Source organism: Carassius carassius, chromosome 24 (genome assembly GCF_963082965.1).
Source record: "Carassius carassius chromosome 24, fCarCar2.1, whole genome shotgun sequence".
NCBI lineage: Eukaryota > Metazoa > Chordata > Actinopteri > Cypriniformes > Cyprinidae > Carassius > Carassius carassius.
This window is the reverse complement of record NC_081778.1, coordinates 21,616,208-21,675,557: the sequence shown is the minus strand read 5'-3', so window position 1 is coordinate 21,675,557 and position 59,350 is coordinate 21,616,208. Positions and strand designations below refer to the sequence as shown.

General features: G+C 37.1%; 6 protein-coding genes across 13 annotated transcripts; 3 read left to right on the top strand and 3 right to left on the bottom strand.

Moving 5' to 3' along the window:
- Positions 1–2,208: 2,208 nt before the first annotated feature.
- On the bottom strand, positions 2,209–6,507 carry LOC132103175 (lysophospholipid acyltransferase 7-like). Of its 2 annotated transcripts, XM_059508058.1 has the most exons (10): positions 6,406–6,507; positions 6,025–6,100; positions 5,796–5,875; positions 5,272–5,401; positions 5,055–5,181; positions 4,825–4,981; positions 4,230–4,425; positions 3,945–4,097; positions 3,079–3,255; positions 2,209–2,984 (listed from the first exon to the last, which is right to left on the bottom strand). In XM_059508058.1, exons 3-10 carry the CDS (start codon positions 5,869–5,871, stop codon positions 2,597–2,599), a joined length of 1,404 nt encoding a protein of 467 aa, XP_059364041.1. In that variant the 5' UTR covers positions 5,872–5,875; positions 6,025–6,100; positions 6,406–6,507; the 3' UTR covers positions 2,209–2,596. The 2 variants fall into 2 exon arrangements, with proteins under 2 accessions (XP_059364041.1, XP_059364042.1); XM_059508059.1 differs by lacking the exon at positions 6,025–6,100 and having other exon boundaries at positions 6,406–6,478.
- A 404-nt stretch (positions 6,508–6,911) lies between these two features.
- LOC132103174 (glutathione S-transferase kappa 1-like) lies at positions 6,912–16,395 on the top strand. Of its 4 annotated transcripts, none has more exons than XM_059508057.1 (8): positions 6,912–7,028; positions 10,335–10,406; positions 10,495–10,576; positions 11,317–11,445; positions 11,629–11,774; positions 11,969–12,085; positions 13,496–13,589; positions 13,774–14,032. In XM_059508057.1, exons 2-8 carry the CDS (start codon positions 10,335–10,337, stop codon positions 13,821–13,823), a joined length of 690 nt encoding a protein of 229 aa, XP_059364040.1. In that variant the 5' UTR covers positions 6,912–7,028; the 3' UTR covers positions 13,824–14,032. The 4 variants fall into 4 exon arrangements, with proteins under 4 accessions (XP_059364040.1, XP_059364039.1, XP_059364038.1 ...); XM_059508056.1 differs by having other exon boundaries at positions 6,977–7,107; XM_059508055.1 differs by lacking the exons at positions 6,912–7,028; positions 13,774–14,032 and adding exons at positions 10,082–10,254; positions 16,328–16,395.
- A 3,627-nt stretch (positions 16,396–20,022) lies between these two features.
- Positions 20,023–23,917, top strand: LOC132103670 (tyrosine-protein kinase STYK1-like). The gene is made up of 9 exons (XM_059508766.1): positions 20,023–20,184; positions 20,320–20,493; positions 21,293–21,619; positions 21,707–21,888; positions 22,359–22,439; positions 22,577–22,785; positions 22,874–22,914; positions 23,038–23,134; positions 23,261–23,917. The coding sequence occupies exons 1-9, from the start codon at positions 20,127–20,129 to the stop codon at positions 23,454–23,456; spliced, it is 1,365 nt and encodes a 454-aa protein (XP_059364749.1). The 5' UTR covers positions 20,023–20,126; the 3' UTR covers positions 23,457–23,917.
- Positions 23,918–27,041: 3,124 nt separating this feature from the next.
- On the bottom strand, positions 27,042–35,383 carry LOC132103173 (polyhomeotic-like protein 1). 4 transcript variants are annotated; one of them, XM_059508049.1, is made up of 15 exons: positions 35,194–35,383; positions 34,529–34,678; positions 34,267–34,377; positions 33,633–33,707; positions 33,324–33,467; positions 32,995–33,153; positions 32,529–32,613; positions 30,610–31,532; positions 30,391–30,529; positions 29,019–29,188; positions 28,806–28,878; positions 28,619–28,706; positions 28,313–28,484; positions 27,404–27,641; positions 27,042–27,318 (listed from the first exon to the last, which is right to left on the bottom strand). In XM_059508049.1, the coding sequence occupies exons 2-15, from the start codon at positions 34,646–34,648 to the stop codon at positions 27,167–27,169; spliced, it is 2,649 nt and encodes an 882-aa protein (XP_059364032.1). In that variant the 5' UTR covers positions 34,649–34,678; positions 35,194–35,383; the 3' UTR covers positions 27,042–27,166. The 4 variants fall into 4 exon arrangements, with proteins under 4 accessions (XP_059364032.1, XP_059364035.1, XP_059364034.1 ...); XM_059508052.1 differs by having other exon boundaries at positions 28,313–28,445; XM_059508051.1 differs by having other exon boundaries at positions 32,529–32,607.
- A 3,291-nt stretch (positions 35,384–38,674) lies between these two features.
- Positions 38,675–40,568, bottom strand: LOC132103172 (small ribosomal subunit protein uS4-like). The gene is made up of 5 exons (XM_059508048.1): positions 40,529–40,568; positions 40,002–40,114; positions 39,795–39,917; positions 39,424–39,610; positions 38,675–38,924 (listed from the first exon to the last, which is right to left on the bottom strand). Exons 2-5 carry the CDS (start codon positions 40,096–40,098, stop codon positions 38,747–38,749), a joined length of 585 nt encoding a protein of 194 aa, XP_059364031.1. The 5' UTR covers positions 40,099–40,114; positions 40,529–40,568; the 3' UTR covers positions 38,675–38,746.
- A 1,221-nt stretch (positions 40,569–41,789) lies between these two features.
- Positions 41,790–54,300, top strand: LOC132103171 (RNA binding protein fox-1 homolog 1-like). The gene is made up of 12 exons (XM_059508047.1): positions 41,790–42,164; positions 45,539–45,766; positions 49,222–49,389; positions 49,760–49,813; positions 49,901–49,993; positions 50,071–50,128; positions 50,250–50,309; positions 50,452–50,593; positions 50,774–50,813; positions 52,243–52,313; positions 52,402–52,483; positions 52,600–54,300. The coding sequence occupies exons 1-12, from the start codon at positions 42,078–42,080 to the stop codon at positions 52,642–52,644; spliced, it is 1,128 nt and encodes a 375-aa protein (XP_059364030.1). The 5' UTR covers positions 41,790–42,077; the 3' UTR covers positions 52,645–54,300.
- The last annotated feature ends 5,050 nt before the right edge of the window (positions 54,301–59,350 follow it).

Genomic DNA, 59,350 nt, shown 5'->3' with positions numbered 1-59,350 from the left:
GGAGCATTGCGTAGGTTCTGAAATTTGTAACCGTTACTGACACCAGTGGCCGTTAGAGGAACTGCAGCCAGTCTCATGCTCGTTCTCAGTACGCACTCTCTTTTTTTTTTTTTTTTTTTTTACTTAGGAGGAGTGTCCGTGGGTGTATGAATTGTGCTGGAGGCTGGTCGCTTCTTTCCATCCGCAGTCCATTTGAAAACACTATTGCCGCTGCTTAATATAATGGCTGGCGTGCCGTACGGTTGTAAGCCCAAGTAGACGAGAACGCGCATGACGTCACATTCTGAATACTTACAACTTGCTCAGCAGACTTCCCTGTGGTCAGTTCTTACTTAGGCTACGGCTCTTAAATTACTACTCTTGCAGACCATTAACTTGTCAATAATAAAATACAAGTTTTATTCAAGTTAAAAAAAGTTATATCAAAGTACAATAGTAAAGTTACAAAATCAAGGTATAATCATATGGTATCAGGCGTCGAGGGATACTGTGCTTGTTCAGTATCCGTCCGTCGAGTCTCTCTCTCAGTCTTTTATACACAGACGTCGACCGCTGGTTCTTCTGATGTCATCACCTGGAGTGCTGCCAACTCCTCTGCCGAGGCTTTCAGTTGTTTACTTCGCATTGCTTTAGCCCTTTTCCTCTTCTTTTTCCTCTTAACCATCTGTGAAATACATATTAACTACTATATTGTCCATTGATCATAAAAACTATTTCTAATACATAAGTGTTTCTACTCTAACTCAGTCACTACATAAATTTCATGCAAGTAAGCAGTTTTCTTAATGTTAGTGAAGTTACTCAATACATTTTCCATATAGCATTCATCACAGGGTTACATATTTGTACTTAAGCAAAAGCATTATTACTACTTAGGTTATAGTACCTCTGTTTATAGCAAATTAAGCATTAATCAAGACAGTACAATTGCAAAATCATCATCTCCATTAACAACATTTATATTGCAAATGTTGAAATGTAGAACTTTCTACAAAAAAATAGTGAAAAACTGTACCATAATTTGCACAAAAATATTAAGCAACGGAACTCTTTTCAACATTGACAATGAGAAAAGAGCACCAATTTGATTTTTGAGCACCAAATCAGCAAATTAGAATGATTTCTGAAGGATTGTGTGAAAATTAAAATCATTATAAATTAATAATACATTTAATTATAACAGATTACATATTACCATATAAAAGTTTAAAACTCCAGTAATTTGTGACTTTTTTTTTTATCATATTCTTAAACAAATAAATTCAGCCTTGTTAAGCATAAGAGATTTCTTGCAAAAATCTGAAGAAAAAAAACCTACCATCCCCAAAATTTGACATGGTAGTGTAAGTCAGAGCAGAATGTGAGCTAATATAGAAAGAAAGAAAACGAAAAAAAAAAACAATATCCATCACAAAAATGTTTGAAACAGTACTGAAAACCGTCACTTCATTTAAAAATCAGATGATAGTTTAACACATTTTGTCTTTCAAACTGACATTCCACCTAGAAAAGGAAGTTTGTCTGGGATGAAAAATAATCACTGTGATTTTAATGAAAAAAAAACCTCAAAGATTGGAATGGCACATTTTGTGTTTAATACTCCAGAAAAACATTAGAGATACAACATAGCAGGTAGCATTACAGGAACCATGATACAATCTCAACCGATCAATAAACTAAACACCAGCCCTTCCCTCCAGTGTACCAGGACAAAATATTCTGAATGTTATAGAACCAGACTGTGCTTTTGTAAGAACAGCACTTTTGAGCTCTTTTGAAGAGATCTAAGTAATAATGCATTACTTTAGAAACATGAATTGGTGCAAAATCCTAGCTTGATATTTTTAAGCACTTTACATCATGTGGTATTAAACTGAAAAACGAATGAAAATAGCAAAAACATTCACTCCTACTTTCAGAAAATGGATCCTCAATCCATCCCTCAGAATGTATGAAAAACAAGGCAGACTAACTTTAATGTTCCATACATACACCTTGTTATTATAAAGGTTGTATTACCTCCAATACACTATTAGAGAGAGTAAATCACCACAAATTTGTGCTCATAGTGAAATGGGTGCAACAGTTATTTTTTTTTTTATTTGTAAATGTTTTTGTAAAATATTTTTGGAAATGAATTGATTCAGTTATAAAGTACTTAATTAATATGTACTTACAGTCATTTGAGTCCTAAGGTCACTAATGAGCAGAGAACCACTATTAAAATACAAACCTCCTTTAGAAATTGTTTACAGCAACAAGATCATAATTTAAACAATACTGAACTGGTCAGGATAAATATATACAGTTGCACAAAAGAAGCACTTTTCAATATAAGTAACAAAACCACAGATAACATTAAAATGATGGAAATGATTTGAAAGCTATTTTCACTGCCAATAAAATAAAGATTTTTGTCCTCGGGTCTATTATCTATTACTCTTCTGTCTGTGTGTTTTTTTTTGTTTTGTTTTTTTTAAAATACAGTACCTTTAATGGCCGTTGATGGCTATTACAGTTCATGTTGAGAAATGGTTTTGCATAAACATACGAACTCTCCGGGTTATCACCACGATCAGCATGTCACACATTCATTTCACTCAGCCTTCTCTCTTACCACATCCTCTTTCTCTCCTTCACCTCGTTCCCTTCTCTCTCTCTTTTTACCTCCTTTCATCATTTGTCCTACTCCTATACAAATAACAGCAATGATGTGAATTATGAAGTATATGGAGCTCCAGTAGTTGATGGTGTCGCTGGCCTTCAAGAGAACAAATCCCATGCACATGTAGTCGTAAGCCCTCATCTTGAGGAACCAGTGGATCCAGTCAAAGATATTCTGGCCCATCGGCCCTAGACGGGCTCTGACTGATGCCTCCATGGCTGATTCTGCTGCTATACACAATGGGATAGTGAGAAAAGAGAGGTAGTAACCAGCATGGAGGCCATGCCAATAAGCACTAATTAACATAGTCCATCCAGCCCTGGCATAATGTAAGAAAGAGAAAGTTGAAGATTAGTGATGGTCAATAAGAGCACAATGCAACTGAAAGTCAATTGAAATGTACATGCTTTTACCTGAGAGCATATGCTCTGAAAGGAGTATTGGGGTAGATGTAGTTGTGAAGCCACCACTGCACTGTCATGTTCCAGTAGCGCATGCCATGCCGAACCTTTACGCAGAAATCTGTATTATAACAGTCGATGTTCTGGATCGTTTTAAAGTCATACTCCACAGCTGTGTTTGGATCAGGACTGAAATATAAACAACATTTTGTTACCATTATCAACCACATGATCAAACTACAAGTGAGCTTCTAATTTCCTGTAGATAGTCTAGCTAAAGAATCTTGTAGATACACGCTTAAGAAATTACCAGCACAACTGTTTGCAACTTTAATAGTAATGATAATAATAATAATAATAATTTTTGAGCACCAAATCACTGTATTTGAATGATTCTTGAAGGATCTTATGACATTGAAGACTGTAGCAAGACTTTTCAAAATTCTGATTTCCATCAAAGAAATAAATTACATTTCAAAATATAATAATATATATATAAATATATAATTAGAAAAGCTATTTTACATTTCAGTGATACTGCACATTACCACTGTTTTTACTGTATTTTTTAACAAAATGCAGCTTTGGTGAGCATAAAAGTTCTTGCAAAAACATTAACAAAATCCCTAAACTTTTAAATGGTAGAGAAAATATATATTTAGTGATGCTGTCCTCTAATGCAGTAATGGATCCTGCTCCATTACTGTAAAATCTTCATTTCTCTTCTTGAGTAATTCAAGTTCTATTGTATCCTATCAAGAATGTACACTGTTATTCCCTGGTATAAACATATCTGTAGGTGGACTTTAAAATCATCATTTTTCCAAGTTACAGTCAAACATTACGACTCTATCCGGTAATAAAGTGAATCACCCTACCTATATTTCACCGTTGGCCCTCCTCCAGGTTTGGAAAGCGCCCCATGGGGGTAACAGCCTAGACCTGCACTGATGCAGCCAGCCTCTGCCCCACACCACGCAGAGTAGAAACGCATCCGGAATACAAAGAATATTGCTACCATGTAGAAAAGCCTGAAATATAACACCACTATTATTCTCAATATGATAAAAATTAGTGATGCAGTATGATTTAATTTTAACATCTCCTTTGGCATTTACTTTTAGACTCAGTTTGGAATGGTCTTTTAATTCAGAAAAATTTACCTGTAAAAATAGTTGTGCTCCAGGAATTCATCAGTACGGACATAGGACAAGGGAAAGACAGAGTTGACGGCTATGAAAAGAGCTCCATAAACGGGCACCATCTTCAGCCTCTGCAGGCAGGGCTCTTTACCGGGCAATGACAGAGAATTAGACTGATGCAACCAGTCTGCATACGTCTGATAACGGAAGAAGGGACCTGCAGAACACCGGCAAGAGTGGGTGGGAGAAAGAATGGAAAATGAAGGAACGTGAAAAGAGAATGGTAAGAGTTATCAATGAAGACATGAATTAGATGTGCAAAGATAACACACGATATTGAGATAGAATGGAGTAAAGGTATGGAATCAAAAGGAATATTGGAATGAAAAATGAGCCATGGTTTGGGAGAACAAATTATGACAAAAGAGAAGCAATGATAAACACAATCAGTTATAAAAATAAACTGGACTCACACATTACTGAACTAGTAGCAGAGAAAAACAGAGAGAGACACGTTAGCATACATGCAAAACAAATAGTTCACAACATATGTATAGACTCAAAAGCATTCCCACATATTCAAATCAACACAAAAATCGTGTAAAATGCAAAATACCTGTCATTATGCCCACATAGCAGTAGCTGTATGATATAATGTCATAAAGTGAAGGCTCATGGGAAAGTCCTCCCACTACTCGGGATTTGGTAAAGGCGCTCACTTCTTTTTTCTTCTCCAAGTGATAACTTTGAATCTCATTGGCTAAACTGACCATCTGTGTATTCGAAACAAAACTCATTAAATAAGTTTAAAACATGGACAAAAAGTCTAACTTTATTGTGTTTTACCTTCAGTGTTAACAGAAGTTGAATGGCATTGGCAAAAGGTGTTGGCTGAGGGAGGCCAAACCAGGTGACCAGACGGAAAAAGAGGAGGTACAGAAACGTCCAACCCAAAGACAGAGCAGGGGCACTTCTAAACGAAAAAAAAAAAACAAGGCAGAAGGCACAAGGTTACAGAAGATTCATGCCAAACCCAATGTAAAAGTGCAGATATCATACTAACCGCCAGTTGGTTTTTATAATCAGCCATGTTCCTAACACTGTACATAGAGAATGTAGAGTGTGAAGCCCACAGGTTGTTATGGAGATGATCAAACCTAACAGCAATGCTGCCCCCTGCTTGACTGGAGGACCTGGGAAACAATACACAGGAAAATTATTAAGGGCTGTTAAATTCACGATTCTGAATACATCTCTGTTGTGACATAAATCTGAGAGTTATAGATCATCGAAAAATAAATAAATAAGTGTGGAAACTTGGTTCCATGAATCGGCTGTAGATTGGATTTTGAGACATGGGCATTATACTTATCAATACAGAAAGATAAATATGAGCTTGTCCTGCATAAGTCACAATTACTGCAATTACGAGGGTAAATTATTATTATTTTTTAAATCAATCATAAACAAATGTTCTTTGAATCATTTACAAGAAGATTTAGAACATGCATTTAAAAGATAGGATGCATTTCCATTTCAGGCTGACTTTTTACACATTAATATGAAGAATAACATGGCCAGACTTACTTAGGTAGCGGAAGAGGAATCCTACAGGTATTGATGCAGCAAGGATGCCTAGGTAGACCAATTCATCTGGTGACATCTTTCTGTTTACACCAATAACAAAGTATAACAACTGTCTCACTGTTTAGGATATCATATTTCATAGTCAAGCTTATCAGTCTAACATTCGAATGAAATGTGACTTGGATTAAAGGGATAGTACACCGAAGAAAATATAATTAGCATCACTTACCCAACCTCAATTTTTTTTTCTTTCTTCTGTTGAACATAAAAGAAGATTCTGAAGAATGTGGGTAACTAAACAATTGCTGGTCCCCAATGACATCCAAAATGAAAACTAAAGGAGAGAAAACAGAATTTCTTGTAAACTCTCACTTTATTCAGTTTGGAAAACTGCCAACATTTGACACCAGTCATCCCATATTTTGACTATCCCATCATTACTAAAAAATTCAACAACAGGATGTTGAGGTTATGTTTATCTGAACAGTGATTTGAATCATATGAGATGAATCTACTGTAATAGCCTTGCAGATATGCAGACTGACATTGGAACATTTAAGCATCTAATATATATCCCCTTTAATTCTGAAATAACCATAACAATACTTACAGCAGTGATTAATGGAGGTGTGCTATCAAAGACGATATACTCTGGCGGATATTAAAATATCCTGCAGTCTCCTTTAATCGCCCGCGCACTGGCGTGTTCTGTCCTGAACACTTCCTACTACCGCATATGTTCGTGGATCGCTTTACGGGTTGCCAGATATAAATAATAAACTCAACAGCAAATTAATACAGTGAGAAAATAGGAAACAAATGATACGGCTTCGGTCGATATAATACAAATAAATTATATAGAAATTATAAAAAATAGCTTTATAAAAGTCCTATCAGTCACCAGTGCTGGTGTAATGTGAGAGTTCCTCTTCTTATGATTTATTTATACATTTTCGGATAGTAAAAAATTTATCTAAAGACTAGAAAACTGCAGGTTTTATTCATGAGGTTTACAATAATAAACTTAACCCCCCATATTCAGGAACATTATGTTTAAATGAAGACGCATTAACAATATGATTATCTGGCAACCCCGTCAACAGACGGGGACTTTCACTGTGACTGCTAGGGCGGAGCACTGATACAGCCAGGCGCTCAAGCCTCGAGTTGTTCTGTCATTCCTCAAATATTTTGTAACTTGTTGCGAAAGTTTATCAGTAACTACAAACCACGGTGTGAACAAACCTGGCTGGCGATTCGTTTTTAATCGAAGCAAGCATTTTATTGCATTTGCTTTTCAATTTAAGCAAATGTAATCTACAAATTCTTCTATAAATTCTTCACTAACTTTAGAACCATAGACTGTAAAAAAAGATGGACGACTCGCCTTCGCTCTCTTCCATTGGTCAAAACTGAAGCCGCCAGTGTCCCGATATGGCGCTGACATCTTGGACTTGCGCCTGCGCAGATAGCGATCTATGATCTATTTAAAGAGACACTATCACATAAAGTACAGAAAGCCTTACATCATCTCTAGGTGCAGTCGCCTACAGTGCAGCCAGCTTCACAAAGACTGTGGGGCTGGTCACCAGGGAAATGGATAATAGGGAGTGCTTTTGGGGTTTAATCCGAAGATGACCACCTTGGCTACTGTAGCTGGGATTGCTTCACTGAAGATGGAGGTCTTGAAGAGTAAAGTGTGTGTGTGTGCACACACATTGTGTATTTACTGTAACAATTATGGTCACTTGCAGTCCATGTGTTTTCAGTGTAGTATAAGATGTGTTTATTATTATTACTCAAAAACAATTAAAACTGCTAAATTGTGGAAATTATTCTTCATTATTTTACTGTGGTTTATATGTATATGTTGTTATTTTGCTTAAAATACAAAATAAAAAAAAACAAAGTTCTGGTTGAGGTATTATTTTAATAATTTATTTAATATTTAATTTATTTTTTCACTGCTAAATATCACAAACATAAGGTTAACTTTCTAAAAATGCATGGAATGTTACATTGGCAGTTGTACATTGGTAAAACAAAAGAACAAAAGGCAGAATCCCTCAAAATATGAATTGTGGATGTCTAGTGCAAATTGCTGGGGGGGGGGGGGGTTAAAAAACCGCTGTTGTGTCATAAACCGTAAAAGATAAGTATCGATTATTATTTTTCTTATTATTTCTACTAGGTAAAAGTAACAAAGATAAAAGTACAGAACATATTAACATTACGTACAAAGAGGTGACATAACTTACGTCCGCGTCATTTGTGGAGGTGACGTAATTCTACGGAAAGTGTTGCCTGCATAGACATGTATAGAACAAAAGAATACGCAGTTGTATTTGATGCAATCCCTGCAGGTTCACTTCAAATTCTAAAACACATATCATTTACAGATATTAGTGCTGAATTTAATAGAATTTTTATTGGAGATACAGACATTACAAAGAAAGAATACACCAATAAATATATTAGAAATCAAATTTCATGCTCGGTTCCACCTGCTGCAAAGTTTTTTTGGTATTCAACCATGGGTGATTTAAATTGGGAAAAGGCAAACACTACTATTTATAAATATTGTATTAATAATAAAATAAAAGAAGTTTCATTTAAAATTTTACATCAAATTTATCCTGTTAAAGATACGCTAAGAAGATTTAAAATAAACATAGAAGAGTATTGTGTCTTTTGCCAATCAAATAGGGAGACTATTTTTCATTTATTTTATCACTGTATGTACACAAAAAAATTTTGGTCTGATTTGGAAGAATTTATAATCACAAAATTGAATGTAAACGTCAGAATCAATATTTTTGATGTCATGTTATACTTTTATTTATGTGGTTTGTCCAAAAATTTAATTTTTGTTATTCAACTGTTTATTATCTTCGGAAAATACCATATTCACAAATGTAAATGGTCTAATTCACAACCTAGCTTTAATGTATTTCATCTGGACTTTAAAACATATTACAAAACAATAGAAAACATGCAAAATATGAAGGCTACAAGAACATTTCATCTCCTGAAGGAACTGAATATATTTTAATTTTCCCCTTCTATAAATTAATATGTTATTATCCTCTGGTCTGTACATTTCTTTTTTTTGTTGTGCAGGTTTCACAGTATTTGTAGTGTTCTCTGTACCTATTGTCCTGTGCATTGTTCATAATAAAGTTTGGAAAAAAATAAAATAAAATAAAAATAAAAATAGACATGTATAGAAAGGCCTTTCTGCGCAGTAGCAAGCACGGCCCCGCCCCTGTGCCCCGCCCCTGTGCCCCGCCCCTGTGCCCCGCCCTCACTCTCCCTCGCAGAATGCACATACCGTAATCTGCACTGTTTTGAAGGAAGGTGAAGGAAGGTGAAGTGACATTCGGCCAAGTATGGTGACCCATACTCAGAATTTGTGCTCTGCATTTAACCCATCCGAAGTGCACACACACAGAGCAGTGAACACACACACAGAGCAGTGGGCAGCCATTTATGCTGCGGCGCCCGGGGAGCAGTTGGGGGTTCAATGCCTTGCTCAAGGGCACCTAAGTCGTGGTATTGAAGGTGGAGAGAGAACTGTACATGCACTCCCCCCACCAACAATTCCTGCCGGCCCGGGACTCGAACTCACAACCTTTCGATTGGGAGTCCGATTCTCTAACCACCAGGCCACGACTTTTGGAAGTGGAGTCCTGCTCCTGTGAACTCTGTCTGCTCCGTTCCACTCCAATCTCATTAAAATAAGGTAAATACAATCTCCTCAGTCCTCCGAAGATCATGAAAAAAGCCTGTTGACGCTTCAGTGCCTCCTCCAGAGAGCTGTCAATCACAGCTGTCAATCACGACGTCTAAAAACAACTTATTTTAAAAACGAACACTTGAATTTACATTAGCGTGATACAAACTACAGTAAATGACAAAAAACAGCTTCGGAAAAAAGATATTTGAAGGGTAATTTAATTGTTTAGTTGGTCTCGCGTCCCATTGAATAACATGGGGAGGCGGGGTTTATGACCTATACTAGGACCACTCACCAGGGGGCGATCGAGACGTTTTGGCTTCACTTTTCAGGGCTTGTGCGGCAAGCTTGTTTACTTTCGAGTAGTGATGTGAGAAAGAAATTAAACTTTTCGAAACTTTGAATCAGTTGAACCAGTTGCTTCAGAAAATTATTACGTTTGATTTGAAGCACTCAAAACGCAGTGTTTTGAGTTTGAAAGCGTCCATCACTATTTCGAGACGAGTATATGATTTCTGTCTGTGTTGTTCCTAAACGTCGTTCATAATATGTACAAATACACTTTGTAGTTAATAGAATTCAAACAGTCGTTCTAGTAAAATGTTCTAGCGAATGAGGGGCTTTTTGTAGTGGTTGGTGTAACAGTCAGGTTAATAATATCTCTTGATCTAACTGCGTTGAACTTTAACACGGTTTCTCAAGTACACAAGTGAAGCAGTAAGGGTAAGGTGCTCGCGTGCATGCAAATGACATGATTCGAATAATCCATATTTAGATTTTGGTTTTGCGGTTTTTCTTAACAGATGTCCAGTTCAAGAAAAGTGGTCGAGTTGTTCTATGATGTTGTTTCTCCGTATTCCTGGCTGGCATTTGAGGTGCGTAATGTTTTTTTCCCCACTTAAAGTAACTTAAGTCAATTGTCTGCTCCAGATATTCTCATATTTGTTGATTTCGTGTTTTAAGGTGCTGTGTCGCTATAGAAAGGTTTGGAACATCGACCTCAAATTTAAACCGGCATATTTAGGGGGAGTTATGCATGAGTCAGGTAATGGGTAACTTATAACGTTAACGTTATATCTATCTATCTATATATATCTATCTATATATATATATATATATATATATATATATATATATATATATATATATATATTATACACTGCCATTCAAAAATTTGGGATCAGTAAGATGTTTTTTTAAAGAAGTCTCTTCTGCTCGTCAAGGCTGCATTTATTTGATCAGAAATACAGGAACAAAAACAGTAATAATGTGAAATATTTTTACCATTTAAAATAATGGATTTCTATTTGAATATCCTTTCAAATATAATTTATTCCTGTGATGCAAGGCTCAATTCCAATCAGCATAATTACTCCAGTCTTCAGGGTCACATGATCCTTCAGAAATAATTCCTAAATGCTGATTTTAAATGAACGACTGATAATGTATATATAGTGAATGTTGTAGTAACACAATATCAGTAAAAATAACTGTTCAAGAACTTCAGGACACAATTTCATAAAACAATAAATAAATAAAATACATATCCGTGGTCATTTCATAATATCTCACATTTTAATAAAAAAAGTATTATCCTTTACAATTTCTGACTACCTAGTTAAAATACCAAAACCAGAGTGTTATTTATGTTGCATTCATTACTGAAACAGCTCAAAAGTAACTAATATTAGGCTGTCATGGGCGCAATAATCATGTTATTCATTAAAGCATTATAAAAGCACGCTTCTATAAGATAATATATTATCAAGTTTCTTCTATTTTTAGGAAACCGGCCCCCTGGAATGGTCCCAAATAAGTTTCATTACATGACCACAGATCTGAAGCGGCTGTCTGACTATTTTGGGGTCCATTTGTCTCCACCTTCAAATGTTTTTGAGGCAATGTTTGAGAAAGGTATTCAGTTGTTTCTCTTTACTATGGCACTCATGATCAGATGCACAATGTAAGCCGTATTTATGTATTTTTATGTCATATACAAAAAGAATGTTGGACTGTTTTTAAGGGGAATATTTTATTTTTTATAACTTTCTATCACAATCACTTTTATTCTCTTTCATCTTCCATCTTTCCATGTAGGCACATTGAATGCGATGCGTTTTGTGACAGCTGTAGCAGAGAAGGAAAAAGAGGGAGACATGCTGGTGGAGAGGGTATCTAGAGAGCTCTGGAAAAGAATCTGGAGTACTGATCAGGATATTACCCAACCTGCCTCACTCACTGAGGTATCCGATACCCAAGATTAGTGGTTTTTAACTGAAGAGGCGTCAGATGCAGAACCTACATTGTAAAATTGCTAATGAGAATTAATTTACATGTTTTATTTTATGTCATTACATACATGAAAAAATTTATGATAACCTCTGTTGTACTTCACCACTGTATTAAAACAGACTTAAGATAATTTTGTTTTGCACAGGCAGGATTAAAAGCAGGTCTCTCAGCCAATGAGGTGGAGGAAATTCTGACTCTTTCGAAATCTCAGCCAATCAAAGACAAACTGAAGAGTGTCACACAGGAAGCACTGGAGCATAAAGTCAGTCTCTTTGTACTCTTTGTCTTTGTAACCAGAATGTGTTTGTGGTAGAAATTTAATATATATTCCTTATAGGGCTGGGACAACGCGTCGAGGTCATCGATGACGTCGACGCAAAAAATACGGCGACGCAAAATATGCGCATCGATTCGTTGACCTGTTTTTATTTCTCTAAAAAACGTTTGCAAAACGGTTACCTTATGTGCGCTGAATATACGCGAAGGCCGGATCAACATTCTGTCCAACGTTATATAACCAATCCAGGGGTTTTTCTGCATTGATCTTTTTTTTTGGCGGCTGTCAAAGCCTTATTTGATCGGTGAGTGATGTAGAATATAGAATGACTGCTGCGTCTGACAGGGCGCGTACAAGAGAGAGCCCCGGCTGTGCGCGCACTCACAGTCTTCAAACAACACGAGCGCTTCTTGCTCTCTCTCTCCCTCGTGCATATCAATCAAAATCATTAAACACGATAGAAAAAGGGCGAAACACCCAAGTTTCACGCACGCTCACGCACGCGCGCGCACTCACAGTCTTCTAACTACACGAGTGCTTTCTTGCGCGCTCTCTCTCTCTCTCTCTCTCTCTCTCTCGTGCATATTAACCAAAATCATTAGACACGATAGAAAAAGGGCGAAACACCCAAGTTTCACGCACGCTCACGCACGCGCGCGCACTCACAGTCTTCTAACTACACGAGTGCTTTCTTGCGCGCTCTCTCTCTCTCTCTCTCTCTCTCTCTCGTGCATATTAACCAAAATCATTAGACACGATAGAAAAAGGGCGGAACGCCAAAGTTTCACGTGGAGCATTCAGAGATTTTTTTTTTCTACATGACAGGCTGCTGGCTCCCACTGTTAATTTTTATTTTTTGGAAAAGCACTCTCTGTATTAGCTTAAAGCCCTAAAGTTTACATTGGTTACTGTATTCTTTCATTTGCTCTAAACAAGTATTTTGGGTGTCTTTTTTATTGAATGCTAGACATCAAGTTGTTGTTATTTTCATTTGAAAGAAGAACTTTTTTTCAGTAAGCTAGGCCCTATGTGTTCAGTAAGCTTGTTTCAGTAAGCTATGTGTTTTCAAGGTTTTATTGAATGCTATCTCTATAAGTGCAAAGTAATGCATTCTTAGTCTTTTATTTTGTAATTTTAAGAGCAATAAACATATATTGCAATGTTAAGGAATTCATGTTTTTTTCATTCAGATATGTAAATCAACATGTATAAATTGTTAGTAGTCAATTAATGGGGAGATAATCGAAATCGAAACGGTCTGAAAAATTAATCGTTAGATTAATCGATGCATCGAAAAAATAATCGCTAGATTAATCGTTTATAAAATAATCGTTTATCCCAGCCCTAATTCCTTACAGTGATAACACCACCCCTTTTTTTATTTTATTTTTGCAGTGCTTTGGTTTTCCTTTCATTGTGTGTTATGTGAATGGGAAGGCTGAGGTCTTCTTTGGTTCTGACAGATTTGAGCTCATGGCTCATTGCATCGGTAACTATGGATTTTTATTATAGTCTAATTGGTTAGATTTACCACACCCAGTTTTCTTAATGGTTTATTGGACCTGATCATGTTTTAAACCATAAATTCTTACTAACCTTGGGATATTAAAATCTAAAAATATATTAAATTTTACTATTCATTGTCCAATTCTTGCCTTTCTTTTGTGTTACAGGGGAGAAGTGGGTTGGGCCTCAGCCTGCCAACCCCAGAGCCAAAATGTGATCACTGCTCTTCTGTATTTCTAATTAAAATTTTTAAATGGTATAAATTCACAACTCTCTTACAATATAAACATATTGAATACAAAAGAGAGGGGGTAAAAGCCTTGGAGACAGAAATAATAACATTTGTCTATATACTCTACTGTTTAAAAGTTGTATTTTGTGCTCAACAAGGCTGCATTAATTTAATTAAAAATACTGTAAAAACTGTATTGTGGAATATTGCAATTCAAAATAATTTTCTATTTTAATACCTTAAAAAAAAAGCAATTTTTTACTGTGGCAAAACTGAATTTTCAGCAGCGATTATTAGTCTTCAGTGCATTTACATTAACATTTAATCATTTAGCAGACCATTTTATCCAAAGTGACTTAGAAATGAGAACAACAGAAGCAATGAGACTAACGAGAGAACAGTTTACAAGTGCCATTTAAAAAAAATAATATTAATAATAGAATGGAATAAAATAGAATAGGGTGCTTGTATTAGTTGGTCAGCTGCTGGCGAAAAAGATGTGTCTAGAAAATGCCTAACCAGTGTTAATTAAAGATTAATATTGTGTGATTGAATAATATCTCATCATACCCAACATTGTCAATTCATACTCCAGTCTAGTAGATGGCAGAAATACACCATAAACTGATCTGACCATTGCCATTAGACAGAATCAGAAGAAATAGATCCTTAAATAGGGGTAGAGGACAACACCAAGGGTAGGTTTCACATATGCATGTAAATAACATTATCCCACTGTTTCAACTGAGTGTACTGTAACCGTGATGTAACCAAACGGAGCTGGTTAAGTCGCAGCATTTCAGCCAGGATTCTCACTCTTATGAAAACCAGATTCAAGGACCTTCGAGGACATTTACAGTTACCTTCCATTTCATATCAAGCACCTTAAGAAATCACATTCCAGTATATGTGTAATAAATTGCAGTTTCATATATTTCTTTTTTCATATGTTTCTACATTTAACTGCAAATAACAGTTAAAAACTACCAATTTCTTTACATATTTCAACAATTCTTAACTACTTTTCTATCTTTGCAATATGTATTTATACACATTAATGCAATATTAAAAAGTGGTTCAACCGTAACATTATGAAGCGATGACAATATTTTTTGTACACAAAGAAAACAAAAATAACGACTTAATTCAACAATTTGGTGTGGTGGAGAATCCCTTTAAAGGCAGAACTCTCAGCCAGTGAGGTGGAAGAAATTCTAATCCTTTCCAAATCTCAGCAAATCAAAAACAAGCTGAAGAGTGTCACACAAAAAGCACTTGACTACCTTGTAGTTTTTTCATTTGTCTTTTTTTATAGTGGCAAATAAATGAATTGTTTTCACAGTTGGTTTCACTTTTCCTTCCATTCATTGTGTCTGATATGAACGGGAAAACTGAGGTCTTCTTTGGTTCTCACAGATTTGAGATCATGGCTCATTGCATCAGTAACTATGAACTAGGGATGTAAACTGTTAATGAATTAACTGATAAACCTTATTAACAATTAGTTTAACTAATGACATCGTTGATTATTTTATACATTTACATTATGCTTTATATTTTTGGAAAGGTTACTTCAATTACTGTCATGTAAAAAAGTGTAAACTAGTCAAGGTTCGTCCATGAACGATTCTTTAATTTTGAACTTATCTTTCAAATAACCAACAAGTTCCGTAGAGTGAATCATTTATTTAGTCTTGGCAACACATGTGCAACAATCTTATAGTCCCATAAAAGACCATTTGTACACACACCACGCACATGAAATCAATCACACATACTGTTCTTAACATTCAAAGAGTACCTTCCACATATTAGAATGTCAAAAGTGTTTGAGTTTGTGGAGCATAAGAATGTGTGTGAATATTTCATATATGTATGGAAAAGACTTTATAGCTGTGGCTGGAGTGAGTAACAATAAATGTGCGGGGGGCCCCCGTAAATTTGTAATGGTATTAGACCAACATTTTTGGGTGCAAAATTTTTTGACAAAAATGCCCCTGTGCTGTTAAAACAAATCTATCACGGCTGTCATGAATAGATGTAAAATTAAATAAGAAAGTGTTGACTGTGGCATTAAATTTAGATCTGCTCACGTTGTGTCTTATATTTTACACGTTTAACAGCGTTGAGCATTATAACTGGTCACACACCATTCTGTTGATCTTATGAATGCAATGGCCAATCAGACTATCTGGTACTTGCCTAAAAGACAGATTTATGATGTGTGCAGGGCCGGCACTACCTATAGTCAGAGTAGGCTGTTGCCTGGGTCCTCAGGCTTTGAGGTGGGGACTCCATAACCGTAGCATCCCCTATATGCAAGTCCACCAGTCAAGACAGGCAGCAAAATACTAGCCTCACTGTCATTGGTATAGTTGAATTGTCACTCACCTGCAATTAAACCAATTAATGTTGCTGTTTCAAAGTGTGTCAAAGTAAGTGTACTGTGATTTACTGTTCATTGTCCATTCATTCTCTTTATATTGCAGGAGAGAAGTGGGTGGGGCCTCACCCTAACAAGCCCACAGCCACAATGTGATCACTACTCCTACATGCTCTATTTCACAACTTCTAAATAAATTGTGAAAGTGGTGTAAATTCCCATTGTTTCAATTCAACAACAAACACACACACACACACTTACATCTAAAAGAGGACATTGACTTCTAATCTTTTAAATACAGATAGGGGCCTGTGTTGCCAATTTAGCTATTTTGTAGCTCGATTTAGCGACTTCCCCACCACCTTTTGAGAATTTTTTCAAAAGTTCAGAGACAAATATAGCAACTTCTTGGACAAACCTTATTTAAGTTCTCATCTTGCTCATTGATATACATTCATCTTCATATAGATCAGTGAATTTGCCATTAAGATGTTATCTAGTGACATTTATCTACCAGTTTTAGCTACTTTCAACTGAAAGCAGTTGGCAACACTGCTAGGGGCAGATCTACTGGTGTGGCATTGGGTCACCCTGAGAAAATGCATTGCCACCAGTGTTACCAACTGTTTTACATTTTTTTTACAATTAAAAAATAATAATTGACTATTTTCATAGGGTGTAAAATATTTAGTCCATGTCTGATACTGTGTGTAGACCTTAAAATAATTTTTATTTTTATAAAGGCTATTCCATTTACTGTCAAGATAAAAATAAAAATAAATTATTCAAAAAGCAGTCCTTTCTCTTGCAAGATAAGCAAGCATATTATTCATGAACTTACTCAAATACTTTTAGATAAAAAAAAATTAAAGAGTTCTAAATTTAGGACTGGCGGCCATTATTTTAAAGATTTTCTCCTAGATCGTCAAGTTACGAGCTACTTTTAGCCTTGAGATGTTTTGCGAATACAGGCCCCGATTTTAACTTGATAAACTATGTTGGCTCGATAAGGTCTTGACATGGTCTTGACTAGTAAAAGGAGATTTAGAGAGCGTGAGAGAGAGAGCGAGAGAGAGATGGTAGGCCGTTGCTAGGGTTTTGCTATATGGTTGCGTGCTCTGGGTGACCTTCCATAATGTCCACCTAAGACAGACCTTTTTGTTGCTCTCAAACATGATGCACTACAATTTGTGATTTATGTCATCTGAGCAGCCTGTGCATTATTAATAAAATATTCTTCTGTTTACATTAATGATAGACCTACTGTCATGAGCTCAGAAACTTTTACTAATTTAATAGCCAACATCTTGGTGCCCTGGATATTTATATTTTAATATTTGTTTGTAATTGTTTTTAAACAGTATAGATGTAATGTTACTGTTCTGCAAATTCATGCACACAGATGTATATATCAGACCAGAAATCCACGATACACTGATTACATGCACTTGCTTTAGTTTTGGCATTTACATTTATAGAATTAAAAAATAATTTACCTTATTTACCTGGGTGTAAAATATTCACCCGGTCTGATAATGTTTGGACCTTAAAGGAACACTCCACTTTTTTTGAAAATAGGCTCATTTTCCAACTCCCCTAGAGTTGAGTTTTACAGTTTTTTAATCCATTCAGCCGGGTACAAAGTGTAGTGTTCCTTTAAAATATTATTCTGTGTTAAATATAAACAATTAGCATGGTCTATAGATTTAGCCAGTAAAGACCTATTTTAAAAATATTGGCCTTTGTCATGTTTGATCACTTTTTATCATATGTATTTATGGCTTGCTGATTAACCGATTTTAACTGGTTAGTGATGCACCTGAATGTTCAATTGTAAGTTCCTACTATGGACTTTTTGAAGTCCTACTTAAAACCATCAGCTGTCAGACACTGAATGCAAGTGCTGACGAAACCGTTTTCATTCTAAACCATAAACAGTAGATGAAAGGTAAACCTGCACACCCTCTTTTACTGTGTTTAATGGAGATTGATTGAGCCAGGAGTTGTGCCCGGATGTCTGAACATCCTAGAGGAACTTGAGGAGCTGGATAATCAGGTTTTGCTTTGGTTATATTCAGGAAGAAGAAGAAAATGTCACATATGCTGAAGATGAGATAAGTTTAACACAAGTGGCCATAAAGGCAGGGTCTGAGCATTTAACTGGATATAGTGCAATTTCATATGGTTTGACAGCAGTAAATAATACTCTGTGAAAGGCAGAATTGGCTCGGCACTATAATAAACCCTTTGGCTGTAAAAAAATGTTTTAGCACTACAGGAAAGGAGGGTGTTACCAACAACAACAAGTGTAGACACAGAGCACAGGTGACCAGGGTGGAGCTAAGTCTCCAACAAAGGTGGGACCTAGACAAACACAAGCAGGCTTAGTATACAGTACACCATAAGAACATTCTCTAGAAACAAGAAAGAGGACAAATAAGATGTACTAATTACACTGTATAACATGGGACAGAGTGATGTATTCAACAACAGGATATCATCTCCATCATGGAAAACTGTCTGAATAGAGACAATCTGAGACACAAACAAAAAAGACTGAGCATCAAGGAGTAAGACAACCAGTGTCCAGCAGGTAGGCCAATACAGACCTGCAGACAAATGTATTTATTGTGAATTAGTTTATATTATAAAGTGCACAGAACACATTTGATGATGTCAAAACATTCCACAATTACATCAAAGAAGGACAAAAGACAGTATATAGAACATTACACTGTTCAAATGTTCGGGGTAAGTGTGATTCTTTGTTGTCATTTTGGAAAGTCCTCAAAATACTCTTTATTTTAATATCATTAAAATTTCAAAAGACTGCTTTCATTTTACAATATATGTGTGTGTGTGTGTGTAATTTAAATTTCAAAGCTGAATTTTCAGCATTAATCCAGTCTTCAGTGTCACATGATCCTTCAGAAATCATGTCTTGATACTTGATATTTTTGGTGGAATATTTTTATAAACTGATTTTTTTGATGACCATAAAGGAATGGCATTTATTTGGAATAGAAATCTCTTTTTTTAACATTGTAAATGTATTTGCTGTCACTTTGAACAACTGAATCTTTGATGAATAAAAGTAAATAAATAAAGGCAAGATATTTATGCATAATATATGTCAGTTGCTTATGCTGGTTTCCTTATGCACCTCTGTGTATATGACGTGTCATTGTGTGGTCTTTGAGAATGAAAAATGCAGACTAACAGGTTGAGCATCAAAATCTAAATAAAAATGCTGCTCCGTGTATGACAGAATTTGAGCTAACACAGCTGCCTTTTACTTTACAGTCATTTAGCACATTTAGCTCTTACAGGCCTAGAAAGAACACATTCATCTAGTAGCACAACACAAATGACAATTACAGCTGTGAACACACACAAAGAATAGCAAATGCTACCACTTTTTGTACTGACATTTAGAAACCATAAGATTGGGTGTTCACTGTTTGCTCACAAATGAAGTCCTCTCATATTGCACACAGAGCACAAGTGTGTAGTGTAGCGTCTTTGAAATTACACTTACAAAACACTCTCATCATGTAAACACATAGAATTCACATATTTACCTGTGAAATATATTTCCTGCTATTTTTCCTTTTTTCTCTCTTTTGTTGTTCCCGAAAAAAAACTATTTTTTACTGGAATGAACACTGAGGATGAGGTGATGATTTGTCTCTATTACCCAAAGCCTTTTATGCTGATTAGAAAGACTGATCATGTTACACTGACCCAGAATTCAGATTTTTTTATACTGCCATTATAAGAGATCCTTAGATCTGACATTGTTTCAGTGTTCTGTGTATTTGGACAACAAGAAATACAGCGCTATTTGGTAAACAAGTAGTTAATTTAAAAAAATCTTTTAAATCCATATTCTGTCTCTGCGCAGGATGGCGACCTCTTCAAGTTCTGTGTATTCTGAGTGTAAACCTGGAGACACATTGTGTGGTGAGTAATCATGTCTGTCAGATAAAACGAAAGCATCGTCACCATTTGATGAGTATGTCTCCTCTCCAAAGTTGTAAGCTAAAATGTAAAAAATATCACTCTTATTCCATGTCAACCTGTGATCTGCTCCCTCAGAGATCCGTGTGTATGAACAGGAAGTGATAATCGTACCGGTGTTGTTTTTGATGAGTTTCTTGGTCACGCTGGTGTTTCTCCTGCTGCTGAAGTTCTGTCCTGAGAAGGTGGATCGCCTGCAACCCAGGTCCAGTCGAGCAACCAGGAATAGGAGAACCTTGCAAGGCATTGATGGTCAGTGTCTACATATATATTCAGAAAACAACATGCCAAGAGTATCATCCATAGATAAAAGTACTATAATAATATTTTAGAGTAGTATTATTTTGGTGGTTAATGTTGGGAATTTATTTATTTATGTTGTATTACTGTCACATGATTATGAAATTATGATAATATACATTCATGTATTTCTTTTCTTCAGTATATTCCCAATTCCCTATTGGGTTTTTATTAAAGATTAAATCCATTCATACCATTAATACTAATTTTAAAGTTTCACTGTTGCTAAAAAATACAATGTTTGCCAATCTTTTACAGTGTTTTCACATTATCTTTTCACATTGTTCACTTGTTCACTTTATTTCTTCTTTAAGGTTTTGGCAGTATATTGTTCAATGTTTTGTGCTATATGCAAAAAACTGGCATGTATGTTATGTTACATGTATGATGCATTTCAAAATTGACTGTAAAGCTAATTACAATAATGTTATTCCTAATTATAACATACATATAGAATGTCTGTAGATACCGCTTATACAGGGATTCAATATTTGCTTTAGTGTTAATGTTGCATCTCAAAAGCAAACCACTGTGTTTGCGTGTCATGGCAAGGGTGTATAAACCACACCTCTAATCTACACATTGAGATATGTTTGCACAAAATGGTTTTGATTCTGACTTCAAGTAAGCAAAAATGATATTTAATGGGTAATAAATTTTAAGTATCCTGTAACATTTTTTTGTTTATACATATACTTTTGATTAATTGAATCCCACCTAAACAACTCTTTTTCTATTTCCTCATACGTAGCTCCTCTGGGTCTGAATGTTCTTGAAGGTGAGACCATAGCAATGGACACTACATCTTACAGCACATTCAACCCAGTTCGAGACTCCTATAGACATGAACATGCCTCATTCAACGCCAACAATGTGGCCTTTACTGATGGCGGAGGCTCTTTTGGCGCCGCAGCTTCAGCCTTCACAAAGCCCAGGGAACTTCCACGACAGCAACTGCCAGAGAAATTCAAAGGGGTGGCTCCTCTCCCAGCATCATACTCACTGAAGTCAGACAGCTCTGTCTCGCTCTACAGGGCTCGTATGGAAAACAGAAATGTGGTGCTGCGTGTCCTTAAAGGTGCCCAAGTAATCAATGACATAGTCATAACGTCTGATTGAGATCTGGATTCCAGTTTCACTCTTCTTTTTTCATTCTTATACTCAGATTCAGCCAGTAAACAGGAAAGTCAGTCATTCTTGGGCTTTGCATCCTTCCTTTCCCAGTTAGGGCCCCATCCCTTCTTACCGGAGCTTCTGGGAGTTATATCCCTGCGAGCTCCTCTCATTACTGTTATTGAAGAGATGGAGAACAGAGATCTGCTCGGATTCCTGTGGAGGTGTAGACAAGTAAGAGGTTTGATCAAGATGTTTTAGAACAGGTAGCAGCTTTGCATTGGTCATAATTCTTATAGGGTCACTGACACAAGGGAGAAAAATGCTAAATCTGAAAAATAAAAGCAAAATAGCAATAAAAATATATGTATTATTATTATTATTATTATTTAAATAATATAAAGTCAATTGGTACAGAGCCCAGGGTTGGTATATACGGGGGAAAAAAATAACTAAATTAGTAAAAAATAAATAAAGCATGACATGCAGCGAAAAAAATTACAAGATATTGTGGCCAATGATTAATAGCTAGTTCCCTTGTTTTAGTTCAATCAAACTAACAGACTGTAGCTACAAGTGAATAAATCATGGGAACAAATTCTTACCTTTTGGCCATGATATCTGTTTGTTTTTTTTGTGCAAATTTTGTGCATCTAAATAAACTTATTTTGTTGCAAATTAATTTGTCATTTGGTATTAAACAGGATAACGTTGGACCAGAGGGCATGTATCAGATGACAGAGAAAAAGATATTCACCATGGCTTCACATGTGTCCTCTGCACTGGTGAGCACAATATTGTTATCATCACTTTCTCAGTGTCAAAATCCAAGCATTCTGGCATATGAAGTGGCAATATAAGCATTAATTGGATGTGATATTTTTGCTTAGTTTCAAGGATGGATATTCTTCTTTCTCTGTAGGACTTTCTCCATAGCAAAGACCTTCTCCACTGCAACATCAAGGCTCGCAGTGTATTGGTCAGCAGGATTTGTACCGCAAAACTCTGGGGGTTGGATGATTTGTATAAGAGGACTTCAGCAAGTGCTGATCACAGTGAAGTTCCTGAGAGAAAAAAGTGGCAGGCTCCTGAGCTATTGGCCAAAAGACCAGCCACTCTAAAAAGTGATGTGTAAGTAAAAAGCACAACACATGTTTTCAGGAAAAACAACATTCACATTTTCACCTCAAATACCTGTATGTCTTCATCTTTTTGACAGTTGGTCATTTGGGCTGCTACTGTATGAAATGGTGACTCTTGGTGAGTCTGCTGTCCTTTTCTTTTGGAATGATTTAAGTTGACTGTATCTTGCTTAGAATGATTAATAAATCTGACCTTTAGCTTCTCTCACATTTTTGTTTATCATATTCTTTATATTTTCAGGTGAGGTCCCCTTTGCTGAAATACCTGCAAAGGAACTTCTACAGTATCATCAGCGAGGGAAAACCCTGAAGAAACCAAACAACTGCTCCAACTCAATGTAAATGCACCTTTAAATTTATTGTTTTATAAAATGATTGTATTGCATTTTTTTCTTTATTGTATTTTAATTTACTGCTAGTGTGCATGTTCAAAATAAATAATTATTGATACTGCTTTTCTCCAGTTACTCACTTATCAAAGCTTGCTGTCAGTGGAAGGAGCACGACCGCCCCTCATTGGCTGAGGTCAGGCGCAAACTCCAATCAGGAGAGAAGAGTGCCAACGACAGCAGCGTCATCCGGGTGCCTGAGCCAATCAATACTGAACAATATCTGAAGGAAGCGGGATATGGAGAATCCAACAACTACACCATTTTCTAAACTCCACATGACTCCACATAAAAACATCACATCTATATGAATATATTATTTTGTGTTTGTGGTGTAAACTGTGCATCTCCAGTGCTTCCTGCTGAGAGATTTGAATGTTGACCAGCCATACTGACATTAAAGAATTTGAATGTATGAAATGTTAATTTTAGAGAATGTTTACAGATATTATCCTTTCTTTAAAACACATTGAACAAATTGCAGTGTTGGCAAATTCTAGGATTTTATTTATGTTGGTCAAATGGCACTTTTGTTGTACAGTTAGATATTTGAACCTGATGCTTTGAAATGGTGTAATATAACACTGAGAAGGTCAAACTTACTTGACTGATATGATCAAGCAAAATTCAAATAATTTGTTCAGGAAAGACAAATTAGCAGTAGAAGAGGGTTGTGACTAGAAAGAATACAGCAAAAACTGGACACTAACAATAAACTGAATTTTCTACCTATTAGATTGTGTTGTATTAATGTCTACACCTACCCCAACCCTAAACATAGCCCTTACAATAATTCAAAATATAGTAATTATTGTTGTACAGTGTGAGAAAAAATGTGCTATACTGATGTGCACATGCCCAGTAGTTTTTGCTGTGTATGCCATCTAGCCTTAACCACATACGAACCAGGTTAATGAAGCAGTCTTGTTTAAAGACACGATTTCCAGCTGACTCAAAGTCTGACTTCAGAGTCTGATTCAAAAATTTTTAACTTCTTTGGATGATTTTACCAAGGCTTGTTTATATGTAACATGTGCATCTTGATTTAATCTCTATTGTATTCCTCTTCAGTCACTGAATCTTCCCCAATTCTTTCAACACATTTTATACAGTAAATAAATATCAAGCACTTTAATCTCTGATATTCTCTGATCTCAATCAAGACCACTATTAAGCCTATGTTATTATTTATCACTGCCTCCTCTTCAGTACCTCTTGTTTTGTCCTGTAACAAAACAAGTCAACTAACCGGCATTAAAATTACTGGGTGAAACTCATGTCATAGTTTCAATTTGCTCGCTCTTTCAGAGTTCTTTAGTGTTCATTCCAAGGATCAATACACATTAGAAAAAGGATAGTTTTTCTTTGTCTTTTTGGCGCCCGGTTGTTGAACAAAAATGTAGGACAAAAAAGGTTGGAAAGAAACCACACCCAACCCATGGCTCATCTCATTGCTCTGTATATTTTTACCGTGACTGCATTATCAAAAACGTAGCCCTGGAAACACTTCAGCAATTCTATTTATTATTACGACATACACTTTTCATATCAGCAGACATGGACTGATACATAATATTCCCACAAAAGCACCGCATCACTGAGACTTTTTGGTGGTGTAAACGATTTATTCTGAAGCAATATTTTAATCGGTGTTCTGTCCGTTTTTACTAAATCAGCATTTTTTAATATTTACCCCAGAATGTTATTTACCTTTATAAAGGCCAACATTTTTGAACTTGCAAAATGTATGCATCATCTTTCATGTCAAATTCTTGTAACTGATAAAGAAATTCGATATACACTACAGGGCTGTTACCAATCAAATTACATTTACACAGCAAAATTACAAATGCAATAATGTTATGAGATAAATGTTTTAAATCAGATTTTGAATATACAATAAGAAATGCATACAGTTGGTGGCGGTAAGACACTTATTCATTCAACGATTCCTTCAAATTGCTGAATCGTTCAGTAACAAAAATGCCCAATGTTGTTTGGACAGTGTGCAAATACTTCTGTTCTGATCCTTGTTTGGAACTATTTTCTTTGGTGAAATAGAACAAAACAGTCAAATCTGTGTCTAAAATGTAAGTAGCATAATACTTAACTATTTTCATCCAGACTAGAGACAATTTTGCAGTAATATGACTATATTAAACATTTTAAGACTTTTAAGCCCTTTTTTAAAAAAGGACCCTGATGTTAACTCACTCCTAGTAACTTGTTGCCACCTACTGGCATAACGATGTAACCTGCAGAAAGACATATTTAAACTCAATCGTAGCAAATCAAATAATCGAAATCAAACCTTTTTAGCTGAATGTTTAAAAATTCACACACACATTTTTTATTTTTATTAAAAGACGTGCATTATCCACTGACAAAGCCATCAATGCAATATAAAACAAGGACCAGAAACTAACGATATTTGACCAACCAGGAAATAAAGACTTAAAGGGAGTATCTGGATGTGAATGTCACATTCTTTATTCATATTTATGCATACAAAGAAACTAATCCATTTTTTTAGAGCACCAGCACACAGGGCTCTCTCTCATAAACATTCACACACTACCTCCTCAGAACGGCACTCAGGTAAAGCTACAAATACTTGTCTATGAAGCTGGTAAATTGTACCCCCAAAAATAATGCTGCTACTTTTTAATACAAATGAAAAGTTTCCTAACCATCTACGGTACAAAAAAAAGTTATTGTTCTAGGATCAGTTATCCAATCACTCCTTCAGTCTGTGATTTAAAAAAAGGAACAAAACCCTACTTCCATTCAGTAATACTGTGTAGTGAGAACATAACTACAGATCTTCCATCTCTCCCAGCCACTGAATAATTAATAGCAGTGAAACAGGAATGCACACATAGAAAGCTTCAGTATGAGATCGCTAATGGCCGCAATGAACATTTTAGATTTCCCGAGTTATAAAGCGTATGGGAATCTAATTATATTAACCTAAATGGCACACCGAAGATAATCAACAATCCCTTTTTCAGTGCTGACCAACCGAAAACTGGCTTTCTAAACAAAAGTAGTGAAATTACATTAAAGGGAAGCCCTAAAGCAGGGATCCTCAAATCTAGCCCACAAGATCTACGTTCCTGCAGAGTTTAGCTCTAACCCTAATCAAACAAACTCGAGTATGCTAATCAATGTCTTCAGGATCATTAAAAAAAATCACAGGTGAGTTTGATCAGGGTTGGAGCTAAACTCTGCAGCGCATTGGCCCTCCAGGACAAGATTTGAGGAACCCTGGCCTAAAGGAAGATCCAGCTGTCAGAGGCAACGTACTTGTTTTTTTATAAAGGCAACTTATTCACATCTTTGACTCTGATAGTCAAAAGCACTACAGGTATAACATTGATTACTGTCTCTAATGTCATTATCAGTCATACTTTGATTACTATTGTTTAACATAACTGACAAACACAAAAAGACACAAACATACTGACTTAAATGCTACACGTTTACAGTGACTGGTTCAAATAAGAGATGCGAGGCTCACAAGCCCATTCAAACACTGCCAATATTTTATATATGTAGCACATCCAAATTATTGTGTTTATCACCTCCAAACTAATCGATTCTGTCATTTAAATATTATACATTATCATCTTAGTGCTATTGTTTCCCTTTAGGATCACTCTCATTCTTTTTTTTTTTTTTTAAGAACAGTTTGAGAACAGGACAAATTAAAGTGAGAACTAGTCAGCTCCAATCTAGCCATCATTGAAAACAATATCATTAAAAAATCCAGGCTTTCACATTTTAACAAAAATACTACAGTAAATAATTTGCTTTTAATAAGGCATCACTTGTTTTCCCCCCTCAGATCTCCCCCTTATTAATCTCTAGGTCAGCCATAAAATCTAATGTCTTTTCATGCCCATCAGTTTCAGTTTCTCAGGCTGGTGACAGAAGTATAAAGCTCTTATCCTGCTGCATCTCTCTCTCTCCGTCTCTCGTTCAATCCTTCAGGCTGTTGATAGAAGCACAGATTTTGAGGGCAGGACCGAGTTTGATGTTCATGGTGGACATAAGATGCTCTTCCTTAAGTAGCATCAGTGCCTGCCCATCAATCTCCTGTGACAAGAACTGGGATGCCAGGTCCTCACAACCTGACAAGAGATGGAGGAGCACATGATATAATAAATATAGAGGTGAACAGAACACATATATCCAGAGGAGCATCAGAAAACTTACCTTGAAGAGAAGAAATGAACTGACACACTTCCTCCACACTCCAGTGAGACGGGTTGCCAGATAGGAAGTGGTTCTCATCCACTGGGAGGCCACTTGGTGCTGTGTCATCCAACTGAGGGCCATAGTGGGTTGGTCTTGGGCATGAGAAGGACGAGCCGGGAGAGAGTGACAGGAAGTCTTCCTCTTCCTCACCCTCACAGCTGGAGATGTCCTCAGAACGACTAGATTCTGAACGACACTGCAAAAGAGAAAAACAGAATTATTTCAAATGTTTTAAAACCGTGGATATTAAAAGTATGATTTTCAGTTCCCCTTTGTGTGACTTTGTATATCTGCACTGTTGTTAAAAAGTTTTTTTTTTTTTGTATATGTTTTTGAAAGTCTCTTATGCTTACCAAATCTACATTAACTTAATTAAAATTGCATTCAAAACAGTAACATTACACAATATTATTACAATCTAAAATAATATTTTTTTTATTTTCATATATTTTAAAATGTAATTTATTCTTGTGATGGAAAGGCTGAATTTTCAGCAGGTATTACTCCAGTCTTCTGTGTCACACGATTCTTCAGAAATCATTCTAATATGCTGATTTGGTGCTCATTAAACATTATCATTATTAAAAATATTGAAAACAGTTTTAATATATTTTTGTGGAAACAGTGATACATTTATTTCAGGATCCTTTAAGGAATACAAAGTTCACAAGAACAGCATTTATTTGAAATATAATTTTTTGTAACATTATATATGTCTTTACCATAACTTTTCATATTAAATGCATCCTTGCCAAATAAAAGTATTTACATAAAATCTTAGTGACTCTAAACTTTTGAACGGTAGTGTACATAAGATTTTAATTGGATTGTCTTATAATCAGGTTGCTGTAATGTCCATTATCTCACCTTTACGGGAAGATGCCTGCCTGTTATTTTAGCACAGGCGATCTCAGAGCTGCTTCTGCGAGGACCTCTGCGTCTAGCAATAACATCCTGCACAGCAGGGGCCCCTGGTGGCCGTTCTACACCCTCAAGACCCCTACTAACACGGTAGTGGTTACTGCAGCTGACATTGTACCTGAATGAAAAGGTTTGGGTGCAAATACAACAATACACAGCACATACTCATTCAGGTAATTCAAAATTAATTAGATTTTTTATTAAAAAGGCATTTTAAAAATCTATCAATGATTGGGGTGATTTTGGTCTTACCTCTTGGCACAGGTTTTGGAACAGAAGCGCTTGGATCGTCTGAACTGGTTGGCTGGTGCAAATCTTAGACAGTATTCGCACTTTAACTCTGTTAACGATACAAAGGCACAATATGCAAGAGATTATGCCTGAACAACTTCATTGTAGTAAATATTTTTCCACAAAACTTTGAAACACAAAAACTCACTATCAGAGCGGATGTTCTCTGGATGTAGGATGGGTGGAACAGCCACAGGAAGTTCTTTCACTGGCCCAGTCACCTGTCAATCAGAAGGAAAAGTTCATGTGTGTTTTAATCTTCTCAGATCTTTGGTCCTTTAAATCACTAACGCTGGATTATCTTTCTTTTGTGGTCTAGATAAATCTAAAAATTAGATTTGTATTTAGCAGAGAGACTCACAGGGAAAGGTTCGGCTCCCTCCTGGATAACAAAGCCTTCAATGAGGTGAGTGAGAACCTGAGGTTTGACCACAGCCTGTGGGACAGGTGCTCGATCACCCTGTCCTCCTCCACGGGGGAGAGGGAGAGAAAGAGAGAGGGTAGGAGGAGAGGAGAACGCCATCTCTGGGACTAAACAACAAATACACAAGGAAAAACTGATTGTTCAGAAGAGCACAACATTAATATAAATGAGAAAACAAAATAGAGACAGAACAGTATTTCCTGCACTACTTCATAAACATATTAAATTATAAAAAGACATGCTTATTACATTTTAGAATTATATTTACATTCGTTATATTATTAGATTTACATTAGACGCAAACTTGCAGTAGGATTTGGATGTGACAAGAACACGTCAAAAAGAACAAATCATCATGTCAGTCTCAAAACTGGGGCATCACCATGTTATAATGTAGTTGAAAAAATAAATATTCCTTTTGAGATTTTTTTAAAGATTACATTTAACAACATTAATAAATGATTAGTGAGTGAGTGTTGATGGCAGAGGTAATGTAATGATAGATATTGAGGGAAGTGAGCATCAACCAACAACAGGAAAAAAATGATGATAACCAAAATGGAACCTATATATATTGTGCAACTATAATAATTACTGTATGGTTATTCATTTGCAAATGTGTGTGTAAAGATACACAAAGTTTAAAAATACATTTTAAAAAGTATGAATTAAAACTTTGAATCAAAATGTGACCAGCAACACTTCCATTTTTAACCACATAGGCTATATTTATTAATTACAGTATAAAAAAAAAAATTATATATATATATATATATATATATATATATATATATATAGTGGATATATACCGTAATGGAGAGTTTCCTATAAATTGTAAATTATTTTATATATATATATATATATATATATATATATATATATATATATATATATATATATATATATATATATATATAGATAAAAATATAAATATAATTTATAAATTTAAAATATAATTTACAATTTATAGGAACTTCTCCATTTTAATATATAAATGCTATTTATTCCTATAATGACACATTTTTTTTTATTATAAATGTTTTAAACAGTTGTGCTGCTTAATGTTTTTGTGGAAACCAAGGCACATTTTTTACAGGATTCTTTCATAAGAGAGTATGTGCAAAAGAACATAATTTGTTTCGAATAGAATTCTTTTGTTATATTATAAATGTGTTTACTCTTACTTTTGATCAATTAACTATAACCTTGCTCGCTACAAGTATTTATTTCTTTAAAAAAATCTTACTGACCCAAACCTTTGACATGTAGTGTATTATTATTATTAAGAAGCATTTTGCCTATGGCTCACCTGTATCTAGTGAGGGAGCTGGTGAGAGAGGAGGAGCAGAGTCTTGCATTGACGGACTTGCATTAACGGCCTCGGCTGACATCTCATGGGGTAAATCGGATTCAGATTTTCTTTTTAACGGAGCAATCCCAGTCTTCGTCTATAAGAGAAGGATCTTCGCTTGAGTGTCACAGAATGGACAGACCATAGGGAAAGAGAGTTCAGCCATTATCTACTAACCTGAGCTGGTCCATACTGAATGAAAACAGAATCTCCAGAGTTATTCTGTCCATCCATCGAGTGTGTGACCGAAGCGGGATTACCCTGACTCAACGCTGGGCTCTGATTGGTTTGCATCGGAGACATTGGCAGGGCACTTTGGGCTGTTTTAAGGCACATGCCGGCTCCGCCAGTTTCCACAGCAGTCACCATAGTAACAACATTATTGACAGGCATGACAGCCGTGGCGTCCTGCTGGGCACAACAGGTCCGAGCCTGGGCCACTGCTAAAGCCTGGGAGTTTCCTAGCGCGCTCTGCCTTGCTCCAACCAGCTGAACTGGGACGTGGGGAGGGTGATGGCCTCCCATGGCCTGGCCATTGTTGGGTGGTGCTGGGAGAATGGGAGGTGGGTGGCGAGGGGGCATCTGCACTGGCAGCCGATGCCCCTGAGCAGTTTTCGGTTGAATGGGCACATGTCCCGTTCCATGAGCCAGTTTTTCAGTGCTCAGATTTGCCCCAGTCTGCTGGAGTGGCTGCACAACTAACGTCTGGGCAGTCAAGTTAGATTTGGTTGCCACAGTGCCCATCGGATAGCCTTGAGAAGAGGTAGGAACATTGGAGGTGGGCACCAGGATGTGGGTTACAGTGGCCGTAGCAGCTGGTACTCCTCGAGCTTGGCACAAGCCAGATTGAGAAAGGAGGAGCTGGGAGAGAGGGAGCGAGGGGGTGGGCGAGGAGGACGAAGGATTGGAGGAACCTCCTGCTTGCTGTGGGTTGACAGCGGATTGGTTAGCACCCTTCACGTTGAGGCCAGGAACGCTGGGATTGGTGGCATTGGAGCAGTTTTGCAGTTTGGTGTTGGCGAGCGGTTGAGTCTGTGGTTGGATCTGCTGGGCTGACTGTCCAAACTGCTGCTGAGTTTGCTGATTAAGCGGGAATGAGCCTTAAAGGTCAGTGAGAGAAAGAGAAACTACAGTTCATTTCACAGTCAATGCATTTGGGAATGATTGTAACAGACATATACATCTAGGAATTTGATATGCAATACAAGGCAGAAAAAAAATAGGGAGTGATTGTGTACGTGTATTATTATGCCTTGTAAAATTAAACAATTGGCTTTCTGTGACATTTGGTAATAGATGTGTTAATATTTAAACTTGACAGATAAGGACAGTTATTTAGATGACTAACAGATGAAGTTGTTTGAAATTGCAAGAATGGCTTTTGATTGTCTTGGTAATATCATTAAGAATAAGTTGAAAATTACAAGCCAGTCTGAAATGTTTTGCCATTGTTTTGTTTTTTTCTCGGCAAAAGTGTTTATGAATGTTGTTGTCATGAAGTTTCCTCTAAAATTATAATAAGTGCAAAACGTTCAGCAATTATTGCATATATTCTTTGTAAATAAAACCTATCATCCTATTTTTTTATTACGGTTATTCAAAACTTTGGGGTGGATAAGGGTTTTAAATGAGTGAAATATCTGAGATTTAGTATCTTATGCTCACCAGAAATGTATTTATTTGATTACAAATACAGTAAAAACAAATACAAATACACATAAATAAATAAAAACAATTATAAAACAAAGTATCTGTCATTGCTTAAAAAAAGATCCCAAACTCATGAATGGGTACGTGTGAAAAAAATAAATAAATAAATAATTGTTTAAATATATTATTGTTTAAAAAATAAATAAAATGATACTATATAAAATGAAAAACATGTTAACATATTTATAATAATAATAATAAAAGATTAATACTAAGATTAGAAATACAAACTAAACTAAATTCTAAATATACAATTTAAAAAATTAATAAAAAATAATGTTTGTGTGCTGGAGCAGGGCAAGTACAATCTAAACAACAGGCTAGACTGGCCAAGCAGAAAAAAAACATATTTTTAAGCCCTTTAATATCTTCATTTTAATCCTCACCACTTGTTTCCTTCCTGTCTGCAAACTCGGTCTTCACAGTAGCCACCCTTGGAGTGGAAACGCAACGCATAGCCAAGTTCTGCACCTTAAAAATTGCAGACAGACAAAGGGTAAATAATGAAACGTGTGAAAGGAAGAAGGGTACACCAACATCACACTGAACAATTATTTTAACACTACGGTCTAACCAGATTTCTACCAACAAGAAATATTTTATTCAAAAAACTGACAGTGAAATGCTATGAAACAAATTATATTTGATGTTTAATATACAGTTATATTCCTCAGGATTTTAGACCAATAAGATCTGATCGTGGACAAAGAAAGAAACAAAAACCATAAAAACAGGTTTCATTGCATGGTGAAGTTGCTTAGGAAATAGGAATTATCACTTATTACACTGTCCCAGATTATGGCACAGTTTAAATGTCAAAAAAACAAAAACATATAAGGCCAAATGTCACACCTGATCATTGTCTGGCTGGTTACTTGAGGATGTGGGAACGGTTTCCTGTTGCTGCTGGGATTGCTGCTGTTGGGCAACCGTTGCAACAGCAGCTGTCGCCGTGCCACCAGGCATGAAAATGAGCTGAGGGGTGAGAGGTGCCCTGAGAGAGCGGTTTACCTGTGAGTGGTGAGAGCAGTAAAATTACTCCCTCAGGAAAAGAGTGAGCTTGGATAAACAATTAACGTCACCAGGTGAACACTTTTATACTGTTGTACAGTGTTATTACAAGCTGTAAAAACACATTAGGCCTTGGTCTGGATTTAAGTGCACTCTGACAATACACTTACTCTCAGGTACATCTGACCCTGTCCACCTGAGTTTCCACCCAACAAAACTGACTGACTAAGGGCTGTTGATGTAGCAGAGGTGGCAGGTCCCACTGGACGAGGGTTTGTTATGGTCCCTCCACCAGAGGTGGTACTTAAGTTTACCTAAAAAAAAAAAAAGCACACCATAGATCAGCTCTATTTAATAAAACGTTCCAAAATTAACATCAAACAAACATAAGTTCATTTTCATAAACAAATAATTAGAACTGGCATAGTTGTAATTTCCATTAGCAATGTCACACATTTAATAGATTTAAAACAACTCACTGTGCCTTGCGCTGAACTAGCTTGAGAGACACTGTTACTGGGAGAGCTGGACTGACGACTGGCTGCAAGAGTTGCCTGAAAGTATAGAAAGGAAATATCTCAGGGTGGAATACTGGAAAAAAGACATTTGTAGAATAAAAATATAGATGGAACACTTTTTGGTGTAAAAATAACATTTATGAAAAAATAAATTTTATTGAATGTTTTTAATAACAACAATAATAATGTTAATTATGGTAAATCCATTATATTAATAGAAATATAACCATTATTAGCAATTATATTTTTATACCTCCATATTAATACATTTCCATTTGCAATAAATAATTGGAAAGTTTACAACTGCTGTGTAACTACTTAAAGGCTATGAATTCATAAACACTTTGCTGAAAAACAATTACAATAAAATATGGTTCAAAAAATGCTTTTGTATTGAATATAAGACATGTTAATTCGTATATCAGCCATTACACCAGACATCTTTTTGTATATTATTGCATTTGTATATCATTGCTTTTTTGTTGATTTTGATTACTTCCATTGTCCTCATTTGTAAGTCACTTTGGATAAAAATGTAATATAACTAATAATTTTTGTGGATTTTGCTTGATATGATTTACTGACTGAGTCTGACCTGTTGCACAGCAGCCAGGTTATGGAGTTGAGCGCTGTTGATCTGCTGCTGCAGCATCAGTTGCTGGAAGTACTGAGCTGCATTGGGCTGTCTCTGTAATGCTTGTAGTGCCTGGAAAAATATTTATAAGTACAGACAACTACATTTCCCCCAATTCAATACACAATTAAAATCACACAGATGCATTGATGGAAATAAGTGATTTAAATTACACTTCTACAGTTTGGCTGTTAGTGGAGTTTGCAGTGGATTTGTGACCCACCTGCACAGCTTGCCTTTCATAAAGAGACATCTGAGCTATCTGAGGGGGGCGGGAGTTGCCCCCTGATGCTGCGCTGCTATTGGCTGAGCTGGAGTTGGTCTGGTCTTCTCCAGCCTCCATGCTCACTGGATGAACGACCAGTCAATCAAACTTTGTAATAGAACACCAGATAGAGAGAAAATATGAATAAACAAATGATTTAGAAGAGGTTTATGCTTACCTGTTTCATAAAAAATGAATTTAAACAGCTAATTATAATCAAAACAAAGAAGTAGAAAAACACGTTCGCACATGCACACTTGTTAGAGCACACATGTCTGTTAAAATCTTTCGATAGAATATCTTAAAAACAACAAAACAATGTTACATAGTTTTACTGTATATAACATTAGAAATTAATATATACATGTTAATGTAATCTGTCATCTGCGGGTGATAAATGTTCGGGGTTCTGCTGCATTATTTCTGTGCAATATATTCACCTTTCACCATGTTGCGAAGCATACTATACTAAATAATATCATGCACAATTATTTATTTCCATATGTGTACAAGCAGAAGCAATGTATTGGGTGAAAACAGACACCTCCACCCCCAGTATCTCATCCGCTGCTGCAAAAATGTTGGCGAAGTGGCGACTCCCAAAGTGCAAAACAGAATTTTACCTCTCAGCGATCGGCACTGTTTTGTCTTGCCTGTGTCGTAATGGAAACAACCACCCCTGGCTGAGGCCACGGTGCTTATGATATCGATATAATATAGTTCCAGTGTTTATTTTTTGCTTTTGCAAGTATTGTTGGAATTCTCCAAACAACGGTGATTGCGATGGGGCTCAAAAAAGCGACGAAGCCCCGCCCCGCCCCCCGCACTGTTTACTATACTTTTTCCGGCGCCAAAAATGACGTGCAAGATAGCGGCATTAATTACACAAAAGTCTGCTCGTCTGTCTGTCTATTTCTGTCTGTACAATAAATAAATGAATACATACCTGCAATAAATACGCTAATACAGGTTAAGGATTACAAAAATAGATTAAAAATAATAATAATAGCGTAAAACAAGCTCTTGAGTTTTAAATCAAACATTTTGATTTCTTAAATAACAAGTAAAAATATTATGTATATATGTCAAAAATAAATAAATTAAAGGTGGAAAGAAAACGACTAATAAATGTGTCAGATAAAGACTTTTGCAAGGGCTCATTTGCAATATGGACTGACCTGTTATTCAGCTGACGTCTAAACTGACGATATAAGCATATATGAATTTCCCTAATGCTTATGTTTTTATAGGTGTAAAGAATTTTAAAGATTAAAAACATGGGGTTTCAAGATCCAGAGTGGGTGAATTGAAAGTTGGGAGCTGGAAGAAGAGAAATTGGTTGAATGGACAGACGGTACGGGATGATGATGACTTTTACTTGATGCTCACGTCATGTTTAGATGGGTGAGAAGATAAATTACATTTGAGATTAATTTAGGTTTAAGGGCAAAAGTTGATGACTTTACAAATTGCAGGTTGGGGAACCATGCTGGAGTATACTAATAAACTGTATTGTAATTTTAATAACAAAATGCATTGTATCCAGAGCTGATCCTCCCAATACGCAAAGTACACAACCTGCGTAGGGCCCCCAGATGTCTAGGATCGGCACTGATTGTATCACTTCAACATATAATCACTTTCTATGAGATATTCACTGTGCATTTTAAGCAATATGTAAATAAAATGTTTTAAGACCAGTGAAAGACAAAAATGTCATGTCTTTTCAATTCAACAACTAATAAGCTAATAAAGATTCCTATACAAACAGGAAACATATATAAATTAAATGTCAGCCCACTTATTTCTCTATTCTCTTGTCGGTAAATTCTCTTGACCCCCCTCTCTCTCTTCCTCTTTTTCCTGCTCCTTCACCCCTGCTGCCTTGCCTCCTCTCTCTAAGAGAGTTTGGTCAATAATTTATAAATTTTGCTGACTGACAGGGTAACAGGTCTATAGCAATAGTCCATTGCCCATTCACCTACAGGTGCATCTCAATAAATTAGAATGTCGTGGAAAAATTCATTTATTTCAGTAATTCAACTCAAAATGTGAAACTCGTGTATTAAAATAAATTCAATGCACACAGACTGAAGTAGTTTACTTTAAGTCTTTGGTTTCTTTAATTGTGATGATTTTGGCTGACATTTAACAAAAGTACACCACTTCAACAACATCTCAACAAATTAGAATACTTCATAAATATAAAAATAATAAAAAAATGTTTAGTGAATTGTTGGCCTTCTGGAAAGTATGTTCATTTACTGTACTACATGTACTCAGTACTTGGTAGGGGCTCCTTTTGCTTTAATTACTGCCTCAGTTTGGCGTGGCTTGGATTCCCCATCCTGTGAGGCTAAGCCACTCACTTCTGCACCGTCCTGTCAGAAGGTAAGAAATCTCCTGTTTTATATGTTCTAAAGATGTTGAAAGTCACACTATGGATACAGCAAAATTATGTCCTTTCCAGATTATCATAGCTGAATTGTAGAAACATTGAGGAGAAATTGGACAATTCACATTCTGCATCAATATTTTGATTATACCTTGTAGGGTGCATTATGTGAAACTTTTACTGTTTCTGTTATTCACTCCTCAATTCTTTGCAGGTGACAGAGTTATTTGCAATCATTGGAAAGCTACAGGTAAAGCTGTCATCTTTCTTTCTCTCTCTCCACGTTCTTTGCCAGTGTAAATAACACAGTGTAATAATGTCCTATTCTGTTGCAGAGATGATGATGATTTTTCTGTGGTTGTGTTTGTGAGCAGGGTAGCAGATTGGATGAATAGTGTTGTGAGTTCCCACCACCGCTGAGGGTAGGGATTTTAGCTGAAAATCTAAATTATTGGTGGTTAACTAAAACTATTTACAGAAATCTATTTTAGCAAATCATAAGTGGTGTTATTTCAACTTTAAGCACTTTTATGTAATTTTACGTCTTTTCAATAATTATGGCCTATACGGCTCCTCATAACCATCTAAATGAATTGAGGAATCTTGAAATTTCATAAACTGCCGGCTAAACTAACAATTAAATTACAAATTTAAAAAAAGTGCCCCATAAATGTTGATTCTTATACTTAAATGGTGTTAAAAAGCTTTCTCTTTCTCTCTCTCTCTCTCAAGCATGTGCAGCCACAACAAGCACGAGTCTAAGGTTTCTATGGGAACCGGAGCTTCTAACAGCAGCTGTTGAAAAACTTATTTTTCCTTGAATTACAACTCGACTCATCTCTTTTCTTTTCAGTTGCAGAGAAAGAGACACATTGGAAATGACGTTGCCCTAATTTATCAGGAAGGTAACACTCCCTTAATTTCGGATGTCATCAGATCTCACTTCTTGCATTGTTTCATTGCAGTGAGAAGGATAAAGAGAGAGATGGAGGTCATTTCAGGTAAAAAAAAAAAACCTGCTACATTTCGCTTTATCAGCACACAGCTCCAAAGCCTCGTTTGATTAACAGGTATCGGTCACAGCTAGAGAGAATGTTCCCCCATTTGGCCCACAACATCCTACACCACCCATTTTTATAGAGGTAAGATCACATGACTAATTCAGAAGTTTCAGCAAGGGAGCTCTCAACTTTCTTCCATCTGTCAAGTAGGTCTACCATCAGTAATACCTTCTAAATTTCCTCATTACATATGTGAGGGTTTATAAAATAAAACATGCAAGTCACCCTCTTAATGATGCTCTTGAATTTCCACTTCCAGGCTTAGGAGAGTTCCTCCTGACCAATATTTAAAATGCTGAAATCTATTGTTATAAGGTTGAGAAATTCAGTCGACTGTCAATATTTCAGTTTGATTCATATTGGGGGGGTAAATGATCTGATTAGCTGTATTATCTGACTTTGAATTTTCCATCTATCTTATTTTTAATACACGTACAAGGCCCCTGCCGGTTATGTGGTTTTAAGTTAGAAAATGGCATTTAAGATTAAAATGGAATCAAACAGATTTGCAGCAGAGATGAGTTTTAGCATTTACTGCACTTTGCAAAAATAAAGGTAATGCAACATTTAATTTAAAATATTGAATGTACCTACTTATAACATTCTATGCAAGCACGTAATAGTTTGACTCAAATGAAGACAAGATAATTTGGAACAAACCATTTTTATTGAAAATTTAAGGGAGCAGAGTGTCCATCCACCCCTCTGAGAGGAATGAGTTTAATCCTCCTCTTCATCATCACCGCCTCCACCACCACCCTGGGCCTTCTTGGCATTCTTTCTCTTTACTCGGCCAGGGCGGCCACCACCATACGGAGAGCGGAGAGAGAAGTCGATGTGCTTCTGGCTGTCCAGCCTCACCACAAAGGAGGGGATGTTCACAACCTGCTTACGTACCCTGCAGAACATAAATAAATAAATACTTTGGCAAATGTGCAAAGGTTACTAAAGGCTTCAAAATTGATGCTGCAGATCTCAAGGCCTCATTGACGAGGAATTCTTGACACCACTGACAGTCTGACAGTGTTTAGTTTAATCACAGGCCAAGAGAAGTGCAGTTTTGTTTCAGTACAATATCTGCCAAGTGCCCATATACATTACCTGGTAGACTTTTGTTCAATAAAGCACCCAGACATCAGGGGAAGCTGTGGTTTATGGGCTTATCTTTTACGTGCAAAGGTATACGGTTTAATCACCGAATTGACCTTGCAGAATATATCATTCCCCCTCACCCGGAGGAGTTTAAACATGGTCAGCTAATGAAAGAGGAAGAAAACCTCAATACATGTTCAGACAACCAGGATGGTAACCATTATACACACCCACACATACAGGAAAAAGCAGCTAACATGATTAAAAGTGCTGAACTACAAGGGCTTGCATAATTCAGCTCTTACCGGATGTGCCTCTGACGGATGAGCACACGAGCATGATGGATGCTTTTGGCCAGGCCAAGCTTGAAGACCTGAGTCTGCAGCCTCCTCTCCAAGAAGTCCTCCACTTTCAAGCCCAGAATGTAATCAAGCTTCATCTTGCCCTCATCCAGCACACCAATGCGCACCAGACGCCTGAGCAAAGCGTTACCTAGAAGTAAAAGTTGAACAGTTAGCAGGGGGAAAAAAAAAGTGATCGCTGCAAACCAGACATCAAATTACTACAAGCAATTATATGGCCTCATTGACGAGGAATTCTTGGCAACACTGACAATCTGACTAGTACTTTTTTTAAATCACTGGCCATTAAGTTTTAGATAAGTCAGCTAGTTTACCCTCAAAGAGACGCTTCGGATCCTTCTCATCCAGAGTGAGAAGCTCTCTGGCAGCCTTGCGGATTTTGGCCAGAGTGAATTTCACCCGCCAGACTTCTCTCTTATTTCTGAGGCCATACTCGCCTTTGGAGAAAAAGAAATCCGGATTTTGAAAATAAATAAATAAATAAATAAATAAATAATAATAATCTGCAATTAATTTCTTACCAATGAGTTTCAACTCCTGGTCGAGACGTGACTTCTCGAAGGGACGTCTTGGGGTGACGTATGTCTTACTACAAACCCAGCTCCTGGCAACCGGCATGGCCACTTATTGACGCCTGGGAAACAATAAACATTATAGTTAATATAAGCTTTTTTATTAAAATTGTAACACTCATCCAGCTCACAATCATCGTCATCTTGTATTGGTAGTTACAAAACACTTCATGACAAATTATTTTATTACGGGCCCAACTTCCGGTTATACAATTTAAATTACAAGTAAAATAACCATTTAATAAATTCAACAGTTCAAGGTAGAGATTCAATTAAATATGAAAAGCACAAGGTATCAATTCGTGACTAGGCCTGAACGCGCCTTTTGGAAGCACGTTGCGCTACAGCTCGTCGCTCCACATAATATAACCTAGCCCCTTACTATATCATATATTCCATAATGTTTAGGTGAAAATGTTAAACTTGCAATTAGTCATAAATAAGGATAGAAATACTGAAAGCCATGCCGCCATTACCTGTCTGTATCAGGCTCGCCAAGAAAAGAGAACGTGCGTTCTTGCTTCCCGGATATTTATATGTGCCTTTTAAACTACATTACCCACAAAACTTTGCGAGTACGGTCAGACGTGTCTTCCTTTAACATCACGATTTTATGAATTGTTTGCTTCCCCTGCTGGTTAAAATATGAATTTCTGTCAAAAAATAATAATTAAAACCGAAGAACTTGCGAAGGCTGCAATCGGAAATATCATATTTACGAGTTCTGTGCTCGTGAATGACCGAACGAAGTCGTATTTACAAGTGAGAAACTTGTCTGCTGTGTTGCTGAACTGTTGTGACAATGTCATGAATGATTTTAAGTATCTGTTGCATTTCTGTTATAATGAGGGGCTACGAAAAGAGTTTCTAGAGAACAAATCTAAAGTCACTCACCTTTCAGAGTTTGCTTTATGCAAAATAAATATTTTTTTGTTATATTTCTCATGCGTTTTTTTCCTTCTCACAACACTAAAAATATAAACCCTTACCAAAAAGTAGTATACACTTCAAGTTTATTTTATTAAGTATACTTAAGTAAAGTTCAAGTATATTTTAAGTATACTTTATGTAGCAAGTAGGCTATACAAAATCTTTCTAGTAGTACACTAGTAAGTGCACTGTTTCAATACTCCTTGGGACTAAATTGGCCCACTTTCTAGTATATAAAAGTATACTTTAGGTATAACAGTAGCAAACTTTGAGTACACAACTAGTTTACCTCCATCTTTGTGGTTTGTACTGCAATTATACTAAAAGTGATTATAGGTATACTGATAGTTTACTAATTAAATTTGAAGTATAGTCTCAGTAAACTACTAGATTGTTCTAGTATACTTCAAGTTTACTCATAGGTTTTCTTTAAGTGAACTTTACATCATACTACTATGTCCCAATTTAGGGTTGAATTTGTATATATTTGTTACGTGAATATCTGAACATACAGAACATCCAAAGAAAGAACGGTATCTGCTTGTAAACAAAAATATTTTATTGTAGCTTCATGCATTCTTTTTTTAAACACTTTAATGTGGGAAAGTTTCATAAAAAATTCATTAAATTTGGACTAAATTGTGTATTACTGCATGCATGACTATCAGGTTAATTTCTACTGCTGATACTAGCACAACTAAGAGGAAAGGGGACTATTTAAAGGAGTGTAACACAACTCTGAACATGTGTTTCTGTCCATCAAATATATCCACTGACACACACACACACACACATGCGGTGTCCCCGAGAGATCTTTCAGTACTGATCTCCTCTGCTCTGGACTTTGAACTCTTGGATAGGGTTTTATTTTTTAAAATTCTCATTTTATCACCTAGAAGTTGTGACACCAGCCATTAGTGCAGTGCAGCCCACTCTTTTCTTTCTTTTTCTTTTTCATGCCCCTGGGTCTTTTTCCTCCTCTGTTTGGATTCTAAACTTTCTCAGTCTGGTGGTTCTTTCTTGATTCAAAAGCTCTCCTTCCCTTCTCTCTTTCCCCGGTTTCCCATCCCTTTTAGCTTTTTCTGGCTATGCACCATGCTGTCCTCCCCTACTGTAATCCTTCAGCCCTACGGACTCCCTGTTTACCCCCAGACAGCCTCCTGCTACCCCAGCATTGTACAGGTAAACATGTCCCTTTATTCTAAATGTCTTCCTCTTTCACATTCTCTTTGTAGTTTGGTTGTTTGTTTGTTTAATTTGATTATTTTTTAATTTGTATTTTTATTTAATTTTTAACAACTTTTTCCTTGTGCAGTTTCTGTCACATATCTGGTAATATTTTACATAAATCAACCAATCACTAGCCAGCAAAAGGCTTGTGTATGTCCTAAACTGTCATCCACCAATGGGTTTGCAATGAGGACATTAAATTTGTTTCTCTCTGCCAGTGAAGGACGGAGTGTCCTTTTGTTAGTTATATTTGTCCCTGCAAGGTGGCTTACTGAAAACAGGTTCAGTGTGTGTTTGTGTGCCGCTGTGTGATTGTATGTTTGTGTGTCTGAGAGAGAAATTCCAGGACAGCTGATAAACGGTGTGCCTGCTATTTCTCTCTGTCACACTCATATTTTTAGTCTGTTCCTCTCACTGCAAATTCCCTCTCACACACAGATATAGAAATATATGTAGAGTGTCAAGTATTTGGCTGATTTATTTGTGTGTGCATGTCTGTTTATTGATTGAATGATGAATAAATAGATATTCATTATTAAAATAAACCCCTAAATAAACCCTGTTAATGTTAATCTGAGGTTTATTGTGTCACCCAAAAATTTATTTAGCAATAGTTTATTTTGCAATAATGACTGGCACAACCAATATTAATACATTTTAAATGACTAAAAAAAGAGACTGCAGAGTGAAATAATGTAAAGTGTTGGTTGGTTAATTCAAATTTTTTTATATATTGCTTTGTATAATTTTTTTATTGTTAACTATTAAAAATTGTTTTCAATAATTTAAATAACGCTAAAATAAAATAATAAATATTAGCTGAAAACTGAAGAACTTGTTGACTTGTTGATGGTTGACTTGGCAACTAACTAAAATAATATAACACTAAACTAAACTAAAAATAATCTAAAAACAATTAAACTATAACTGAAATAAAATAAATATTTATTTTAATATAATATATTCTTTAAAATAATAATGACAACAAAATAACTAAAACTTAAATTAGGATAAAATAAAATGTTTAAATACAAAATGAAAAGCTAATTAAAAATGTAGATAAATGCTATAATAGTTTACAAATAATACTACATTAAAACTGCCTTAATTGGATTAAACATCTGTTGATTAAAAAAAAAAACCTACCTGGTTGCCAGGGCAAACAGCCAGTTATATTTTAGTAGTAGGCGCAGAATGCCACAACTGGCCAACAGAATCAAGTATTTCAGAGAGCCTTGTTATATAGGAGTATAGTCTACATAAGCAGTTCTTGTCATCAGTTCTGTGTGAGTGTTTGAATGATCCCGCAGCTGTCAGATCACGCACCTGGCATCCTGCCTCTGATCTTTAACCCCAGACCTGACAGCTGAAGGGGCCAGTGTGTGTGTGTGTGTGTGTTTTTATGTGTGAGGGGGAGGGAATCTCCTATCAGCCAGTATACTTGAAAATACATTTTATCTGTTAGATAGAGGCTTTATTTAAATACTCTAAAAGTAACAAAGAATCAGGATGGGAAACAGAACAGTTTACAAATCTCAAATGATAACCTTTGCATGTTAGATAGGAAGTGTAGCAAGTGTGTTTGAACAATTATCTCATGCTTGTTTATGATTAATCTCCATATCCTCTGTAGAAGAACATGGCAGGGTGTTGTTTATGTAAGTTATAACTGTATGTAAATATCTCACCAAGTGTGTATTCTTGTTGAATAAATTCTCCAAAGTCTGAAGTCTTCATTTTGATCTTTGACTTGATCTACAGCCAGCAGCAACGCCACACTGGGTGTCATTTTGAGTCAGCAGTACTCAAATCACTGTAGTGTTTCTGTTCGCAGGTCTGACAACACCTGTTTACATTTCGTAAACCTTTAACAGTGGTGTCAAGTAGCTTTCAGGGTTTTTTTTTCTTTTTTTTTAAAGGAATGATGGAATAATGCCATGTTCTTGTACAGTCAACTATGGTATATAACATCCCAATGCTGAAAAATAGCTATTATGACAAACAAACCATGTTGTAATATGATAATTTGTTTATGCTAAAGGAATCTAAGCTTGGTGGTGATATCCAATCAAAGCTGTGTCTCTCAGTGTCATAGTTTATCAGTGAAGTCTAAATTTACCCTTATCTGCGAAACAGCTGATAAACACATAAAAAGTGTGTGTGTGTGTGTGTGTGTGTGAAGAGCTTCATACTGGTTTAATTATTTTGCCCATAATTTTATGCATTTTATTACATTTTGAACAGACTCAGTAATGAAACAAGTCTATTAACCAAAGCTTGACAATATCAATATAATTTGACATGTATGCATAAAATGCATTATATATTGTATCTGAGTGAATTTAATATCTCCAGTTTTCTTTGTTTGAAGAACTCTGAGTGAACAGTTACTTGACTGATCTAACCTGTTTTACCTGATCTATTACATGCACACTGTACACACTTCAGTAGTCACAGAAATCTGGTTGGTCTGGTTTAAATAAATAAAATAAATAAATCAAAATGCTTTCATCTGAACATGAATAGGACCAGAGTTTTACAGAGCAGATGAGTTATTAGTATGTAAGAATAAACTTTTATCCAAACAGTTGTGTGTCTGTTTAGTGTCTAAGAGTAGGAGGGTGAACAGGTTGATGACTGACATGAACAAATGAACACAGTTGGTGTAAAGTTCCCCCTTGAGACAGGTTTGGTTCTCTGTGATTGGTGGGCGCGAGGACTTATGATGGGGTGGGCGGGTGAAAACTTTGCATTAAAGCATGCGTCAGTTGTTGGTGAGTATTGGGTCGCCTGCGGAATGCACTGAAGGGGTGAGATGTCTGATTTATACTCCTAATTTTGAATAGGCTATATGTTGTGTCTTTGTCAGGACCTCTATGTGATGTCAGATTTGGTTATCTGTGTTTTGTTTAGTGTTTTTGATTTGCAAACAAAATAGTAAGAGTATGTTGGCCTCTTTATAGCTGGTAAATTCAAGTCAGTTTTATCTGATAAAAAAAAAAAAAAGTTGGATTGCATATTTTACCAAACTGAAAGAGGTATAAATTTGTTGCAAATGCTTTTTGTGTCTGTTTTAATTGGGAGAATTTCCAGAAATTGCTTTTGTAAAAAGATGATCAGTTGCTGATTATAAGTATGAAATATAATCAAACTATTAAACAGACTTGAAAAATCATGCTGAATTAAAAAAATAGAAGTTAAAACAGGTAAAATGTTTTTATCTGTTAAAGTAATGGAAAAACATATGCTACCATGACTCATTGATCAAAACATATTTTGTTCTTGTAATAAACAGTTCTAAACAGTGCATCTCTGTCTCATTTTAGGGTGCCGCTGCCCAAGCGGGGCCAGGCAATGGTGACCCTTCACTTCCTCAGGTCTATGCCCCACCTCCTTCATATCCTCCACCTGGACAAGGCCCACATACTGCCCAGCTGCCACCCCTCGATTTCAGCACTGCTCATCCAAACTCTGAATATTCAGATCATCATCAGTTGAGAGTCTATCAGGGCCCTCAGCATGATGGGACGGAGTCCATAACAACCAATAACACGGTAAGAACAATTAACAAATGACTGAATTCGGATGACAAAGGATGTTTTATACATTAGTTTGTCTTACACATCAGTTAACAGGGGGGAGCATCTAAAGTACATGTACGGTACTTTGTTCAACAAGTAAATAATAAACTGAACTAACATAACTCAACATATAAATCAAGCACAACCATTTAAGTAATCAAATTTACCTCAAAACATAGCAGGACCAATATGACTATGAAAAATTAAGATTTTGGGAAACAATGTCCCACTGCTGTGAATATAATACAATCAGCGTATTCATTTCAAATGTTTTTTATTAGAGAAGGTATGTCAGGAATATATATAGGCTGATGATATATAATCCCATGCTTTTGTCCTCTGGGATCCTCTTTCTGAGCTAAAAATATCTTTATGTCCTTTACACAAATCCAAGTATAGTAATTCAACTCGCTCAGGGCACCATATAGAAGAATATTTAGGCTTATTATGGAATTAAAACTGCCTTTACTTCCTTTTCCACTCTCCAGTTCTCTTTTCAAATAGGGAATAGTTTGTAGTAATCTTATATGCTTATATAAAAATAAATTTAGTGATGTGTCTGAATATTAAGTTGCAGGGAAATAATTCATTGTACTCTACATTTACTTTTAAACTGAATCACATTCTGTTGTTTTTTTTAAAATTCTATATAATTTTTTTCCATCTGATCAAATGAGAATGATAAAACTTGTCCTTGGCATTAAAAAGTTCAAACATCCCTGATATATGACCCTGGACCACAAAACCAGTCTTAAGTGTCAATTTTTCGAAACTGAGATTTATAAATCATCTGAAAGCTGAATAAATAACCTTTCCATTGATGCATGGTTTATTAGGATCGGACAATACTTGGCCGAGATAAAACTATTTGAAAATCTGGAATCTGAGGGTGCAAAAAGATCAGAATACTGAGAAGATCGCCTTTAAAATTGTCCAAATAAATTCTTAGCAATGCATATTACTGGTCAAAAATTAAGTTTTAATATATTAACTGTAGAAAATGTACTAAATATCTTCATGGAACATGATCTTTACTTAATTTCCTAACAATTTTTGGCATAAAAGAAAAATCGATAATTTTGACCCAAACAAAGTTGCTAGAAAATATACCCATCGACTTAAAACTGGTTTTGTGGTCCAGGGTCTCATATAAAGAAAATTAACTCTTGTTCAGCGTTATTAATGAAAATTCATGCATTTACTTTTTTTTCTTTTTTTTTTAAAGCTCCAGTAATGAGATGTCCTTTAAAGGACAACCTGTAATTACTGAAATATTGTCTTCTGGAATCATACTATATCTTTAAGTTCTTTAATATGTATGACCAAGCGGGTACAGTAATTACAGAAGGCCATTTTAAGTTACAACAAAGGCTTGTGCCAAAGGGAATTGTGGGAAATTTTGTGAATAATTTTTCACCATGAAAGTTTTTTTTTTTTTTACTGAAAAGGTTCATGCAATGAGTTCTCTTTTTCTCTGTCACACCATCTTCTGTCCACATTGCTTATGTCACTAGAGAGCGCCAGATATTGGGACTATGAGACGCCGCCGTGGAGGGAGGGGTCAAGGGGGGGAGTCGGACTGGATGACCCCTCCCCCCTCATCTATGTTTTCCAGGTCCAGTCAGAAAAGCACTCTGCATCGTGACGTGATATCATCACATACCTTCCCATCACACCTTTCCCCTCCTATCTGCCACTTCTCCCAAAAACCCTCCCTGGCCTGTGTCTCTGGATGAATGTAATGATGATGATGATGGTGTTTCAGCAGTGTGACACCTGCTGTGGTAGTCATTACAGCTAGCAATCAGCCCGGCCAGCTCAGAGTTAACCATAACCACTGTTAGCGTGTGGATGTGTCTGTGTGTCTACATGTGTTTCCTTTCCTACCTCTTTCTTCCTTTTTAATACAAAGTTCTGTCCCAGTTCCAAAAATAGTATACATTGCTGCAAGTTCACCTTTAAAGTTATACAGCAAAATTCATAGGCTGCTTTGAATTCCCCTGTGTTTAGAGCTTCTGTCTTTCACTTTCTGTTTTGGGGTTCACTCGGTTCGAGACCCTTCCTAACCTTCTTGATCGTTATTAGGATTATGAGCTCTCATCATTTCTCTTTTTTGCTTCTTTATTGTCTTTTATCTCTAAATGCTGATTCAGTTTTTTTGTACAATGCAGTGGAAATGAATTTTAATAGATAAAATATAATGACTGAAGAATTATGCAACTTCTGCTGAAATGGAGCGAAAGTGAGAAGATTAATACAATTTTGAAAAGTGTGAACCAAGAGCGACATCTGGGATGATGGTTAAATTCGTAAAAATGAAAACTGTAGAAACAAAGGAAGGGAACATGATGAACCGAATGCACCCCTTTTTTCTGCCCATGCAGATAAGAACTGTTTTGTTGCCCCTTACCCTTATGGATGAGTTAAAGCAGAGGTGATATTTCCTTACTGCTTCAACTTTTTCCATCCTTATGAAATAGATAAAGAATTAGCCATTTGTCTGTCCTTCTTTCTTGTTCTAATGACCATTTTTATACTTTGCATAACATTTTTCCCACTGCTTTTAAATTCATGTCACACCATTCGTTGTGCTATCACAATGCCTTTTTTTGTTACTTAAATTTCTTTTTGACCTTTTCACCATTTTCCCTTCCAATTGTCACGCTCTGCTTGGCTACTCTTTTTCTTCTACTTATTTTTCTTTGTGAAAAATGTAATACACCTTTTTTGACTTCTTAATCCATTTTTTAATAGTAACAGTTTTGTGGCATTTGGTGAGGTGGGCTGTGCAGACATACGAACTGGCATCGTGATGCATTGTGGGATAGTGGATGCGTTGGGTTTGAAGCACAAATACTCCTATGTGTTGATCTGCATGGGGGCATTTTATTCACAGTCATGTACAATCAGTGCAATAAGAAATGCTGTGTAACCATGCATTACATAGACAACATTTCAGTTGCAGCGCTCATAAAATTACACATTGTTAAGTATGCTAGTAATATTTAATGTCTTTCAGCTGCTGATTTAGTGACTTCACTGAAGTTAAAATTTGATTGTGCTCTAAGGAAATTGTGTTTTTTTATGTCTATATCTAACAGGCATGTACCTAGACAGTTCACTAAAATGAATTTGTCACATTTCCTCACTTTTGCTTGAGAGGATTCACTGGATGAGGAATGCTCCTTTGCGTTTTGTCACTTTATAAAAACTGTTTTTATCCAGTAAAATGTTAGATTTCAATAAGTTTGACAAGCAATCTTACAACAGATAAGCAGTAGTTATAAGGGTTTGATTTAATGCAATACATACTAATGTTTCTTCTGTTTTTCTATTCTTCTCTTTAACTTCCTCCTATTTCTTTCCGTCTGTTGCCTCCTTCTCCACATTTTCTCCCTCGCTATCTTTCATTCTTGTTTCCCTCATAGGATGATTCTTTAGCGCCTGTGACATCTGACCAACAGTCTCTCAGTGTTTCTGTGGCATCTGGAAGTGGAACTGAGGAGGAAGGAGCTGGAAAGGCTCAACCCAAAAGGCTCCATGTTTCTAATATACCTTTTAGGTTTCGGGACCCAGACCTGAGGCAGATGTTTGGGGTGAGAGAGTCCGTGTTTGTCCCAAATGTCATGCATTACTCAATTGGCTTTTGTGGCAGTTTTACTCAGCCTCATGGTTTACCCAAACTGTTAGGCTTTCTATTGCATAACGCAAAAGAAGACATTTTTTAGGGATGTTTAAACTTTTTGTAATACAATTAAAGTCAGTGGGGCCCAAAACAAAACTGGAACCATCTGACTTTCAGTTTATGGACAAAAAAGATTTTTACATTTCACAGAATAAAGTCAGTCATACAGGTCTGACACAACATAAGGGTTACTAAAAGATTTTTGTGTGAATTTTCCCTTCATATAAACTCATTCTCTCACCTGTCAACTGTTTAGTCAATATCTGTCTTTCATCTCTCAGCAATTTGGCAAGATTCTAGACGTGGAGATCATTTTTAATGAGAGAGGCTCAAAGGTCAGTTGATTCCCTCAGGTTTGTGAGTTAGTCGCTTCTTTATTTGAGTTTCAACTCAAATTAAATTTGATTTCAATCCTTTCCTAGGGTTTTGGATTTGTGACATTTGAGAGTGCAGTGGAAGCAGATCAAGCGAGAGAGAAGCTCAACGGAACGATTGTCGAGGGAAGGAAGATTGAGGTATGAGGGTGATAAGTTTCTGTGTTGGGAGAATGGACAACTGAACAACTGAACAACTAAATGACTCTACTTATCAGGTGAACAACGCCACAGCAAGGGTGGTAACAAAAAAACCTCAGACGCCATTAGTGAACGGTGAGCTTCCTTCATAATATTCTGGCAAAAATTGTATGCTTTAAAGTTGTTACTCCATTTCCAGTTTGAAAATAAACAGTTTGTAAAATTCAACTCCTCAATTATATGTCAACTCCTGCAGCTGCTGGGTGGAAAATCAATCCAGTAATGGGAGCCATGTACGCCCCTGAACTTTACACAGGTATTTTTAATCTTGACTTTTTTTTTTTTTTTTTTTTGAGTTAAAAATATAAAATCTAGCAGAAATGTCCTATCATAGACAGACTGTAGTACATGTATTTTGTTATTTAGCCATCTAAATGTCACTTTGTTTGGATTAATAGTTGCCAGCTTTCCTTATCCTGTTCCCACACCGACCTTGGCCTACAGAGGCTCTGCCCTTCGTGGACGTGGTCGGGCAGTTTACAATACAATCCGCTCAGCAGCAGCCGCAGCCACACCAGCTGCAGTACCAGCCTACCCAGGGTCAGTAGCTCTTACACTTAGTATTTACACTATATTATTGGATAAAAAGACAAAATAAACCTTTTCTTTGCACCTATGTTATTGTATAATTTACATAATATTACATTAAGCTCATATTAAATTGTATTTTTTTATTTTATGCCGTTGTGTAATTTACTGCAAACTTTATGTATCCTGCAGGGTGGTGTATCAAGATGGATTGTATGGTGCTGAGGTCTATGTAAGTTACCAGTGAACGTTACCAGCACTTTCTTTTAGTTTTTCGATAGAAATTTGATTGCTTAAACCAAAATCAGAAGATGAGTTATGAATTGTGTTGTGGTTAAATGTGTGGGCTTGTACATATTCAGAGTGACGACTGTAGAGAATGAAATTTCATACACTGCCAGGATCTTGTCATGCACTGTTGTCAACAATACACTTCTGCTACAAATAACTCTAAATTAATTGTCCAATGAGTGGGTGTTTTACTGACCTTTTAATCAGCCAATATTTTCTTTTTTTTATCAAGCTTCACTCCTAACCCTATCAAGATGAAAATCTTACCCAAGTTTTTATATATCTTTCAGTTTCTCCCAATTCATATCCCACCATTCTTTTTCACCACTCTTAATGGTTTGATCAGATGTTTCATATGGCATGACAAAAACCCAAGAATTAGTCATGAAAAATTAGCTTTAGACTATAATAAGGGAGGTTTAAAATGACCAAATTTAAATTTTTACTATTGGGCAGGACATTCCAGATATCTGGCCCAGATGTTTGAAAGCATGAGACACCAATGTGGGGCAACAGATTGCTTTCCAACATGTTTTCAGAATAAATCCTTTAATATATGTGCTGATAAAGAAATTTTTTATCTAGCAAAATGCTATGAGGTTTGAATATTATTGTCCTTCGGACAGCTCAAAACTATGTATAATTTAAGCAATAAAGATTTTTTAGCTACTTACAGCTACGTGACTTCCTAAGAGTTAAACCCAACTAGTTTTAGTTTAACACAGCTGGAGCAATTAGTTTATTCGAGCCGACCAACCTATAAAATAATCTCCGATATTACTCTCATGTTATTCCTATAAATCTGTGATTAAACATGTATACATACTTGTAAACCTTTAGAAAAGCTAACATACTGATTAAGAAGTAATATAAGTAAAAAATTTTACAGAGTTTGGCAACCCTTGTTTATATGGCAAATACACCAATAGACCAGATTGAATTTTCTCCCGATTTAGATATTACAGATGAATATTTGTGTAGGTGTATAGATTAATTCATTATTTGCTTTCCTGTTAATTATTTAATAATTTTATTTCTTTCTTAAATCTATTGTATTTTATCTTTCATTTTTTGTCTAGTTCTGTTGTGTCTTGTTTTGTCCTGTGTTGTGTGATATATAAGTAAAAAAAAAAAAAAAAAAAAAAAAAAAAAAAAAAAAAACATTCCCTACCTACTAACATAAATTCTAGCCTTTAATCTACTTGGATATTTGGAATTTGAATTTCAAATCCAAAATTATTTTTTTAAGCTAGCTAATAACCTAACACCAGGCTGCTCTATGGGAGCATTCATGTAAAATATTTTGCAATTGAAATTGTTTTCTGAATGAATAAAAATGTAATACAATACTTAAGCCATCCTGTCTTTAGGGAGGATATCCAGCCACATATCGAGTTGCCCAGTCCCCCTCAGCAGCTGCAACAGCCACATTCAGTGATGGGTAAGAACCTTAATCTATCAATCAATCTATCCATCCATAAATTCAATCAATTAATCTATCTATGAATTATTTATGTATTTATATTAAGATATGGAAGAGTCTATGCCACAGCAACAGACCCCTACCATCACTCACTGGGACCTACCACCACTTATGGAGTTGGAACAGTGGTAAGTTACAATGTGAAATACCACACATGGCGAAAACAGTCAGCTGTAATTAAACACTTTTTCTTGACTGACTGATATAATGGAATGTCTGATTTATTCTATTTCTTCACAATCAGGCAAGTTTGTATCGTGGAGGCTACAACCGCTTTACTCCGTACTGAATGAAAACAGCTCGCGTCTGACAAATGAAGAGACTTCAGCTGCTATCTGCTGAGGAACCATTTGATCTTGAGATTGTTAAAATTGCATATATTTATTGGGGAAGAAAGATGAATCTAGGCTGAAAATATAATTAATTATATTTAAGGACATTTATTTAATTCTTAATTTAAGAAAATACCCCACCCAGAAAAAAGAAAAGTACATACTTATCAGACAGCGTCTAGCTGATCATGGTGCTGTTATGTACAGTACATAAAGATACTTTCATAATAGTGGCGTGATATGGAAGTTATCCTATAGAAGTTATAAAAATATATCATACAGTTATCAAGCCTCACAGGTAGATGATAGGCCTCACAAAGAGTCCAAAAACACAAATTGTATTACAACCTCTGGATTTGTTGCACTGTTTAAGAATGATAAACAATAGACAAAGACAGATACCTATAGTTTAACTTCCCCTAGACGGAGAAATAAAAAAATCTGAACCTGTCTAGTATGTATATGATTGTGTGCATGTTGGAGTGTCTTTGGAGTGTTTGAGTGCGTGTAATTTTTCTGCTGTCGAAAGCGATACTGTGAGATACAGCAGTGTCAGTGGGGTAATATGTTCTCTTTCAATGTAATCTACCTCTGAGCTAAACATCTCTTTATTCTAATGCAAACTATTAATCAGCTTTCTTAGGTGTTTTTTTGTTTTTGTTTTTTTACAAAAATCTGGTACTTCCCTCTGATTCTCTCCTATCATTTCCTGTTAAGTCATGTTGTTCAGTATTTGTGGTCCACTCTAATTTTTCTTTCTGTTTTTCTATTGTCATTCAAATGCTATTTTTGCTTCAGAAATACTACTACTGTATTCTTATTCTGTCTTTGTTTTTTTATCTTTTGCCACTTTAACTTTCTTTCTTTCTTTCTTTCTTTCTTTTCTTACTTCCTTTCTTTCTTTTTTCTTCATTCCTTTTTTCTTTCTTTCTTACTTTTTTTTGCTTGCTTTGATTGTTTGTTCTACTATTACATTTCTCTTTTAGTGCCTAGAATCTCCTTTGCACTTTGATAGTAATTTCGCACCCCTTTTAATATTTCCTGCTTTATTTGTTTTGTCCTCTCACTGTCTGTTTTGTTCTTGTTTCCATTTCTTTTTTCCATCTCTATTTCATTCCTTCTCTGGGCTGATTTAACTGTGCTTTCACTCTGATTCTGTTCTCTCAATGTGCCAACAAGGCTTATTTTTTCTTTTAGCTTATTTCCAACTAATTTTGCCCCTTGGGTGCTTTTCATTTTCTGTCTGCTTTCTTTTCACCTCTCTGTTCTTCTTTTTCTGTAGCCTATTTAACCTGGTATGCTTAAAATTTCCCTGCATTTATTGTAGTGTTCTTTGTAGAGTTTATTAGTTAAGTTAATTTAATCATTTTATTCTCTTTTTTCCCTCTTTCTACCAGACAGCTTAATTATTTTATCTCATAGCTATTACAGGACCCCATGATGTCATTGCTGTATCGTGTTTTTTTTTCCAATTTACTAAAATGTAGGCCACTCTGTGGCTGAATTGTACATTAAAGCAGTTTAATTATGTTTCTGTTTGGTCACTGAAGAACATTAGTCGTTGCATTATGTTAATTTTTAAACAACAATAAATAACACTTTTTTTGAGAAAGTGAAGTCTAAAAATGTTTTCATTATATTTCTGGTATTTCAAATATGTAGGCTAATGCCACACCTGTCTTACACATATCAAACAGGACTTTTCCACACACCTTCTCAGTTTTTAAATCTTTTAAAATATTTATTTTATTTAGCTTAAAGCATTCAGACTCTGAAAAAATTACAAATCATCATTTCGTCAGATGACATTGTGGTTATAAACCAAAACAGCAACTTGGAAATGGATTGGAAATGGATTTTCAAAAAAGGACCTACTCAGATTGTATGCGATTTCATACACAGCCGAAGATAGGAGAACGTCGTAGCCTAATTGTTAGAGAGTCAGTGTCACAGTGTCTGGGTTGTGTTCCCTGGGTTTCCACTAGGTGTCCTCCTTTCTCACGGTGTCTGTCACCTTATCACTTCCTGTTCCCTTATTTGGTCACCTTCCTCCTGTTGATTGTTCCTTCTTAATTGATTGTTCCCCACCTGTCTCCTGTTCCCTCATTATCCTTCTATGTATTTATACCCGGTCTGTCTGAGTCTGTGTTACGGAGTCCTTGTTTAATGTTTGAAAGTTAATTCATGTCCGTCGCTTCTTGCCTTGCTTTGCCTTGTCTTCGTGTCTTGTTTATGTTGGATTTGGATATTCTGGTTTTGACCCTGCCTGGACTGTTTATCCCTTCGGATTACCCTTTAATAAATGACTTACCTGCAATTGGTTCCCTCTCCGTGTTTTCTGTAACACCGATCGTGACAGAAGGACTCCGTCACACTAGGAACCAGCGGTATGTTGTTTTTCCGTTCCCCAGCCAAGATGGCGGAGCGGCGAACCAAGTACCTTCGGCTGATCGCCCTCTGCCAAGAGGGCAATGAAGTGGGGGCCCTGGCTCAGGTGTTCTGGTCCCTGGCCAAGGGCATGGGTTACAACGATGCGGCCCTAAAGGACTATTTCAATGGCGAGCTGGATTATCCAGTGTCTCAGGAGGAGATGGCGCAGTTAGAGACACTGGAATTGTGGGAATTCGTGCATTACCTGCAGCATCGGCTTCGGTGGGATGCCCCAGCCACTTTTGTCTCTTCCGGCGGGGTGGTCGTCAGCCCAGCACCACTGCCCAGGATGGCAACCAGCCAAGCGCCACAACCCAAGATGGCTGGCAGTCCAGCACCACTGCCCAGGATGGCTACCAGCCAAGCGCCACAGCACAAGATGGCCGCTAACCCAGCGCCAATGCCCAAATTGGCCACCGTTCCAGCGCAACAGCCCAAGATGGCCGCCAGCCCAGCGCCAATGCCCAAATTGGCCACCGGTTCAGCGCCACAGCCCAAGATGGCCGTCAGCCTAGCGCCACAGCCCAAGATGGCTGTCAGCCTAGCGCCACAGCCCAAGATGGCCGTCAGTCCAGCGCCACAGCACAAGATGGCCGCTAACCCAGCGCCAATGCCCAAATTGGCCACCGGTCCAGCGCCACAGTACAAGATGGCCGCCAGTCCAGCGCCACAACCCCAGATGGCCGCCAGCCCAGCACCACAGTACAAGATGGCCACCTGTCCAGAGTCATGGCCCAAGATGGCTGCTTGCCCAGCGCCGCTGCACAGGATGAGAGTCTCAGCTGACCCTCCGGAGTCGATTCAGGTGCCAGTTGACCCTCCAGAGTCGATTCAGGTGCCAGTTGACCCTCCAGAGTCGATTCAGGTGCCAGTTGACCCTCCAGAGTCGATTCAGGTGCCAGTTGACCCTCCAGAGTCGATTCAGGTGCCAGTTGACCCTCCAGAGTCGATTCAGGTGCCAGTTGACCCTCCAGAGTCGAGTCAGGTGCCAGTGAACTCTCCAGAGTCGAGTCAGGTGCCAGTGAACTCTCCAGAGTCGAGTCAGGTGCCAGTGAACTCTCCAGAGTCGAGTCAGGTGCCAGTGAACTCTCCAGAGTCAGGGCTAGTCACCGCTGATCCTCCAGAGTCAGGGCTAGTCACCGCTGATCCTCCAGAGTCAGGGCTAGTCACCGCTGATCCTCCAGAGTCAGGGCTAGTCACCGCTGATCCTCCAGAGTCAGGGCTAGTCACCGCTGATCCTCCAGAGTCAGGGCTAGTCACCGCTGATCCTCCAGAGTCAGGGCTAGTCACCGCTGATCCTCCAGAGTCAGGGCTAGTCACCGCTGATCCTCAAGGACTGAGTCAAGTCACCGCTGATCCTCAAGGACTGAGTCAAGTCACCGCTGATCCTCAAGGACTGAGTCAAGTCACCGCTGATCCTCAAGGACTGAGTCAAGTCACCGGTGATCCTCAAGGACTGAGTCAAGTCACCGGTGATCCTCAAGGACTGAGTCAAGTCACCGGTGATCCTCAAGGACTGAGTCAAGTCACCGGTGATCCTCAAGGACTGAGTCAAGTCACCGGTGATCCTCAAGGACTGAGTCAAGTCACCGGTGATCCTCAAGGACTGAGTCAAGTCACCGGTGATCTTCAAGGACAGAGTCAAGTCACCGGTGATCTTCAAGGACAGAGTCAAGTCACCGGTGATCTTCAAGGACTGAGTCAAGTCACCGGTGATCTTCATGGACTGAGTCAAGTCACCGGTGATCTTCATGGACTGAGTCAAGTCACCTCTGATCTTCGGGAACTGAGTCAAGTCACCTCTGATCTTCGGGAACTGAGTCAAGTCACCTCTGATCTTCATGAGCAAATACAGATCACCGATGATCTTCATGTACAAGTGCAAGTCACCGATGGTCTTCATGAACAAAGGCCAGTCACCAAGGATCTTCGAGAGCAGAGTCAGACCAGCACCGATCTTCTGGAGTCCAGTAAGGACATCAGGGGTTTACCAGAGTTTAGTCGTCCCGTTGGTCCGGCCGCACGGAGATCTGCTCCGCCTTGGGGGGCTCTGGTCCTGACCACATGGCTGTGGTGGTTTTCTGCCCCACCCTGGGGGCCTTCCACCCTGACCACATGGTTGTGGTGGCCTTCCGCTCCACCCTGGAGGACTCTGGCTTCGACCACAAGGACGTGGTGGTCTTTTGCTCCGCCCTGGGGGGCTTCCGTCCTGACCACATGGTTGTGGTGGTCTTCTGCTCCGCCCTGGGGGGCTTCCGCCCTGACCACAAGGACGTGGTGGTCTTCTGCTCCGCCCTGGGGGGCTCTTGCCCTGACTACATGGTTGTGGTGGTCTTCTGCCCCGCCCTGGAGGACTCTGGCCTCGACCCCAAGGATGTGGTGGTCTTCTGGTCCACCCTGGGGGGCTTCATGTTGTTTTTGCCTTTTGTTTTTGTGTTCACCCCTGTCCCTGTTCCTCTCTGTTAGTCTGGCCCTCCGTCCCTCCCCCTGAACCTCCTCCGGTCCTCCTCCCTCCTGGTCTCCCTGTTTTGTGTTTACATTCTGGTGCCTGTTCCCCATGTTTTTCGTTTCTGGCCCTCCGTCCCTCCCCCTGAGCCTCCACCTGTCCGCCTCCCTCCTGGTCTCTGCTGTTTTGTGTCTGTCGTGGAGCGTCTGGGAGCCGCTCCGTAGAGGGGGGGTACTGTCACAGTGTCTGGGTTGTGTTCCCTGGGTTTCCACTAGGTGTCCTCCTTTCTCACGGTGTCTGTCACCTTATCACTTCCTGTTCCCTTATTTAGTCACCTTCCTCCTGTTGAGTAATTGATTGTTCCCCACCTGTCTCCTGTTCCCTCATTATCCTTCTATGTATTTATACCCGGTCTGGCTGAGTCTGTGTTACGGAGTCCTTGTTTAATGTTTGAAAGTTAATTCATGTCCGTCGCTTCTTGCCTTGCTTTGCCTTGTCTTCGTGTCTTGTTTATGTTGGATTTGGATATTCTGGTTTTGACCCTGCCTGGACTGTTTATCCCTTCGGATTACCCTTTAATAAATGACTTAACTGCAATTGGTTCCCTCTCCGTGTTTTCTGTAACACCGATCGTGACAGTCAGACTCACAATTTAAAGTTTGTGAGTTCAAGTCTTGGGCTGGCAGGAATTGTAGGTGGGGGGAGTGCATGTACAGTGCTCTCTCCACCTTCAATACCATGACTTAGGTGCCCTTGAGCAAGGCACTGAACCCCCAACTGCTCCCTGGGCGCTGCAGCATAAATGGCTGCTCACTGCTCTGTGTGTGTGCACTTTGGATGGGTTAAATGCAGAGCAAGAATTCTGAGTATGGGTCACCATACTTGGCTGTATGTCATGTCAAAGATCTCTCTGTTTTGGTTTTAGATCATAAACATGTAATGCTGCTTTAGTAATCTGTCTGAAAATGGTATCATGAAGCACCATCATGTGCAAACGCTGCCTGCAAAGTCATTGTCTGCTAAGGCAGCGAGGCATCAAGTCAGCCACCTAAGCTTTCAGACACCTTTTCAGATTTACCAAGGGCCACAGTTCTACAATGGGATAAATGATAATAGTCAATTTGGACCATGTGTGCCTTGATAACCAATCAAATCACGGCATTGACATCATTGATTTTCTGTCAGAGTTGTGGTGCAAGATTACTGAGGAAGATTTCATGCATATTACTTAAAGCTAGAGACCTGCTCAGCATTGAGCACTACAATGAGATGCTTAGCATTAAATGCTGTAAGTGCGCAACATAGCATTTATGTCATAAATGTTTCCAGCCCTGTAGGCACAGCATGAAAATACTATTAAAATTATAATTTGAAGAATACATTATATATTAAAAATCTTTATATTTACCGTCTTTATATTAATGCAATAAATGTAACGACAGGGGAAGTCGTGGCCTAATACTTAGAGATTTGGACTCGTAGTCCAAAGGTTGTGAATTGGTTGTGCCGGCAGGAATTGTAGGTGGGTGAAGTGAATGTGAAGCGCTCTCTCCACCTTCAATACCACGACTGTGGTGCCCTTGAGCAAGGCATTGAACCCCCAACTGCTCAGTGGGTGCCGCAGCATATGTGGCTGCCCACTGCTCCGGGTGTGTGTTTACTGCTGTGTGTGTGCACTTTGGATGGGTTAAATGCAGAGCAAGAATTCCAAGTATGGGTCACCATGCAATCTCCATTCTCCAGCCTCCAAACTCGGCCTCAAGAGTAAGTCCACTCCTGAGTCCAGG

What these genes read in the sequence shown, in the direction of transcription:
- LOC132103173 (XM_059508049.1), bottom strand. Translation starts at nt 34,648, where the DNA reads ATGGAGGCTGGAGAAGACCAGACCAACTCCAGCTCAGCCAATAGCAGC. An exon ending in AGACAGGAAGGAAACAAGTG is followed by an intron (nt 31,533 to 32,528) that starts GTGAGGATTAAA and finishes CTGACCTTTAAG; the next exon opens with GCTCATTCCCGCTTAATCAG. An exon ending in TTCAGTATGGACCAGCTCAG is followed by an intron (nt 30,530 to 30,609) that starts GTTAGTAGATAA and finishes CTTCTCTTATAG; the next exon opens with ACGAAGACTGGGATTGCTCC.
- LOC132103172 (XM_059508048.1), bottom strand. Translation starts at nt 40,098, where the DNA reads ATGCCGGTTGCCAGGAGCTGGGTTTGTAGTAAGACATACGTCACCCCA. An exon ending in CCAGGAGTTGAAACTCATTG is followed by an intron (nt 39,918 to 40,001) that starts GTAAGAAATTAA and finishes TTTTCTCCAAAG; the next exon opens with GCGAGTATGGCCTCAGAAAT. An exon ending in TCCGAAGCGTCTCTTTGAGG is followed by an intron (nt 39,611 to 39,794) that starts GTAAACTAGCTG and finishes TTTTACTTCTAG; the next exon opens with GTAACGCTTTGCTCAGGCGT.
- LOC132103670 (XM_059508766.1), top strand. Translation starts at nt 20,127, where the DNA reads ATGGCGACCTCTTCAAGTTCTGTGTATTCTGAGTGTAAACCTGGAGAC. An exon ending in GTATGAAATGGTGACTCTTG is followed by an intron (nt 22,915 to 23,037) that starts GTGAGTCTGCTG and finishes TTATATTTTCAG; the next exon opens with GTGAGGTCCCCTTTGCTGAA. An exon ending in AACAACTGCTCCAACTCAAT is followed by an intron (nt 23,135 to 23,260) that starts GTAAATGCACCT and finishes GCTTTTCTCCAG; the next exon opens with TTACTCACTTATCAAAGCTT.
- LOC132103174 (XM_059508055.1), top strand. Translation starts at nt 10,335, where the DNA reads ATGTCCAGTTCAAGAAAAGTGGTCGAGTTGTTCTATGATGTTGTTTCT. An exon ending in GGGAGTTATGCATGAGTCAG is followed by an intron (nt 10,577 to 11,316) that starts GTAATGGGTAAC and finishes TTCTATTTTTAG; the next exon opens with GAAACCGGCCCCCTGGAATG. An exon ending in TGAGGCAATGTTTGAGAAAG is followed by an intron (nt 11,446 to 11,628) that starts GTATTCAGTTGT and finishes CTTTCCATGTAG; the next exon opens with GCACATTGAATGCGATGCGT.
- LOC132103171 (XM_059508047.1), top strand. Translation starts at nt 42,078, where the DNA reads ATGCTGTCCTCCCCTACTGTAATCCTTCAGCCCTACGGACTCCCTGTT. An exon ending in GCTACCCCAGCATTGTACAG is followed by an intron (nt 42,165 to 45,538) that starts GTAAACATGTCC and finishes GTCTCATTTTAG; the next exon opens with GGTGCCGCTGCCCAAGCGGG. An exon ending in GCAGTACCAGCCTACCCAGG is followed by an intron (nt 50,594 to 50,773) that starts GTCAGTAGCTCT and finishes TGTATCCTGCAG; the next exon opens with GGTGGTGTATCAAGATGGAT.
- LOC132103175 (XM_059508058.1), bottom strand. Translation starts at nt 5,871, where the DNA reads ATGTCACCAGATGAATTGGTCTACCTAGGCATCCTTGCTGCATCAATA. An exon ending in ATTCCTCTTCCGCTACCTAA is followed by an intron (nt 5,402 to 5,795) that starts GTAAGTCTGGCC and finishes ATTGTTTCCCAG; the next exon opens with GTCCTCCAGTCAAGCAGGGG. An exon ending in TTCAGAGCATATGCTCTCAG is followed by an intron (nt 2,985 to 3,078) that starts GTAAAAGCATGT and finishes ACATTATGCCAG; the next exon opens with GGCTGGATGGACTATGTTAA.